The following is a 72,089-nucleotide window of genomic DNA, read 5'->3' as shown; positions in this document are numbered from 1 at the left end:
CATTGGATCAACTTATCCACACCCCCACCAGGGGCAGCAATATCCTAGACCTGGTCATTACCAACATGGACGACCAGTGTTCCACACCAGAGGTCAATTCCTCGTTGGTCAGATCTGACCATAAGCTAATCACCCTAGACATCCACATCCTGCCTCCACCCTCTATTAGGGAAACAACCATAAAAAGTTTCTCCAAAGCTAACTTCACGCTTAAGACAGAAGTGGCAAACTTCACGACACCCATGCAGATGACCAATAGAGGTATCACTGCTGAATCCTACGTAAATACACTTTATAAGCACTTACACAAGTGCATGGATCGTGCTATCCCTAACAGAACCAAGATGCTATCCTCCAAAAAGAAGTCAATCTGGTGGTCTTCTGCCATAAACAAACTCTACAAGAGAAGAAAGAAACTGTTGCAAAAAGAGTAAAATCCCATGATTGGAGGAACTCCTTGGTCAGCCTCAGTAAGAAGCTGAGATACCTCATAAAATCCTCCAAAGCTAGTTAGGAAAACAAACTCACCACTGATTCTAAAGACCACCACAAAGCATTCTATAGCTATGTCAAGAATCTCAATAGCAACACTCAGACCTGCTCGAGTTACAGCACAATGGCACTAAATATACAGAACCAACTGATATTGCCAACATCCTGGCAAATAGGTTAATTGCTAACTTTACCCCCCCCCCTCTCACCCCCTAAAGGGCCCGTCTATATACCGGAAGAATGCAAAGTTCCTGTAATCACGACTGCACAGGTAAAAACCTCACTCTCCAAAGCCAAGAACACAGCATCCATGGGACCTGACAACATCCCAGGCTGCATTCTACATGAACTACAGAATGAACTGGCACCCTACCCAAGTACCATGTTCAGTCATAGCCTCACCTCAGGCTTTGTGCCCATTGAATGGCGGACTGTGATGGTTATCCTACTCCATAAAGGGGGAGCCATGACGGACCCCGGGAACTACTGCCCCATTAGCCTGATGAGCCTGGTCTGCAAGGTCATGGAATCTATCATCATGGAACTCATAAACAAAGACACTGGTAATCTCCAAACTCTGGACCCCACACAGTTTTGGTTTGTAAAAGGCAGATCATGTCTCCTAAACCTGATACACTTCTTTGAAGCAGTCAACAAAGCCATAGATGAGGGTAAGGTGGTTCACACACCCTATCTAGATCTTGCCAAGGCTTTCGACACCATCCCCACTCTGGAATTATAAACTTACTAAGCTAGGTATAAATCCCTATGTCACAAGATGGGTTGCCAACTGGCTCACTGACAGAACCCACACTGAAAGTAGCAGACTCCAAATCCGACTTTAGACCAGTGACAGGTGGAGTACCATAGGGTTCAGTCCTGGGTCCTCTCCTGTTAGCCTGTACTTCAGAGAAGTAGATACCAAACACAGAAGGTCTTTGGCCAAGTTCACAGATGACTGCAAACTAGGAGTGATAATCGAAACTCCTCTAACGATGTGGACATCTACAAAAGGGTCTCACTGAGACAGATGCCTGGTGTCAAAGCCATGGCCTCAAGCTCAGTGCCAAAAAGGGCATTGTCATCCCCTTTGGTAAAAACTCTACCCATGACCAACCACATAGGCGGTAGTCCACTTAACACAAAGTGTGATAAGAGAACTTGGGACACAGGTGGACAGTAGTCTCTCCTTTGATAATCACATCGCCACAGTGGTCAGGAAATCCTTCTACATGGCATACCTCATCACAAAAAGGTTCTCATCCAGAAAAGGAGGTCATTGTTCCCCTCTACTCATCACTCATTAGACCCATTATAGAGGACAACGCTCCTTTTAGTATGTACCTCACAAGACATCTACAACTGGAAAGGCCACAGAAATACCTCACAAAGAGGATTACTGGCCTCAAACAGATGCCCTATGCAGACTGTCTAAAAAAACTCCAGCTTTACTCCGTCGCATATCACCTACTCCAAGGCAATCTCTGCCTAACATACAAAGCTATGTCAAACCCAGAGCTGTTGGACATGCTCCACTTAAAGAAATCCCAGTCCCTCCGAGCTACACGCTCTAGGGACCTAAACCTTGTCACTACAATAAACAGAACATGCTGGAGGGATAGATTCCTGTCCAGAGACTCCCCATACTCTGGAACAGGCTACCCATCTATGTCAAACAGAGCTTCTCATTTGCACTCTTCAAGAAAAATCTTGATGATTGGATGAGAAATAGGAAATTCACCCCGGGGGATCACTTCTGTGGCTCTGCTTGACAGGAGCACAGGAAAATAATTTTCTTGGGTGGCGAAAGCCAGGGTACCATTTTGGCTGGGCTTATATAGGCCCTAGGGCCAATAGCCTAGTACCTGCCTGTGAACTCAGTCCCATGAATGGATGCTTCACAGGGATGTGTTTCTGGACACTGTCCACCAGTAGGGTACTCCTCAAGTAGATCTTTTTGCCTCCCCTCTGAAAGACAGCTTCCTTTATTTTGTGCCAGAGTCCCAGGTCCCCTAGTTTGGAAGGCGGATGCTCTCTCTCTTGGAAGGGGACATATATTTGCACTTTCCCTCATTTTCCCCGCATTCCAAAAGTCCTGTTTAGAAAACAGGATGCTCACAAAATCTTGTTGGTAGTTCCCTTTTGGCCGAGACAGTATTTGTTCCCTCTTCCACATTTAGCCAAGGACAGTCATCTCAAGTTACCCCAGAGGGTGGATCTACTCGCATAGGACAAGGGATCTCTCATACATCCCTACCTATCCATTCTTTAGTAGAGACACTTTGTTTCGAGGATGTGCTTAGGGTCCTGCAGGAGACCAGGGAAACCAACACTAGGAAATATACTTATCCAAATGGTAGAGTTTTTTGGTTTAGTGTCTTTCTCCTAACATGGATCCACTTCTTGTGGATGTTCCTTTGGTTCTCTTATCTGTGTGAATTGCTCAATACTGGGTTGGCTTATTTTTCTGTTCTAGCGGACTTATCTGCTATTTCTGCTTGTCTGCCTTTCATCTCCATCTCCTGTAGCTTCTAGATTTGAGGCTAAACAATTCCTTAAAAACGTTCTTCATTAGGCCTCCCAGGAAGCCTGTTCCTCCTCCCTGGGATGTTGATTTTGTTTTCCAAAAATTGACTCTGGCTCCTTTTGAACCTGAAGACTGTCCTTTCGTTAGACCTTATTTCTGCCAGACTAGTGTCCGAGCTCCAAGCCCTTATAGGTTGTTCTCCTTTTTTGGTGTTTCATAAGGATAGGGTGCTGTCGCTTACTAATCCTCATGTCCAAGATGGTGAATGAGTTGTCTCTTAATCAGTCTGTTCACTTGCCCACTTTTTTCCCTTCTCGGCAGTCTACCAGTGAGAAGTTGCTGCATACACTGGATGTGCATAGACAACTTAGATTTTATTTGGATAAGACTGACTATTGGGAAATCTGATCAGCTTTTTGTTCCCTTTCACCGTAGGTCCTTAGGATTAGCAGTATCAGCTTTTTGTTCCCTTTCATCATAGGTCCTTAGGATTAGCAGCATCAGCTTGTTTCCTTTCGTCTTCGGTCCTTAGGATTAGCTGTATCCAAGCAAACTGTTTCTTCTTGGATCTCAAAAGCTATTTCTCTTTGTTGTTTCTTTCATGGTAAGAGCCTTCTTTTTTCTGTTAATGCTCATTCTACTAGAGCTGTGGCTTCTTCTGGTCCTTTTTCAAAGGGTTTGGATACTAACTCTATTCTTGAGGCAACTTCCTGGATTTGTGTGCATACATTTACCAAGTTCTGCAAGTTGGATGCAATCTCCAGAGCTAGATCTGGTTTTGGTAGGGCCATCCTTCATGCCCTCCTAGAAGGCTGTGCTGATCCTTCCTCCTCCCAAGTTTCTTCCTGAGCTGTGGTGCACTCCCTTTATAATGGTAGGTGTCCTTCTCTTCACTTGTTGCAGTATTCACTCCATCCCACCTTCCCTGGTTCTCTTCTGGATGTACAGATTTCCTTTTTTTGCCTTGGACTGGTGTTCTTACTAGGGCTCTCAGTTCTTCGGATGGTGCATGCAGACGTCATATTTATGCCCTATGCTGCACGAGGAGCATATGTGTGATGTACAGCATACCTTAAAGCAACCTGAAGGCTTTGGTTTACTGGCCAGACATCCTGTCAGCCTTGGTAGGGGGTCCCTTATGTAATGAGTACTGCAACAGCGAAGAAAAAGGACATCTACTGTTATGGTAAGATTTTACACAACAGTACTTTACTTCCTGCTTTGGAAGCTATAAGCTGGCTTTAGTACCAGAGATTTATCCCCCTTGGGTCCCAGCAGACACACACCTCTTTGCCAGGATGTTGGTGGAAAACTGCTTGTAGCTGGCCTATTTGCTTCATTTCTTTCTTGCCATTGAAGCTTGAGACATCCTATGTTCATTATGTTGGTTGGTCCAAAGCCAAAGATTAAGCATCGAAAGCTAAGAACCCTTTTTGGAGCTTTTTTCATAAAAGGAGCTTTTGATTTCTGTTGGATATAATTTAACACTCTGTGTGAAGAATGTGTAAACTTGGCTTAATTTGCTTGTTCATAGAGCACAATGTGCCCAGTTGTCTCCACCTTATAACTCTAGAGCTGTTAAGTTTGGAGCTGATTAGCATCAGAAAACATTAGAGAGAAAAGGAGTGTTGGTGGCTTCCTTGCACCATGGCTTCTGATGGTCCTGCTTTCTTGTGTCCCTCATGAGTGGAATGAGAAACATCCAAAGTAGTTTGAAAAGATGAAATATTCTATTTTTCTCAGACTGTGTGCCTGGAGCCTCTGGTAAGACTCTTTTAGAGGCCACCATGTTGTGCCCTCCCTTTGTCATACCAGGCAGAATTTGCTAGGAAAACAGATGGGTCCATTGCAACTAGGCTGGCACTGTCTTCTGATTTTTTTTGAGGTGTTTAGAAGGGGTGGGTAGAATCCTTCAAGGCAAAAGAGGAAATCTCAGTGTACCAGGTGTAGACTGAAGTTTCTTCCAGCCCCAACAGGTGGCCAGGACTAGGCTCAAGGCTGAACACATCCTCTCTCATGCCTACCAAGTGGACCTCCTTAGTTTAGCTGCGGATCTCATTGGCTTCATGAGATCCAGATTGCTTGGCCCTGGCAGAATCTTTGTCCAAGGAACTTCTGCCAAAAGAAAAAAAGGCTTTTTCACCTTAATCCTCTAAATCTTACTACCCTGTGAGGGTGAGCTGACATATGTAGTTCAACTTTCTGATCCACTTGCCTCAGCTTTTCCAGCTGTGACCTTTTCCTTTGGTGGGAGCCTACACAAAACGAGTGCTTCATTTGAGAAGCTCAAGACTACCCTCAATCTAAGAAAGGGGTCTCAGTTTCTTAGACTTTGGCAATTCCTCCAGTACTAGACTTCATGGTTAAAGTAATTTGGGACACTTTCTTGCAGCCTCACTGAGCACCCTTCCTCTGGGAAACCTGACAGTTTTTACAGGGTCATGGATTTCTCAAGTATCTCTTTTTATTCTGATGGTAGACCCTAAGATGGTCTCTTCTGAGCCTAAGAAAACCAAGGGCAGCGACAAGGTGGATAGAACCCTTGGCAGGATTGTGGAAGGAAATTTGTACCTCTACTCGCTGACCGTGAGAGCTTTTAAATTGCTACTTTCATGTGGTTAAATTGAAGAAGTCCCTCCTGGACCAAATGAAAATGGTAAGGATAGAGAACAGAACTGACCAAAAGGATCTGTTAGACCTTTGTGGCATCAGTATTCTCACTTTATACTGTGGCTTTGATTCTGTCTAGAAGCATCAAGTAGGGCAGTGGCCTCAGGGTCAGTTATCAGGAGATAGTCTGGATAAGACTGCTCTTTTAAGCCAAACACAAAAGTCAAAGCTGAAATCCTTGTTGCTTCTATCACACAAGGATTTTATCTTTGGTCCCAAAGCTCTGTGTTTAAGACTGGAGTGTAAGATTTTGTGCAGGTCCTGCCTCTGAGGTTCAGAAGTTATAGTACCCAATCTGGGCTTTTCTTGCTTCTTACTCAAAAAGCAGGAGTAGAAAAAACAAAGGAGATTGGCAGCAAAGAATGTGTCAGGTTGACCTCAGAAGGTCTAGCAGCTCCCAACCCCAGGGAGCAGCTATGACTTAGAAAAGCACGTCTCTGCCCCCAGCCCCCCCATGAAACTGGGGCAGACTTTCTTCCCAAATAGGTGGCAAAATATCCCTTAGACATGTGGGTCCCATAAATCATCAGGACCAGATACAAAATGCAGCTTGCTTCACTACCAAGGTTCTGTGGCATCTCTTCTGTTTCACAGGGACTGCTCAGATCAAAGGTCTCCTACCACAAGGTTCTGTAGAATCAGTCCCCTCAAAGTAATTTATGACACTTTTTTTCCCCCCCCTGGTGCCAACAAAAGAAAGGTTCTGGAGATCCCTCAAAATTTAAAAAAAAAACCTGGTTTCCCCCAATTTCAAAGTGCTCACTTCAAAGAAACTTCTTATGATTTGTCCTCAGGTGGTCTTGGTAGTCATGTACTTCACATCCCTATAGCAAAAAAGATCAGGAGATGCCTTTGCTTCAAGACAGGTTGGCTACACTACTGTGCAGCCCTTTTGGCTTGTGCATTACTCTGAGCCTTCAAATTTCTGGCTCCAGTAATTGCTTTCTGCAGGACAGTGTGTGTAAATCTACCTTTTGAAGGTCTGTCTCATACAAGCAAACGCTGTGGAGCAGTTAAACTCTGCTTTGCAGCTGACCATGACATACCTATCTGAATTGGGAGTTCTAAATCTGAATCTAAAATGTCCAACCTCTGACTCACCACCAGACTAGTGTTTTTGGGGCTGTTCTGGATTCCAACAGACACTGTCTTCCCTACTACAAAAAAATGTGTGATCTTGCTACAAACTGAGAACTGTTGAGGGCACTGGATCATATAGCCTTCTACATCCTAATTATACCCTTAACAAAACTATACATGAGTAAAATACAGTGGTACATGAAAACAGTGTGGTATCTGGGCCCTGTGTGCCCCCTGAACTTCAAGATCAGACTACTTCCTTGCATCATGAAATAATTATTGTGGGGGATAAATTCATGCAGAGAGTTCCCTTACTTTACAGGCAGGGCACTGAGTGATCACCACAGATGCCCCATACCTGGCTTGGCCTTTCACAAGAGGTATGCGGCTGCAAGGCAGGTGGGAGAAGTCTTTTCATAAATACTCTCCAATCAGAAGGAAATACTTAGAGGCCTCGTGGCATTCAAACAAGTCAAGTTCTCTGCTATAAATAGACCATAGTGATGTGGTATGGCAACAAACTGGGGATACTTACTCCTACCCCATGTGATGAATGGCCATGCAACTTTAAGAAATGGCACAGGAAGTTGGAATTGCATCTTCTGCCTTATTACCTCCTGGGGAAGACTGTGGCCTAATCTGTCAGATCACTTATTCAAGTCAGTGACTGATCCTTTTGAATAGATGTTGAAGTTTGTAGTCGAAACTTGTGGATTAGAGAGGTGTGCCAGAATTACACTGGGGTCACAGTGCTTCTGTTTGCTTCCAAAGAAGACAGTTTTTCCTCCAGGGCCCCCAACCACAGGGCCTCGAGGACATATGCCACCTTCTCATGGATAGGTCTATTTTTGTACTGTTTCCCATACCCCTCATCCTCAAGGAACTTATGAAAATTTGGGAGTACAGGCAAAAAATGATCTTAATGGTACCCTTCTGGCCCAGACAGCATTTTTTTCCCTTACTGTTCAGAATGGAGTGAAAAGCCACTACAGCTCCCATTGGAGGGGATCTGCTGTTGCAGAACAAAATGACCACTATACACCCCAGTTTAAACATATTGAAGCTGGCAGGGTGCATGATATGAACCTAGCAGTGTCAGTGGTACAGCACCTAGCATACACTCTTTTTGATGCTGGAAACCAGAAAGTTGTGTTTTGTTCCCTCTGCTGGTGATTAGATTATCGACTCTACAGTGCAGCATCGGGGTGCACTCCTGAGTGTCATCTTTAGGATGAGATGTTAAACTGCGGTTACAGCTGCTTGAGTTGGTGGTAGCCAAGTGGATGTAAAACATCCCACAACACCGATCAGAAAGAATGGGAGGAGTTCCCTTTTGCCCTGTCCTAATTTCCCCTTGTAGTAGAATTACCACCTTGAGTGACAGCTTAGTGGGACTGACTGTATGGAACAAAAGATAAATAATAAAATTAAAATAATTCATTCCTTGCAGCCAACTCTTGACCAAGGATGTGTTACTTGGTCTCAGGCCAGAAGACCCACCATCTGGATGTCGTGTATCTCTCTATGGAAAAGGTTCTCTCACAGGTGCCAGTTCAAGGAACTGTTACCATTAAAGCAGATGTCCCCCTTGTTCTACCTTACCTGGCAGAACTTTTCTACAAAGGGCTTTTTTTCTCTTCTATTAAAATCCACACCTCAGCCATGGATTAAAACTAAATGCCAAGAAATGTGTAATAGTGTCCATCCACCCCTGGTAACTATCATATTGACAACACACCCTTAGAGCTGACCCAGTAGTTGTGGACCTGCATAGATGGTAATCTAGCCTTTGACCATCACGTGTCTATAGTAGTGAGGAAATCATTCTGGGTTGTGCAACTTATAAATAAAGGTATGGCATCTAAGTCCAAGGAAGTCATTGTTCCACTGTATTCGGCATTCCTCAGACCTATCATTGCATATGGTGTCCCCTTTGGTATGTACCTAACCAGGCATATTCAATAATTGGAATGTCAGATGTCTCTCACTAAAATAATGCAGGATGTAAGTAAGTTGTCCTATGCGGACTGCCTCAAGGCCCTATCCCTGTATTCTGTCTCCTAAGGACTTTTGAGGGGAGATCTATGCCTGGCATAGATGGCATTGTCGGACCTCACTCTGATAGACCTCCTGCATATCCACAAAACAAACACCAGAATTACCTGTTCTAGAGACTTAAACCTTGCTTGTGATATAAATAGGACCTGCTGGAGAGACAGGTATGTATCCCAGAGACTACCCCATGTATGAAACTGGCTCCCTATCCAAGTGAAGCAGAGTGTGATGAAAGGAGATACTGCCAGCCTAGCTAGCTGAAATTTTGATAAATATTGAAATGATTTATATAAGATGTTGCAAATGTTTTAGAACTGTGTCATGTATATCAAACTGCTTGTACAGATGTGTGTTGAAAAGGTATTTGCAAAATGCTTGTTTAAAATAGAACCACTGTGTATCCTACTGGAATAGAACAGAAATGTACATGCACTGTTGTAACTGTTTAAATGTATATATTTTAACAGTGGAAAGTGGTATAAAGGAGGTTAACATCAGAAAAATAACCAAAATTAAATTACTTTATGGCTAGTCCATAAAAGATGGTATCTTTCAGTTTTCAATGCAGCAAGATACCATGTCTGTATTAGGAAGCTTTCTGTATTGATTAATTACTAGTCTTTAAAGCTGGAAGGAATGCAATTATTTTGATTTCCAGCATCTGCCAGAGATCTGAGAAGTCCTTGTCTTTATATTTTTATAGGTAGATGCTAAATGCTGCCAACTTCATCAATGGTTGTTTTGCCTGGGAACTAGCAGTCAGATGAAAAGTGATGCCATTCTGCAAGCTATCCCAGAAGTAGTTGTCTTTCAGCTTTTCCTGGTTAGGGGTCGGCACAGCGGATCATCTGTCCGCTCATGATTGGCAGTGGAGTTTTTACGGTGTCGAGTTGCCAGCCCGGCGCCCAACCCTCCACAGAAGGTACACACACGCATACACCTACTGCCAGTTTAGTGTCCAATCCACCTACAGCATGTCTTTGGGATGGGGAGGAAACCCACGCGACCACAGGGAGGACATGCAGACTCCACACAGAAGGCACCCCAGCCAAGGATCGAACCGGAGAATCTCTTGCTGTGAGGTGGCAATGTTAACCACTGCACCACAGCGGCCACCCCTAGATATTAATTTGAGAAGTATCTTAGTGAGGCAGGATTTGAGAAGTGTCTTAGTGAGGCAGGGCATTCTGCATTCTGTCTTGGACCTGACAACAACTAAAAGATCCATTCACCAAATGTGCCTTGCTCTTTTAGTAAGTTCTTAGGTTATAGTATAATTCTTAGATTCAGTCAGGAATATAGTAAAGCTTAGTTTGGATATTTTTTATTTGAGACTGTCCTGCAAGGTTTTAAATATTTCCTATGGTTCTGAACATATGTTTACTATTGTCTTGTTGTATTATTTATTCTGAAATATATTTAAACTGTTCATTGTGGCTGATGTGTGTTGAGATAGTTTTGAGAGTCCTTGCATATTTATTTGGTGACACTGTGTGAGCCACTCCTAATAGCCTTGCTCTTGGTCAAACTACCATTTGTATTAATATTACACTAAGATTGGACACCCTTTGTTAAGGACCATAAAGTAAGCTGATAAGGAGTTTGATGTCATTAATAACTACCTTATAGTCTGGACAGAAGGGGGCATAGCTAGTAAACCTGTGCCAGCCTTTCCCAGGGGTGTGTGTGTGTGTGTGTGTCAGCTACTTGGGCAGGGACATGAAGCACAGGTTGGATAGAGGGTGCTGGAGGTCTTGACTTGGTCACTCAGCTGAGATCTCAACTCTATAGCTGTGTCAGTGGGGAGTCTTACTGGGGATCTGGAAAAAGAGGGAGAAATCAGCCCCAGACTGACTGTGTGCTCTTAAAGGAAATTGCACTTTACTGTGGGTGTGTATTTGTCATCCTTCCTGTGTATGTCCCCCATTGGTGCCAGTGGTGAGGATTTGATTACTGGTCCAGTGGGTGGGTTGTCAGTGTTCCTCCCTGACACAGTTCAATCAAGTGCAACTTGGATAATTGGATGGGGAACAGGAAATTCATCCCTAGTTAGGCACGTATGTCTCTAATGGACACAGGCAACCTGTAGATGGTTCATCTCCCAGGCCCCTGCTTACACTTTTTTTTCTCAAGGGTATCAGAACTTTCAGAGATTTGGGATACATGACTAGGCTTAAAAAAAGGCCCTTGTGTTTGTATTTGCAGCCTCTTCTATTCTCCCACCTCATGCTTAAACAATTTATCTAGGTTATCATTCACCTAAGACCTTGGTGGAAGGCTCCTGCTCCTTACTGGTATCTAAATTTTGTACAGGAAAACTTGTTTGGCCTCTGAGACTGCAGGGTCACATTTACCTCCTGAAAAACCATCCTTTTAGTGGCTTTTAAATCAACCAGATGGATCTGAGTTTCAAGCACTTGTGTGTAAGGAGCCCTTCTGTGGTTTCACCCCCTCCTTTATGTATTAAGTAGTCACGGAAGTCCCGCGAAACCATGCAACCCGCCTACCTACCTCAATTTTTTTCCTGCAATCCACAGCACAAAGGAGCAAGATATCTTCAATTTCTGGATTTACATGGGCAATTTAAGTTTTACTTACATAAAACTAAAAGCTTTGGAAAGTGTGATCAGTAGATGGTCTTTGCAAGTAACAAAGAAGAGTAGTCAAGCAAACTATTTCTAAATGTATCTCAGATTGTATTACCTTTTTTTTTTTTACAAGCCCCAAGCTGGGTGCCTGAGCACATCAAGCCTCCTTGTATGAGGGCCATGGCACCTGCCACTGCTTTTATCAGTGCAGTATCCACCCAGCCTGTTCTAGAGGCAGCCACCCAGTCCTTTATGCAAACTTTCTTCAAACAGTGTCTTTAGAAGCTGGGGACAGACTAGATATGGCTTCCCTTCAGCAGTCCTGTGAGGACTTCTGACCTTATGGTACTCACTGCTAGCCTCCCAGTAGCTATAGCTTTGGGTTTCTTCCAAAGTCTTATTACCACATCAGTGAAGCATGACGAAAGCAGTGCAGTTTTGGGTACTTAACATAGAGATGTCTGTGTCTTTTTGGTTGATAACTGGGGTGGGACTACTTTCCATCTTGAGGATCCCTTTCCCTACTCTCAGCTGTTTCCTTATAGGTCTTTGTGGTCTCTCCCAACTGGGGACAGTATGAACAGATTGTGCTCCCTGCCAGGGGTATGGAGAGTGAGGCTCTGGCCAGAGGGGTTGAGAAAATGTAGCAGTATTCTGAGAGTAGGGTGTCTGCTGGGCCCAGAGGAAGGGAATAAATTGTTAATATTCAGACCAGCTAAGAGCTTACAAAGCAGAAAACCTCGTTACTCAACTGTAAACACACTAACCTCTACATTTTTGGTAAGTATACACAACTGTAATTTTTCTTGCCTGAACCTCTCTTCTTTAAGACTTAATTCCCTTAGTGCTTCAATCTTTGCTAACAGTATGGAGCAGGTATTAGTCTGCGTAGTTTCTTTTCCCTGTCCATAAGAAAAAAGTAGTCTTGGGAGTCTTTGGTATCAGGCTGGTTCCAGCTGTGCCTCAGACTGTGCTGTGTCCATTCTTGGTCCCTCAGACCAGTCACCATTTTTGCCTGGTCCGTCTGGTGTAGCACGTGCAGACACTATGGACTTGGGATAGACATAGCCTCTGTGGCTGTAGGAATACCTTCCACAGGTGAGGGAGAACAACTTGTGTTGGGGAGGGGGTGCTGCTGCCTTACTGAAAGGGTAGAATAAGGAGTCTGGCTACTGGGAGAGTGTGATTGCTTTGGGTCAGTCCTGATGAAATTTCTCAGGAAAGGGAAAGTAAATGACTTTGCATGTTTCCATTTTGATGGGCAGGAAATATTTCCTGGGTTTGCTAATCCTAAAGCAGACCCTTAGAGTGATCTCCCCCCCCTTTCAAAAACTACTTCTGCTAGACAAATTTCTATTACCAATCCCATCCTCTCTGGGAAGGATGAGAAAGCTTTTGACTTGGGAAGAAAGTTGATTTTGCTTGCACTTTACATTTCAGAATTTTAAACTACCAGGCTCGTAAATTTTTACTTTTGTCTCAAGTTTACTAGTACCTTCCCTCTTCAGTGGCAAAACATTCCTCGGGAGCTTGTTATTTCTGGTTCTCGTGTTATTAAACATGCCTTGGGTGTTCTGATGTAGCCGATACTGTATGTATGCAGATTCTGTGTCCATCATGAGAATTCATAGGTGTTTACTAGGCTAATGACCACAAAGGCTTTTAAGCCTAGCCATGCATCCCAAATCTCTGACAAGTCCTGATGCCCTTGATAAGTGTAAGCAGGAAGTTGGGAGATGAAACATTTACACGCCAGAGCCTGGGAGATGAACCATTTACAGGTTGTCTGCGTCCATTTGAGACGCAACAAAGGATGAATTTCTTGTTCCCCATTCAGTTCAAGTTGCATTTGAATTGGGTTAGGGAGGAACTCTGCTTCACATGGATGGGGAGCCTGTTCTAGAGATGTAATCTGTGGGATACACACCTATCTCTCCAGCAGGTCCGATTTATATCACAAGTAAGGTCTAAGTCTTTAGAAAGGGTAATTGTTACGCTGTTTGTTTTGCAGTTATGCAGGAGGTCCATCAGAGTGTGGGGGTCAGGCATAGATCTCCCCTCAAAAGCCTGTAGGAGACCGAATACAGGAATAGAGCCTTGAGATCTGCATAAAACATTTTACTTATCCCTGTAGTCTTTGTGACAAATGTTTGTAGACATTCCAGTTGTTGTGTATGCCTGGTTAGGTATACACCAAAGGGGGCATTGTACTCAATGGTAGGTCTGATGAATGCTGAATACAGTGGAATAATGACTTCCTTGGACTTGGATGTCATACCTTTGTTTATATGTTTAACATAGAAGGATTTCCTCACTACTGTAGACGTGTGATGGTCAAAGGTTAAATTACTATGTGTGTGTCCTTAAGTCCCTGACTACTGGATCAACTCTAAGGGGTGTGATATCAATATAATGGTTACCAGGGGTGGATGACTTCCCGAATTATACTATTATGTGTTTCTTGGCATTTAGTTTTAGTTCATGGCTCAGTCAGCCACTCCTGGAGAACATTTGTGTCAGTGTGGGATTCGGTGACTGTTCCTAATTTGCAATCATCTGCAAATTTTAGTCAGCCAGAGACCACTGACATTGGCCTAGACTTCAGAGAAAGAAAGGCCAAACAGGAGTAGTCGGAGGACTGATCCCTGATGGACTCCACTTGTAACGGGCCTCTTTGTAGAGGTGAACTCCCCAGTTCTAACTTCCTGGGTCCTGTCTGCGAGCCATTTGGCTACCTACTGGGTGACACATGAGTTGGTAGCTAACCTCTTGAGTTTTGTCAGCAATACCTGAGTGGAATATTGTGCCAAATGTCTTGCCCAGATCAAGGTAGGCAGTGTGAACCATTTTGCTGTCATCCATTGCTTTGGTGACCTTCTCAAAGTCCACCAGGTTGAGTAGGCATGATCTACCCTTGATGAAACCAAACTGGGTTGGGTCCAGTGTCTGAAGACTTACTATGTCACTATTGATCATTTCCACAATAATTCTTTCCATGGCTTTACATAAAAGACAAGTGAGACATATGGGTCTGTAGTTTCCAGGGCCTGTAGAAGGCCCACCTTTGTGTAGAGGGATGACTGCTGCTGTTCTTCATTCATGCAACATGAAGCCTGGTTGGAGGCTATAGTTGAATAGCAATTCCAGAGGCCCTGATAGGTCATGTTTCATGCTATTTAGAAGACATCCTGTGATATTGTCTGGGTCCATTGATGCAGTGCTTTTGGCTGTAGAGAGATCATTAAGGACCTGTTCCCTAGTGATAGCAGAGGCGGTTGTATTTGATGGTATTTCTTGAGGGAAGGTTGAGGAGGAGAGATGGGTAAAGTTGGAGCTGAATTTATTGGCCAGCAGGTTTGCTGTATCTTCTGGCTCAGAATAGGTGGCTGCATTTACAGTGAGCTCTGCACACATTTGTGTATTGCCTTTGAGGTTGTGGGCATAGCTAAGGAATGCCTTGTGGTTGTCCTTGGCCTAGGAGGGCAAATTCACCTCAAACTTGGTTATGGTAGACTTTGTCCTCTGAGATGTTTAGTTTGAAAGTGCTTTTATTCTGCTGAGTGCTGCACCTCCTAATTTTTGCCATGATTTTCTTCCATTATATAGCCTATTGATTGTGATTCCACCAGGGTGTTTTTTTTTTTTAGTTAGTTCTGTACATCTTCCAGGTGGGTACAGCTGCCTCTATGCAGCTATTAACATGCTTGTACGGGGTTTCTGTGAACAGTTCTGCATAGGCAGCAGTGTTCTCAGGGTTTATGGGGGCTTGAAAAAAATTTAAATTCTCTTCTGGACAAAGTTCTGTTTAGTCCTTCTACAGCTGAGGTGCTTAAGAGGTTTGAGAGGGTAAAGTTGATACAGGGAGAAACCCTAATCTCTATGTAAAATAAAAATGTTTCTTCTTGCTTTAGTAAGCAATTTAAGCAGCAAGGTGCCATCAAAAAGACTTTAAACAACAATGAGAAGGAAAGGCCTTTCTCAGAATCCAGGATGGTCCAAAAATTCAGAGTCATTGGGCAGGATTCACGATGGCTTGCATGGAGTCTGAGTAGTGTAAGACTTCATGCAGCCATCGTGATCCAGGAACAGCCTGTATGTGCGTGTAAGAGAGCACCTAAAACGGCTCTTACATGGACAGGGCGTGGATATGCTAACTACCTCACTTGCAGCTGAAAGGCATGCAAATGAGGTAATTTTGCGATCCAGGAAGCAGAAACCTGCCCGTGTAAGAGCCGTGTTATCTGCAGAAATGTACTAAGTTGATAACTGAATACCGTTCTGCAAATAACACAATGGAGCCATGTCAGCTCCAAATAAAGGTTGCAAATGTCCCAGGCAGCATGCCAATGGCCAAATATGTGGCCACTGGCAACGTACCCCGATGCAAAAAATAAAAATGTTTTTTTTTTTGGCGATGTTTAAATGTAGCGCAGTGCTGTGCAAACGGGCTGCGCTATAAAAAAACAGAAAAATAAAAACCCACAAATGTGGGTTTTATGCAAAGCATGAATTTACAATGTAAGGGAATAGCAGGCTGAAAACAACATAGTGTAAGACATGTAACTAAGCATTAGTAGGCAATCCCATGTAAATGAGTGGTAGGATAGTGAATCGTACTGTCACATAGGAAATGAGCACATTCCGTGCAGTGTAGGAGTAGGATAAGGGGGAGTAACAGAGTAGGAGATAGGTGACATCACAGGGGGGGGGATGTATGAAAGAAATGCAGCTCATTGGAGCACAGTGGCATGTGAAAGATGTCAGTCACACATCATGGAAAGAGGAGTGTCAACAAGTAGGCATGGGAAAGCCAAGAAATGGAAGGTGTACACTATGGATAACACCAAAGTTTCTTGCAGGGTGTGCATGCGCACGCTGGTAGGCACGAGTAAGCTAGAGTGCACGCGTGTAAGGCAGAATACGCATGTAGGAGCCTGTTTAAACACCTGTAAGCTTGTTTGCATTGGTGTGCTCGCGTTTTAACCTGAATAAGCAGATTTTAGTCCGTCTAAGCATGTGTGCGCGTGTGTTAGCTGCTGTGAGTGTGTTTTGGCTGGTATGCGGTTCACTCCCCCCTGAGGAAACCGAAGGGAAAAAGGAAGCATGAGAAATAGTAGGAAGCTAGCAGGGATTACTGGCAGAGCTAGCAGGTGAAAACAGTCGGAAGCAGGCAATTATACAGGCAGAACTGTAGCCCAGCCCAGCACTTAAAACTCTGCAAACAACAGTGCAGAATGTTTCTCTCAAGAGACACTGCAACAGAGGAGTAAGCTATTAGAAGTGAAAACTAAGCTTCACTCAGACCAAAAATGCTAGGGGCTGCCATAGCTGTTATAAGAGACATATGCAACTTGCTGAGGGTGGTGACTATGCAAATGCTGCCGGATAACCCACAGTGAGGAGACAGAGAAGTGTGTACAGGCCCAGGATCACCTACCAGGGATTACATGACTGGAGATAGTGGAGCGCTATAGAGTGGACAGAGACCTCCTACAGCAAATTGTTGAGCTGTGCAGGCCACGCCTCACACACACAACCAACAGAGGGGAACCCATCCCAGTGGAAACCAAGGTATGTGTTGGCCTAAGAATACTAGCAACAGGTACCTTCCAGAGACCAACTGGTGATATGATGGGGATATCACAGGCATCAGCATACTGGGTACTGCACCAGTTCCTGGATGCCATGTCAGCACGTCTGTGATCATGTATATTTCCCCAGTTCCTGTGAGGTATTGGCCAGAATATGCGTCTCTTCCAGCAAATAGCGGAATACCCTGAGGTAGTGGGTGCAATAGACTGCACGCATATATGCATCAAAGCACCAGCTAGTGAGCGGGGTAGGGCCTACATTAACCGCAAGAGCTTCCCCTCAATCAACTGCCAGGTCATGTGTGATGCCCAGGGCATAATAATGAATGTGTGTGCTGGCTGCCCTGGAAGCTACCATGATTTCCATATCTGGCATTTGACGCAGCTGTACCAGACATTTGTCAATGGGGACATCCCACATGGTCACTTAGTGGGGGTTGCTGGCTACGCACTGGAGCCGTGGCTGATGACACCCATCAGAAATGCACACACACACCTGAACAAGAACGCCATAATGAGGCACACGCACAAACACGAAATGTAATTGAGCGTGTGTTTGGGCTGCTCAAGTCACTGTTCCAGTGCCTGGACACATCTGGTGGAGCCTTGCAATACTCACCAACTACATGTACCCAAATTGTCATGGTATGTGCTATACTACATAATATGATTCTGCGAAAACAGCTGCAGCAGGACCAGCATTGGGCTGGGCCAAACAGCCCCCCACCATTGCCAAGCCAATCCTAGGCAGAACGTGACTCAGAGGAGGAACAACCTGAGCCTGCCCCAGTAGGCAGAAGGAGGCGTGCCCAGTATGCCTTGGCAAAGTGGCAATGCATAGCACATACACTGGCTCAATAGGAACCCTGGAAATGATACCTCTCTCTGACTCACACATATAGTAAAAGGGATGCCTAAGTTGACACAACCTGCTTTCAAACATGTACAGGGAGTGTAGTATGTGTATCCAACACAGACAGCCCTGCAGCACCACCTGAGGCATGATTGCCATGTGTTAAGCAATGTAACACCATGTAGTATCTGCAAACTTAATGACCCTGACTAACATCTTACTCTCACCAAGCATGATGCCACAATATGAAGACGAGATGATCAATTACAATAATTGGCTTAAGTATTGCTGTTAGTCAAAGGGGATCCAATGCGTGCCAGCCTGGGATGACATGCTGAGCAAGACACGATGCTCCACCTGCTAGGGATGGCGTGCACCTATCACTCCTGGCCTTTTGGATACTGGCAAATGCTGTTGTCACCCCCACCGTGCCTTGAATAGGTAAGACTCAAAACACAAACCCACCTCCATAGGTATCACAAGGGATAAGAACCTAGACGTAATGCTACCCAATGCCATAAATCTAAACTGCAAGATGCATGCAGTCTAAACTCCCCTCAGCATGGAGAATGTTGATATCTGTTCTGTAACAGAAAACTGGGTCAAGGCTCACAAGAGCACCCTAACGCTACCAGATTACACCTCATACCATGCTTTACAACCCAAAACATGGAACAAACTACAAAAGGAGGGTGACTAGCAATAATTGTCAAGGATAACTACACCCCCCATGTTGGTACCACAACAAGAAGCAGCATGGACTATCCACGGTCAAGTAACAGTGGCTAAAACTGCCTCCCAGTTTGTAGCCTGCTACAGACTACCCTCCTAATGCCAGGAACTGCACTTGGCCTACGTTGGAACACATGAAAATATCAAGCTCTCCAAACAACATTATATTGGGTGACTGAAAATACTCAAACATAGACTGGGAGCATTATTCTAGCTCCAACACCCTAGGCCAAAGGTTCCTAGAATTCATAAACCAAAATGCTCAGGAACAACTTACCACTCCCACAAGAGGGGTAAGCATACTGGATGTGATAATCAGCAACATGGGTACTCTATGGCCAGATGAGAAGGGTATCCCTCACTGGTAAGATCAGACCATAGAGTAATCACACTGGATATTCACATCCTGACCCCAGTCCCTGGGCAGAAAACCACAGTGAAAAACATGTGTAAAGCAAATGTTGCACTCCTCCAAACTGATGTGGAATCCATTAAAGGCCCTGTGCCTGTGGAAAATATGGGCCACACCTCAGAACCCTTTATAAATGCATTCTATGAACACTTTCAGGAATGCATGGATTATGCAATCCAAAATAAAACCAAGACCCAATTCCATACATGCAGGCATCTTGCCTGGTGGACCCCAGCCATTACCAAACCATGCAAGAGAAGGAGGAAGCTACTACATGATAGAGCAAATCCCAAAAAGGGAAGTAATCTTTGATCAGTATTATGACAATAAAATATGGCCACACATAAAATCCACTAAGGCCAGCAACAACATGTTGAATCTGTGAATCTTGAGGCAATGTTACACCTGCCCCATGTACACAGACAACCCCCTCCTCCCCCCAAGAAATACAAATATATGTGAGAGATGCAACCATTTATCCAAACTGGAGGCTGAGCTCTCTCAACTCAGTACTGTCAAAACTAGTCGGGAGGAGAAGGTAACCACACACACCACAAACCCAGTCTCACATAGACCTATCACAACTGCAAACCGAAGACATAAACGCACAAAAACATTCCCGGAGGCTCTAATTAAAAATCCACCAAATCAACAGAGGCCTCCAAAGCAGACACCCAAGCAACTACTACCTCCAAACATAGCATATGCAACACATAGTACACAAAGTCAGTGTGCCAAACAGTCACAGCCCTTAAGGACAAACAACATGCCTGATACACTTGTAATAGGTGACTCCATAGTCAGACACACTGATGTCCTGCTCACCAGACTGAACAAGGAAAAGGTTACAGTAAGCCATCTGTAGGCCGCTACAATCCGCCGCATAACACAAGCATGCAGGTCACTCCAAAGCAAGTACAAATATGACTCGGTCATTGTCCATGCTGGTGTGAATGACATGACGTGTGAATGACATGAGACGTACCTCCCTGGACTACATGAAAAGAGACATAGAGGAGCTCTCCGATTATGTAGCCCAGGCCGGTATGACCCTGATCCTGAGCAGCATCCTACTCTCACCAAGAATGATGCCACAGTACAAACACAGAATGATCATCTTTAACAATTGGCTCAATTACTGGTGTCATTCCAAGGGGATTCAATGTCTGTCTGCTTGGGATGACATGCTTGGCAAGCCACGCCGCTTTGCCAGGGATGGCTTGCACCTGTCACCCCTGGGCGTCTGGATATTGGCTAAGGCTCTTGCCACCTCCATAATGCCTTTTGTAGGCAAGGCTGAAAAGACAAACCCACCTCCCTAGAAAACATAAGTGGAAAAAACATAAGGGTAATGCTGCTCAACGCCAGAAGTCTAAACCTCAAGATGCACACTTTCGAGGCCCTCCCCAGTATGGAGAACATCGATGTCTGTGCACTGACGGAAACCTGCATCAAGGCTCCTGAGAGCACCCCAGCACTATCAGGTTATACCTCATATCATGCTTTTCGGCCCCAAAACCTGGACCAAACCACAAAAGGAGGGGGAGTATCCATATTCATCAAAGATACCCACACCTCCAGGTTACTGACAATGCACAAAGCATTGGAGACCATCCATGTGCAACTAACTGTAGGCAAAACTGCTGTACAGTTTGTAGCATGCTACAGGCCACCCTCAAACCCAGGAACCACACTCAGCCTTCCTGAAGACACTGGAGAGTATGAATGTCTCTCCAAATACCAAACAAGGTACTCACAAATTACCACATAGGTGGTAATCCATTACGTATGGAAGAAGTAATCAGGGACCTAGGGATACAAGTGGACAGTATACTCTCATGTGACACTCACATTGCCAAGGTGGCTAGGAAGACCTTCTATATTGGCCACCTTATCATGAAAGGATTCACATCTACATCAAGAGAGGTCATTGTGCCCCTATACTCTTCTCTTATCAGGCCCATAATTGAGTACAATGCCCTATTTGGGATGTACCTTACCTGACACCTGCAGCAGTTAGTGAGACCTCAAAAGTACCTCACCAGGAGGATAAACATTTGTCATATGCTGCCCGGCTGAAGACACCCCAGCTATATGCAGTCACATACTGCCTACTCAGAGGCAATGTATGCCCGATGTACAAGACCATGTCCAATCCAGAATTAATGGACATGCTCCACCTCAGAAAATCCAAATCCATCAGAGCCGCGAGAGATTTCAACCTCAACACATATATAGGATGTGCTGGAGGGACAGATTCATAACCCAGAGGGCTCCCTACACCCTGGAACAGAATCCCAGTCCATGTTAGGCAGAGCCCCTCACTGATTCTCTTCAACAGGAATCTTGAGTGGATGGGAGATCGTAGATTACACTGGGGGTCATCACTGTATCACATCTAGACAGAGGCACAGTAAAGTAAACCGTAAATGGGCATAATATTCACATAGCAAGAGGTGGTGAAAGCCACACACACTCTGGCTAGGCTTATAAATGCCCTAGGGCAGATAGCCTAGTATGAACCTATGAAGATACAAATTGTACAGGACACTAAGAATAATCACAAGGCTTTCTTAACTGATGGTAGGAACCTTGGTGGGAATTTACAGATATGCTCTGAATTACTCAAATATTACAAACAATACACCAAACCCACACACATTGCCAACATCCAACCTGACAGGTTCAGTGCAAACTCCCCCCCCCACCAAAATGCCAAATATCTATCCCAGCAGAGTGCTGGCCCCCTGACATTGCAGATGCTGAGGTAACAGCCAGCATCTTCAAAGCAAAACACACAGCATCAATGGTATGAGATGGTGTCCTGGGCTGTGTCCAACATGAACTCCAAGAAGAATGGAATGCCAAATAACACTACTGCTCAATTTCAGCCTTACCACAGGATATGTACCCAAAGAGCAGTGTACAGCAACAGTGGTCTCTGTCCACAAAGGTGGTGCCTGAATGGATACTGCAAACTATCACCCCAGAATCCTGACAAGCTTGGTCTGCAAAGCTATGGAAATGATCATCGTGGACCTCAGAAATAAAGATATTGGGGACCTACAGACACTGGACCCTACCCAGCGTGGCTTTCTTAAGGGCAGATCCTGCCCCTTAAACATGTTTGACTCATTTGAAACAGTCATCAAGGCCATTGATGAGGGGAATGTGGTCCACACAGCCTATTTGGACCTTGCAAAAGCCTTCCATACAATACCCCACGTGTTCATTATAGATAAGCTCACCAGCTTAAATATAAACTCCTTTGTGAGTAGATGGGTTGCAAACCAGCTCAAGGACAGAACTGACATGGTCAGAAATGCTGCAGCCATGTCAGACTACAAACCAGCTACAACTGGCATCCCACAAGGCACGGACCTGGGACCTCCTTTGTTTGGTATATATTTCCCATAGGTACAGGCCAACATGGAAGGACTATGTCTGAACAAGTTTGCAGATGACTACAAACTGGGCACCATATCTGACCCTCCAGCTGACACAAGCATCCTACAAAAGGGCCACATAGAAACAGACAACTGGTGCCAGAGCCATGTCATCAAGCTAAATGCAGAAAAGTGTATAGTCATCCCCTGTGGATAAACAGTAAGTGCCCACCAATTACCACATAGGTGTTAACCCATTAAGTACTTTAGAAGTAATAAGAGACCTGGGGGCACAAGTTGATAGATATCTTGCATTTGACAACCATGTGGCTGTAGTGGTTACAGAAACATACCATATAACCACCTAATCATGAAGGTGGTCACATCTAGATCAGGGGAGGTCATCGTGCCTCTTCAGTCATCCTTCATCAGCCTCACAATTGAGTACAATGGCCCCTGTGGGATGTACCTCAGCAGACACCTCCAGCAACTGGAAAGACCCCAAAAGTACCTCACCAGGAGGATCAAAGAGCTCGAACAGATGCCATGTGTTGCCTGATTAAACAAACTGCAGCTCCACCCAGTCCCATACTGCCTGCCCAGAGGCAATCTGTGCCTGATGTATAAAGCCATGTCCAAGCTGGAATCAATGAACATGCTGCACCTTGTAAAATCTGAATGCCAGTGAGCTATGCACATGAGAGACCTGAACCTCAGCACTGACATAAATAGGACATGCTGTGGTGATTGATCCATAACCCAGAAGCTCCCTCCACTCTTGAGTAAACTCCCAGTACAGGTTAGCCAGAGAGTCCCTCATTGACTCTCCTCAAGAGGAATCTTGATGAGTGGATGGGAGATGGTAGGTTTACCCTGGGTATCACTTATGTCACGGGTAGACAGAGGCACAGTATACTAACCTTGAAATATGTCCTGGCAAACTCCAGTTACAATGTGTGTTGAAGGACAAACACACTCTCTGACTAGCATTAGAAATGGCCTAGGGCACATAGCTAGTGTTTGTCAATGTCCACCCAAGTTGCGGAATACACTACCAATGTTGGACAAGCCTGGTTTAAGTAGTCCATATCTGAACAAAATGCAACATGGTCATATGTGCACAACTGGCCCTTAACCAGTCTGATGTGCTCACTATGAATATTTAAAGCAGTGATAGGACTGAAACCCAGGATACTGTCCACCACAGTGAAAGGACTGAACCAGTACACTATACGATATTACAGTGTTTGGTCAGTATGAAAGGATGTTGACAACTGTATGCAAACTATCCCATGGAAACCCTGCAGGCACAGTATAATCCCTGTTGGGTTCAGACACAAAGCAGTTGGGCAGTAAGTACACAACATGACTCCCAACACACAACTATAAATGTGAAATATTGTTGAAGTTCACACACAACCACAAATGTGGTGGACTGCATATTCCAACATATGGAAAGCTCACACTCTGCATGCTCGCACACTTTGATAAATGAGACGTATGTCAGGCAACAAGCCATGGAAAGCCTGAACTGGGCATGCTCACACACTTAGGCCATGTCTCAGTTTAGCAGTTGGCCACACATATCTGGTATTTGTATGTGTTAATCCAGGAACCTCCCACAATACAACAATCTGCCCAGTGCACACAGTTAAATGACTACAGAGACATAAGTTAAATAGTGGATCCCTCTCATATTCAAACATCTTCCACAGATACACAAGTTGTTCATAGAAACAAGGAAATCTGTGGCAATAAAGACCTGCAAACAGTTTATCAGCAACAAATATTGTGCATCTGAAAATTAAACATATGGGTGTAGAGGTCAATACTAGGCTGTTTGCCCTAGGGAATACACGCTTAGCCAGAGTGAGTTTGGCATCTGCCTTCCCAGTACAGTAGGCTACTGTGCCTCTGTAAAGTAGGTCACAGAAGGCACCGTTTAAGGCTAGTGTGCTGTGCCTCCGTCAAGCAGGGACACAGTGGAGATCCCAGGGGTTGAATTTGCAATGTCACATCCATGTGGCTGGTGTTTGCTGGAAGAGGGTTGGCGAGGACTTATAACAGTAATTGGGCGTCAATTGCAGACTGAGGGGAGCCTTATCTGTAGTGTCTGGACAATTTCACTGTCAACACTTTGACGTGATGATTTTGAGGGATTGAAGAGTCGTGCCAATACTGTTCAGAGATGTCCTCCCTCTGTGGGATATTGCTCTGTAATGTATTAGCTCCCTCCTTCTGTTGTACAGCTTATATATGGCTGGTGTACACCAGACAGGTCTTCTGTTGTGGAGGAGTCTTGGGTTTATTTGGGATAGCATGATCAATGCAAACCTTCCAGATGCTCATAGAATGCAATTGTCAAGGAGTATGCAGAGTGTCCTGTATAATCCTCCAGCATGAGTCCTTTGAAGTCTTCCACCCCAGTCTTCACAAGTGCAAAGTCTGCTTTTGATAAATACTTTGTTTGCAGTGACTTCCTTGCCTGGGGGTGGGGATGGGATATGGATGTCCAGGGAAAGTTGGGTATGGTCAGATATTAACAATGGTGGTCTACCTCTGGTGTGGAACAGAGTCCCCATGTTGCAGATGGTCAGGTCCAATATGTATTCCCGCTTGTGGCTGTGGTGATTGGCCCTGCCATAGCACATGGATTCACAAATTGTAGTGGCTGTAGGGTGATGTTATTGAGGCCTGAGTAGTTCCCCCACTCAATATACCTGTACCTGACGTTAACCACTGTAATGGTGTATGTGAACACCTTCATATCCTACACTGTTCCCAGGGAAGCAAAGTGTGGTTCCTGGATATGGGGGGGGGTCTGAACTGGTTGTGTTGTGTGTTACAGGTCCTGTGGTCATGAAGCATGGTATAAAACATAACCTGGCAGTGCTGATGTGCATATGTGACCCTGAAGTAGGCGTCTGTTAATGCATATATATGCTATCCCCCTAACTGACAGATAGTAATAGATGTACATACCTCTTTATAAATAATGATGTCAGCACCCTATAAATACTGCAGGAGAAGAACAGATACCCAGTAATTTGAATAGCGCGCTCTGCTAATGCGTCTCTCTCAAGTGTCATAATATAGTTAGGTAGGGGTTTGAATCCTGCAAATGCGTGGTGTGTGTGCAATTCTGTTTGAAAGAAATATCCCTTTTGGCAACTATAAGAACACACTACATGATGCACATTCCTTTTTCTAAACACTGATGATGTCAGCACCCTATAAGTATAGAAGTCAATTAAACAGCAAAGAACCAAACCAGGAAGTAAATGCACACACAGCCAGGAGATGGAACAGTTCGTTGTAAGTTCACCAAAGCAAATTCAATAAATCCAGGTAGGCACCAAACGAATTCAAGTAATTCCTTTATTCAGAACCACAGAATAATAACACACAAGCGCTTTCGCTCAGACAAATTCTGAGCTTTATCAAGTGACACCATGCTGTTAAATCAGGTGTCTTATATACCTTGAGAATCCTAAATTAATTAGGAAGCACTGCCAATTGACATTTTAAAGATACTCTGCGCTTTTCCACATATTTAAAAATTCCATTAAAACAAAATATGAAATATATAAAACTAGTGGTAAAGTATGCTTAAAATAATGCATTGATGCATCTATTACTGCTAAAAATGTTAATAACATAAAAATAAACAAAACATTGTACACTATTTCCCTGATGTTTAACTTTGTAGTGAAACTTGCTGTGTGCAAAAATCTGCACTTCTTTTGAAAATTGAAATAAGATGGAATGACTTGAAATACCAACTGTTGTTCACATAATTGTGATATAAAGCTAATGCCCAGTGTGGGTATAATAATATTTTCTTGGCCTCGTTGACAGCCCTGCTAGAAAAAGAGAACATTGTATCTTGATTAAACTAAACTGTGCTGTGCAATAGGTCATTCCTTAACATAAACTTTGTGTGATATACCATTAAGTAAAAAACATGTCTGTGTGCATGGATACTTGTCATAAATAATTATATGAGGAATATCAAACTAAAAAAGAAATGTCCCTTTTGGCAACTAGAAGAACACACTACATGATGCACATTCCTCTTTCTAAACACTGATGATGTCAGCACCCTATAAGTATAGCAGGAGAAGGGAAACCTCCCAGTAATGCGAATCGCGCGCTCTCCTAATGCGTTTCTCTCAAGTGTCATAACATAGGTAGGGGTTTGAATCCTGCAAATGCTCAGTGTGTGTGTGTTTGGGGGGGGGGGGTTAGTGTGTGTGCAATTCTGTGTGAAAGAAATGTCCCTTTTGGTAACTAGAAGAACACACTACATGATGCACATTCCTCTTTCTAAACACTGATGATGTCAGCACCCTATAAGTATAGCAGGAGAAGGGAAACCTCCAAGTAATGTGAATAGCGTGCTCTGCTAATGCGTCTCTCTCAAGTGTCATAACATAGGTAGTGGTTTGAATCCTACAAATGCCATGTGTGTTTTTGTCACACAGTTTGTCCATGTGTGTGTGGGGTGTTGCTCTTAATATTGTATGACATAGATTATATCAGTAATGTCAATGCACACATGAGGTATGTGTGTGCCGCATAGACATATATACCTGTGACCTTAAATACTTTCCATCTGTGAAGCCTGCCTCATGTGAATACATGGAATTTGCATTACACAACTTTTTGACTGTGGTTTTCTGTGCAGGGGCTGCGGTTGGTATGTGAGTATACAGTGAGAGTAGTCTATGGTGTCATCTTACCAGCGAGGGATACACTTCTGGTCTGGAGCATATAGTCCACATGTTGGTGACGATCAGGTGCAGCATGTTTTCCCCTCTTGTGGGAGTGGTAACAAGTTGTTCCATAGCAAGTGAGTGTATGGATTCCAGGAACCTTTCACCTAGGGTGTTGGAGCTACAGTAATGCACCCAGTCTGTGTGTGGGTAAATGAAGCTGCCCAATATATTGTTGTTTGGAGACACCTGCAGATATTCATGTATTCTTAAGTAGGCCAAGTGGGTTACCTGGGTTTAGGAGGGTGGTCTGTAGCAGGCTATGAACTGGAAGTCAGTTTAACCCACTGTTAGTTGCACGTGGATAGTCTGTGATGTGTCACACTGTGGCAACAACCTGGGGGTGTGGGGTATAGGTTCATAGGTTCACACTAGGCTATCTGCCCTAGGGCATTTATAAGCCAAGCCAGTGTGTTTGGCTTTTGCCACCCATTTTAGATTAATGTTGCTATGCCCTTTTCTGAGGTTAGTATACATTGACACAGAAGTGATACCCGGCGTACACCTACGATCCCCCATCCACTCATCATGATTCCTCTTGAAGAGAGTCAATGAGGGACTCTGCCTAACCTGGACTGGGATTTTATTCCAGAGTGAAGGGAGCCTCTGGGTTATGAATCTGTCCCTCCAGCATGTCCTATTGATGTCAGTGCTGAAGTTAAAGTCTCTCGAGCGCGTAGCTCGATGGGATTTGGATTTTCTGAGGTGCAGCATGTCCATTACTTCCAGGTTGGACATGGCATTATACGTCTGGCACAGATTGCCTCTGAGCAGGCGGTATGCCACTGAGTATGGAGTTATGTTAACCGGGCAGCATATGGCATCTGTTTGAGCCCTTTGATCCTCTTGGTGAGGTACTTTTGTGGTCTTCCCAGTTGCTGCAGGTGTCTGGTAAGGTACATCCCAAAAGGGGCATTGTACTCAATTATGGTCCTGATGAGGGATGAGTAAAGAGGCACGATGACCTCCCCTGATCTAGATGTGAATCCTGTCATGATTAGGTGGGCTATATAAAATGTTTTTCTAACCACTTTGGTCGCGTGGTTGTCAAATGAGAGATTGCTATCAACTTTGGTCCCCATGTCCCTAATTACTTCTTCTGTACTTAATGGATTGCCACCTATGTGGTCATTTGTGGCCACTTTGTTTTTGCCAAAGGGGATGACTATACACTTTATGGCATTTAGCTTGAGGCCGTGGCTCTGGCACCAGTTGTCTGTTTCTATGATGCCCTTTTGGAGGATGGTTGTGTCGGCTGGAGAGTCAATTATAGCATCCAGTTTGCAGTCATCCGCGAACTTGGTCAGCCACAGTCCTTCTGTGTTGGCCTGTACCTCCGAGAAATATATACCGAACAGGAGAGGTCCCAGGACTGAGCCTTGTGGGATGCCACTTGTAACTGGTTTGGAGTCTGACATGGCTCTAGCAATTCTAACCATGTGGGTTCTGTCCTTGAGCCAGTTTGCAACCTATCTAGTGACATAGGGGTTTATATTTAAGCTGGTGAGCTTATCTATAATGCCTGAGTGGGGTATTGTATCGAAGGCTTTTGCGAGGTCCAGGTAGGATGTGTCCACCACCTTCCCCTCATCAATGGCCTTGGTGACTGTTTCAAAGAAATCAACCAGGTTTAAGAGGCAGGATCTGCCCTTAAAGCCAAACTGGGTAGGATCCACTGTCTGTAGGTCCCCAATATCTTTATGTTTGAGGTCCATGATGATCCTTTCCATAGCTTTGCAGACCAAGCTAGTCAGGCTTATGGGGCGATAGTTTACAGGATCCGTTGAGGCAACACCTTTGTGTAGAGGGACCACTGTTGCTGTACGCCACTCTTTGGGTACATATCCTGTGGTAAGGCTGAGATTGCACAGTACTTTTATGTTTGGGTTTAGCTCATCTTGGAGTTCGTGTAGGACGCAGCCCAGGACACCGTCTGGTCCCATTGATGCTGTGTTGTTTGCTTTGGAGAGGGTGGCTCTTACCTGAGCATCTGAGATGTCAGGGGGGCAGCACTCTGCTGGGATAGATATTTGCCCTTCTGGTGGGGAAGGGGGAGGGGGAGTTTGCGCTGAAGCTGTCAGCTAGGATGTTGGCAATGTTGTGGGTTCGGTGTAGTTTTTTGTCATTTTGGACTAATTCTGAGCATATCTGGGAATTCCCACCCAGGTTCCTGACATAACTATAGAAAGCCTTGTGATTATCCTTAGTGTCCTGTACATTTCTTCTCTCGAAGCTGGCCTTAGATGATTTTATGAGTGCCCGTAGTATTTTGCTAACACTGAACAGTGATGCCTCCCCTTTTTGGGATTTTGCTCTATCATGTAGTAGCTTCCTCCTCCTGTTGTATAGTTTGTTTATGGCTGTGGTCCACCAGACAGGACGTCTGCCTTTGGAGGATTGGGTCTTGTTTTTATTTGGGATTGCATGATCCATGCATTCTTGAAGGTGTTCATAGAATGCATTTATAAAGGATTCTGTGGTCTGGGCCGTATTTTCCACAGGCCCGGGGGCTTTGAAGGATTCCACCTCGATTTTGAGGGGTGTGGAATTTGCTGTAGAGAAGTTTTACACTGTGGTTTTGTGGGCAGGGGTGGGGTTGGGATGTGAATATCTAGTGGGATTAGTTTATGGTCTGATCTTACCAGTGAGGGGTACACTTCTGGTCTGGAGCATAGAGTCCCCATGTTGGTGATGATCAGGTCCTGTATGTTTCCCCCTCTTGTGGGAGTGGTAACAAGTTGTTCCATAGCATTTGAGTGTATAAATGCTAGGAACCTTTGAGCTAGGGTGTTGGAGCTAGAGTAATGCTCCCAGTCTAAGTTTGGGTAGTTGAAGTCCACCAATATAATGGTGTTTGGAGAGACCTTCATATTTCCAGTGTCCCCAGGAAGGCCAAGTGGGGTTCCTGGGTTTGGGAGGGTGGTGTGTGCCAGGCTATAAAATGGAAGGCAGTTTTACCCACTGTTAGTTGCACATGGATAGTTTCTGATGCTTCGTGCTGTGCCACCAACCTGGAGGTGTGTGTATCTTTGACGAATATTGATACTCCCCCTCCTGTTCTGGTTCGGTGCAAGTTTTGGGGCCAACAAGCATGGTATGAGGTATAACCTGGCAGTGCTGGGGTGCTCTCGGGGGCCTTGAACCAGGATTCTGTTACTGCAGAGATATTGATGTTCTCCATGCTAAGGACAGTTTCCAGTGCATGCATCTTGAGGTTTACACTGCTGGCATTGAGTAACATTACTATTAGTTTCTTTTCCCTTGTGATACCTATGGAGGTGGTTTTGTCTTTTGAGCCTTGCCTAAAAAACGCAGTATGGGGGTAGCAAGAGCCTTTGCCAATATCCGAAAGCCCAGGGGTGACAGGTGCAAGCCATCCCTAGCAAAGGATCGTGGCTTGTCGAGCATGTCATCCCAGGCTGACAGGCATTGGATCCCCTTTGAATGACACCGAAACGTAAGCCAATTGTTGAAATTGATCATCTTGTCTTCATATTGTGTCATCATTCTTAGTGAGGGTAAGATGCTACTGAAGGTCAGGGTCATACCAGCCTGGGCCACATGCTCAGAGAGCTCCTCTATGTCTCTTATCATGTAGTCCAGGGAGGTACGCCTCAGGTCATTCACACTGGCATGGACAATGACCGAGTCATATTTGTACTTGCCTTGGAGTGACCTGTGTGCTTGTGTTATGTGGTGGATCATAGCACCCGACAGGCATCTCAACGTGACCTTTTCCTTGTTCAGCCTGGTGAGCGGGACGTCAGTGTGCCCGATGATAGAGTCACCTATTACAAGTGTATCAGGTGTGTTGTTTAGCCATAAGGGCTGTGACTGTTCAGCACACTGGCTTTGTGAGCTATATGTTGCATGTGTTCTGTTCTGGGGTAGCGGTTGCTTGGGTGTCTGCTTTGGAGGTCTCTGCTGCTTAGGCAGATTTTTATTTAGAGACTCAGATTATGTTTTTGTGTGTTTGTGTTTTGATTGCTGTCGTGGTAGGTCTATGCGAGACTGGAATTGTAGTGACTGTGGTTTTCTTCTCCTCCTGACAGGTTTCGCCAGTACTGAGTTGAGAGAGCTTAGCCTCCAGTTTGGCTATATGGTTGTATCTCTCACGTGTGTTGGAATTTGTTGGGGGGAGGAAAGAGTTGTCTGTGGACATGAGGCAGTTGCAACATTGCCTCAAGATTCCCAGATTCACCAGCTGGACCGGAGAGGAGATTGATAACTGACCTTTGGACATGCTAGAATAGTATTGGGAATTCCTTTATAATTGACAACAAAAAGGGACAATGGGGAACAAGGTACTCAAGGTGAGTTTGTGAGGGTGTAGTGCTGTTAATTTGTTAGTGCTGGCATATATAAATGCTTTAGTGAGCAAGTGCCAGGTAACTCAAATGCAATGTGTTACAGGTAACTTAAATGCAATGTGTTACAGGTAACTTAAATGCAAAAATGACAAACAGTAACTTTCTTTCAAGTGAAACAAGGAAATAAGTACAGTAAGCAATGCAGATGTCACTAGGGATTCACAGAAGCACTGAAAAGCTGCGTTTCAAGTGGAATTAGTGTTTCAGGGAAGTAACAAGCAAACAAGCATACAAACAAAGCTACATTCAGCAGGCCTGGATCTAGTCTATGCTACAGCAAACAAGGTGTATCAATTTCAGTAAGAAACTGTTCAAATATGCAGGCAATATAAGCCTTTAGCCAGAAATTCTCAGCTCAGACGGGCAGAGCCCAGCCTCTCCTCCCACAAGAGTGCAGACCATGAACCTTCGTAATGTAAAATAACTGGCCTGAAGCCCAAGTGCTTAAACCAGAACAAATACACATTTAGAATAACAGACACTCAGCCCTCAATCAGCAGTTCCCAACTTAGAAGGATGTAAGCTACCTGTCCTGTCACCACAGTATCCTTGACATTTAATGAGACTCACCCTCCTGTCATAGTTAGTTCCGTGTTTTGGGGCTGTCAAGCATGGTATGAGGTGTAACCTGGTAGTGCTAGGGTGCTCTTGGGAGTCTTGAACCTGTTGTCTATTACTGCACAGATATCAGCATTCTCCATGCAGAGTAGAGTTTGGATTGCATGCATCTTGCGGTTTACATGTCCGTCATTGAGTATCATTACTTCCATTTTCTTATCCCCTGTGCTACCTATGTAGGTGGCCTTCTGTTTGCAGCCTTACCACCAGAATGCAAAGATGTGCAGACATTACACTATGGTAATTAATAGTGGTGTACCAAACAATACAATGACAATCATACTGTTAATGCATCAGGCATGCTGGGATATACCCACAATGATATCATTGCACTGTACTGTTAACAACATGATAATATTACTACACTTCTATGTAGTCACCCTGTGCATCAGCACCATGTTAACCTGTTCCTGCATCAATGTTACAGATTGCAGGAGGTGGCACAGTTTCATCATATGCACAGGGTGTGTACTTGGTATGCCTGAGTCTGCCACTGATGCAACCAATCGACATGTATGTGTGTGTTAGTGAGGGACAACAGTACAAGATGGGGCAATGTTGATGCGGTGTGTGCGTGTATGTGTTAGCCCTAGGTGTTAGCATTATGTGTATGCATGCACACAGTTCCACCTCATGGCTGCCATATACGGGTGTTTGTGGACAGCCACAGACTGTACCTGCCAGGTCATACAGATCACTGTCTCTGGCCACGGACACGGTACCTGTGCCTGGCAGGGGTGCTACGGACAGTATCGGGTACTAAGCCGGACTGGGTACTGTCATCAGAAGCAGTTGGTGGATGACTGGAGACATGTCCCTGCTGGGACTGTCCAGAGCCATGTGCACGTGGTCTCCTAGGGTGGTCTGATGACAGCACAGACCCAGCATTGCTGGGGCTGGTACTGGCACTATGGGAGCGGCCGCGGGTTTGTTGTCGTCCGTGACAACTGCCAGCTGCTGATGTTGCTGGCATGCATCGACGTGGACGTATGCCAGGAACATCAACTGTCCTGCATTGCCCTGGCTCATGGACATGTAGTTGTGGAACAGATCTAATGTGTCCCCCCAACGTCTGTCAATGACCTCGGTGAAATTACGGATGGTAGCCACAACGTCACGCATAGTGTCATTCATAGCAGTGCGATGTGCTCTCAGCTCCCTCAGACCCTGTCTGGTGTACCGTTCCATACGTGCCTGTGCCTGCATTACAGCCCGGAACATAGCTGAGGTTGAAAGACCTCTGTGGGCACGTCTGACAGGGTCAGTATGACCACGGATGCTCCCACAAGAACCCCTGGACATCTGCCTGTGTGGTACCATGTCAGGACTCTGGCCATGGTTGCTGTGAGGGGATGCATGTGCCACTGATACCACATTACCCTGGTCAATGCCCACTGTATGCTGTCCATCACCTAAGGACATTGGTGACAATGGATGTATTGGCAGGATGACTGTGTGCATTGATGGGGTTGACTGCTGTGTACTGTCGATTGGCTGACCAACAACAGACCCTGGCACACCTCCCTGTGCCATTACACATGTATCATTATCACTATCCCCAGCAGTGGATTCAGGTTCCCTGCTGCACACCACCAGAGCAACACCAGAACCTGTGAGAGGAAGACAGGAAACACAGTTTACAATGTGTACACAATGTTACCACAGATGCACATGCACACACGGGCACATGCACACTCCTCAGTACATGAGATACGAACACAAACACACCTGCAATCAAACACCTAGCAATACTGTTTGAGGGTATTGTTACTATTATTATCATTAGTATTAAAAGTTTGTTGTTACACACTCACCAGCATGGATTGGCTGCCTTGCTGTTACACCAGAGGGACCTGCACAAATAAGACATTTATTGTCAGTGGTCACAACTGTGCCATTGATACTGTGAGTATGATACAGTTCAGTAGTACAACAGTTGGCTTTCACAGGTCTACTGCTGATATTGAGAATATCACTCTTGCACAATAATTACCAGGTTAACAGCTACAAACACAGTACACACCTCATACATGCATAAACTACCACTGTAGAGAACAGTCAACTATAGATATGGAATGTTACCTGCACGCTCCAAGTCCACATGCTGGGTGGCTCCAGCCTCCATCATTACACATGTCTGCGGATGTTGTTGTTGTTGGGCTGGAGCCACAACACTTGGGAGGAGCCTCTCCAGTCTGGTGAGGGGGGGGTGTATAGCCACCCCACCACCTGTGGCAAGCTGTTGCCTGTGGATACCAGACGCACGCTGACGGATATTTCTAATTAAATCACTGCAGTGATGGCGTACCTGTTCATATGTCCGGTTATGCATGCCTATGTCATTTACCTGACGGACAAGGTCTTGCCACAGTGCAGCCCTCTCCTGCTGGTTCTGGCTGGTGTGGGAAAAGAGTGTGGCAAAATCCCACACCAGGCTCTGGTGCATCTCCTCTTCTTCTGCAGCAGAGTACGAGGGGTTGCGCTGGTGCACTATCGCCCTGGAAGGAAAAGAAAAATATGTGAGCAAGTGATATGGCACACATAATACTCTACTGTAGTGATATCACTGAACTGCCATATATAGCATCTGTCTGTCTATTGGGGGATACACATGTAAATGACCACATATCAGTGCTCAGCCAACAACTGTGTGACAGTGCCTGGCACACTCCATACAACAAACTAGTATACACCAGCAGTCGGCACACTGTTTGAGGTCCAATGCACAACCTCACACTGGGGGTTTGTATCAAGGTAATGGATGGCGAACATTGTCAACCCATGCAATGCATGCAGTGCACAGTAAAAATTTCAATGGTAATACACCCTAGTCTTTGTGGCCATACCCCTACCTACACAGCAGTCACATACAGGGAACCCCAGCACAACATATGACATGTTTGTATCCCAATACCTGATGCATCTTTCTCTGGCCTCACACCAAGGATGCACACTACCATGACAGACACAAAGTCATGCTGAGCAATCACACCATTACAGACCTTGCACGCAGTCAGTGGCACACTCATTCCACCTCACATAGTTGGTATTGCAATGAGTAGATGTGTGTGTATATTGTGTCATAGGTAGGTAGTATGCTATTGGCCCCGGGCCTACAGTAGCATACTGTTATGCTACCCTGCACCTTGGACACATGTAATGTGATTGTACTTGCTCCTGTCAAACAGTTACACAGGGTGACTCATATGGCATATTACCTATCTGCATAACATTCAACTGGGGTATGTCTGACATCTGCTAATGAGGAGCCTTGCTTCTTAATGCTGGGTGGTTTACTCCAGGGTATGGCTTATTTGTGGGTAGGAACCTGTACCTCCACCATGTGTTCTTTACTGCGGTGCCAAGGATGACAGACATAGGTCATTTAGGCTGGGGATATTGTGAGGTGTTACCATGGTTGTTGGACAACTGTTATGGGTGTGACTTAATTATGTATATCCATCAGTGGTAACCTCTGTGTAGGCAGTATGAAAGGCACTCTAGCTATGGTTTAGTCAGTCACTCTGCGTAGGTAATGTGTTTGAGGGCATTATCACTGTTTGTTAGGTATGACTGTGTCCTTCTCCCTTTCTGTAGTTGTCATGGGAGGTACATACCTTGTAGGACATTGTGAGGTGTAGAGAGGTACAGTGACCTACATTTCCCTAGCTGACACACCATTTGTGCTGACACGTACCATGTACAGGAATTACAAGACTAGTGTGCCACTGTGAATATCAAAGGGGAGGCTATTGTACACTTGTTTCCCATGTTCCCTCCTGACACATCCAGTAGTAGGCAGGCAACCACCTATGTGGTGATTAGTGGTGTAAGTGTTTTGGAATGGGGTATGGTACTCCAGTATCCACACTGGAGTTCAGGCCATGCTTTTGTCACCAGGTACCTGTTGCAATACATCTGCCCACATGTGCCTCTCTCAGTAATAAAAAAAAAAAAAAAAATATATATATATATATATATATATATATATATATATATATATATATATGAGAGAGAGAGAGATTCATATACATACATATCTGTAGACATTCATATCTGTCTGTATATGTGTATGTATCTATATATGTATGTATCTATTACATATATATATGTATATACATATTCTATCTATCTATATATGTCTATTTATACATCCCTCTCTATCTATGTACACATATATGCATATTATATATATACATATATAAATATACATACATATATATATACTTTTTTATTTACACATACGCATACACACACTAACATACTGCTAAACATCTATTACTGTACAACCTACATTGTATGTTGCACTACAACCTACATTGATATGTGCACATAGCAACCTTCAAGTACATATGTCCAGTCTTCACTAACAGTTGCAGTATGTCCCCTGCCCTTTGCACACCTTCATATATATATATATATATATATATATATATATATATATATATATATATATATATATATAGATAGATAGATAGATACAGACTGCTAACACATATGGAGGGTTCACATTATGTAGACTATTAGATTATTACCTTTGTTTTTCACTGCTGTTTGTGATGGCTTGCTGCTTGGTGGCCTGCTGCTGGTTAGCTTGATGGTTTTTGTTTTTGTTTTGTTTTTTTGGTGCCTCTCTCTGTCTCTTTGTCTCTCTCTCCGGTTGTTGCAATGAAAGTATTGCATGTGTGGACTGGGAGTACAGGCTGCTTTTGTAGGTATCTGCACATGTGCATGTGATGGCCTCTGCACCAATTGTTAGCCAACATTTACTAATTGCATGCAGCCTGCTGTGTGGTAATTGCAGTTCTCATTGTGATTTCAGGACAGTGCTATAAAATGTTAGGTTAGGTAGGCGTAGCCCTTTCAGATTTTCAAGGTGGGGACCATGCTGGTATGCTGTGGACACTGTTCTAGGAGTGTAGAGGTTGGTATGTCTCTCATATTTCAGGCTGTGTTGTAGGCACTGAAATGCATGTTGTACTGAAAGCTGACTATTGCTTCCTCCAGTTCATTCTTCTCAGTGTGTGTGTTAACTGACACCTAATAATACTAATACTGTTTAAATGGGAGTATGTGCTTTCCTGTGGGACTTGTGGATTAACTGGTATACAGCAGTGGCTCTTGCAATTTGTTGCTATGGCTTCACTATTTGGCCTTTACATTCACTCCTTGAATGCCTGCTAGGTGTCTTTACTGGAATGTGTTGCTATGGCTTTCCTATTTTCCATTTACATTCACTCCTTGTAATGCTTGCTATATTTTTTTCAGCAGCAATTCCTTATATGTTTGGTGTGGTTTGGTGGTACTGCATGCAGTCTGGTCTGGCCAAGGTGTGGGGCTTGACACCTACAAGGGTATTTTATTTTGCTGCTGAGCAGTTATGGATAGCAGGCACATGCAGCGCTTGTAAACTGCTATACTGTCCTTATTTTATTAGTTGGCTACATCCTTTGATATTTGTGGGTTGTGCACCTACATGCGGGTGTGCTTGTGGAAGCTATTCTACAGCTATTCACAGTGTGTGTGACAGCAGACAGAATGATATGCCTGTGAGTTTGTGATACTTGCAGGCCTCAGATACTCTCAGGTGTATCTTTTATCAGCCTCAGGGAATGGTACATATCAGTGGGATACACCCGTGATATATTTCAGATATTCTGCAGTTGTGACTGTGGAGTATTTTCAGCATATGTATTACTACACCATTTCTGACATGCAAGTAGTGCATACTTTCAGTAATTGACAGTTACCATTACGTGGGCTAAAACCCCTTTCTGCCTACTGTTAGTACATTTCACAGGGAGTCAGTGGGGCATAGTTAACATTTGTTTTCAAATCAGGGACATCCCTGTATATCAGTCACAGTTGCGAGGTCTGGCCTCTTACCTATTCAAATATGGCAGTGTTTATCCTGCTCTGATAATGTGTGTGGTTTGCAAGGTGCTACTGTCACATTATTACCTACTAGCTACCGACTAGCATGGCTGTTTCTCTTCTCACACTAATGTTATACAAATCCACAAGAATTGCCAGTAAAGATACTAGAAAAGCTTTGTGTAGCAGCCTTCCTATATTCCCTTTACATTCAGTCCTACTATTTCATGATATATTGCTTTCAGCACAAAGTTCTTGTATATCAGTCATGGCTTAGTGGTAAGTCATGCAGACTAGTGTTTCCAAGGTCCTGGGTTTGAGACTGACAGAGGAATTTTATTTTGCTGCTGAGCAGACTACAGGCCTTGTCATTCAGAGTGACTAAGGCATTTTTAAGCAGTTGTAAGCAGGTTAGCGCTGGTTTGTGCGGTGCTCACACATGCGCACTGTCACTTAGCTTCGCACACATGCTTAGCTAAGCGCACACAAGCGCACACCCGCTTACAACTGCTTAAAAGTGCTTACTCTCGCGCACACCCGCGCTAATTTCTTTGAAAGAAAAGAAAATGGGGGAGATAAGAAAGTGGTGAAAAAGGGGGCACAAAGAGGGTAGGATAGTAGGAAAACAAGCTCGGGATTTGCAGGAAGGATGTAGGAAAGGCCCATAGCTGCCCATTTCTTTATCAGCAACAGCTGTGCATATGTGTGTAATTTGGTGTGAAATTTGAAACCTTCCACCCCTGAGAGAGGGGTGAGGACAACAAAATATGTTGTACAGCCAATTGTAATTACCAGTTCACATGTCCAGCAGACATGTCTGCAAAATGGGCAGCTATGTATGGGGCGTAATTTTTTTGCGGGAACAGAGTGCCCTTTTTTTATTTTTTTTCAGGTGAGAGTAGAATGTGTGAGGTACAGGACGTGGGTATATTTGGGGAGGTAGGTAGGGGAGGTTAACAGACAAGACAAACAAGACGCATACAGGGGCGGAGTATGACACGTGGGGGGGAACACAATTGACTGGGACGGATGTTTGGATATCGTGAGCCCATGAGCCCACAGATGGCAACAGTGGAACTGAGATCCCCACCCATGGGCAGTTGCCACTGCGCCTTTACTGCCCAGGATGGGGCTGTGCTGGGGGCTGTGTAGGATGGGCAGCAGGCACACCCATGAGTTGCGCCACCCATGCCTCAAGCTGGCGTAGGGGTTCAAGCACAGAATGCCTGATCTCACTACTCACCACAGACCGGACACTTTGGAGGGTGAGTGGACAGTCTCCTCCAGCCATGCTTGCAGAGGGGGGATGAGCCCCATTCCCTGCAGCGCTTCCACCTGAAGGTGGCACAGGGCCACCGGAGGAGGTTCCGGCCTGGGCACTAGTGCCAGGTGCACTCGCCAGCTGAGGTGGGTCCACTGGAACCTGCATTCCCTGTTGTCCTATGTTTAGCAATATTTTATGACATTTTGGGTTAGTAACAAACAATACCATTCAAAATTAGTTGTAACAGCATGCATCAGTATTCCCATTAACCAAACACCCATGAATTCCAAACATTGAACAGCAAGCATAACCCATGCATATTTTGAACAACAGTACACAATCCAACAGCATGCAGGGTTGATTGATGGCAACAGGCCATCAGGTTTGGATATGTGAACAGGGCACATGCATCAACGTACGTGCAAATATGTTTGAACCAACGGGACAAATGTCCATAGGAATTAATTGTGAATACACATACCCAGTTTGTTGTGGAATGGCATTATTTGTGAATATAGGGTAGGGTGAAGAAATATTTCATTAACAACTTCAACTACCTATACATATGCTGTACATCTCTAGTAGCTGCAGATATATATACCCTACAGGTCTTAGTACAGTTTCCTATATGTAACCTTAGGAATGTTGGTGATGGGACTGTTACTGCTACATTAATATACATTGCATTTTTATTCATACACGTTCATATCTGGCTGTGTTCAGGTACAGCATCCTGCTACATTTGATTTATATGGCTCTAGACAACTGTGGATGTTCATTATTTCATACAACCACACTATCTCCATATTGCAAGGGTACAGCAACATATCCAAATTGTGGGACAGACACATTCCAGCTTCAGTACTTTATTACAAGCATTTCACTGTTTGGTTGTGGCTGTCGCATTCATTTCATTATGTACTGACTGCAGTATACTTTATTCAGCAGTTATAACAGCTTTCTTGGTTGATTCATACCTCCTTCTCACACTCTCATTTGTTGTATTTTTTACAATTCAAGATGGTACTTTATTCTAGGCGTTATTAACATGTCATACTTGGTTACAACAATCCTTTCCAACAGACTCACTTGTTTCATATGGCAGATTTTCAAAGGGGATGTATTTGACACGTCTATTGTCTTTAGCTTGTTTACCACTAATTTTCAGGCTGTAGCAGGTTATCTGATATTACAATACAGGTGGGAAATCTCTATTTCAGACTTGTTTAATTTTTATTTCTGGATTACAGGCTGCATCATTTATCTAATCATACAGTACTAGCAGAATCTTTCTTCTAGTGTTATTTGAACTTTATTAATATGTAACTACAGTGAACTCTTTTACAAGCTGTCTCACTGATATTGTATAACAATTACAGAAAAATAATTACTAACCTGCCTGGTGGCGCAACCACTCCAGCCTATCACCATAGGCTCGCCGATTCGCAGAACGCACACCTGCAGCTGTAATATAAATGAAGTAATATTGGAACATACATCTCCATAATATCAGCTAGGATAATTCCTTACATACCTAATTACATGGATACTTACTCAGTAATGGGGCATTGGGCATTTGCCGGGCCTCCTGGATCCAACGGTTCAGTTAGTCCTGCTTTCGTCACTTCAGGTCCGCATGGTGGTGATGGACCTATTCACCAGTCCTTGGTATGCCTGTGGCACTGGTGAGATCATGTGCCAACTGGTTCCATGCCTCTGCCTTGTATGTTCCCCACAGAACCTGGCCCTGCATTAGTTGAGCCTCATGATCATGGACTAGGAGCCAAACCATATATTTGGACTCCTCAACACCCCACCTCTGTGCTCGGAAGCGACTACCCTCTCCTACACCTGCCATCCTGACTGCAAATAGGTTCCACAATAAGTTATGCTGTGTATTCCCGCCTATGGGGCTTGTATATGCCGTTTTTCCCGCATGTATCTGTGATTGGCCATTTTGGAATTGTATCAGCTTAAAAAAACCTGCTTTGCCATGCTTCTATTGCCATTCATTCCTATATATATGCTAATACTGCATTTTTCAGTACAGCTGTCATGGCTTAGTGGTTCAGTACTTTGACTATGATGCACAGTATCCTGGGTTTGAGCCTGGGCATTGCTTTTTTTTTTTTTTTTTACTACTGTCTAGACAGGCTAGGAGGTGTGTCTGTGTAAAGGCGGCTTTGATACAGCTTGCTCAATGTTGCCCGCCGGTAAGCCGGTTGGCGCACTGCGCAGCTCCTCGCAAACTGGTTAACGCGTTATTTGGCTATGAGCATGCATATTACGCTATGAGAAATGTTGCTCAACTACAGGCACACAGTTTCAGTGTGTTAAAGTGCTGCTCAACTCCGGGCACTCATATTACACCTGTTAAACCACTGGTCACCTGCGGGCAATCATACTCGGCTTGTTAGAGCGCTGCTCAGCTATGGGCACTTATAACATTTTTTTTTTGTGTGTCAGATTTCTTCAAAAAGACATGGCCCGTTTCAGTACATTTTACTTAAATTATAGTTATATATATACATACATACATATATGTCAGGGGATTGTTTCATGCTTATTTCACTAAAAATAGAAAATGATGGGGCTCGAACTGTGACTACCTCCTCTTTGGCCGATGTCTCTACTGCTACACTATTGCTACTTGGCTTAATTTACATATTTAGATCTTATATGCTTTTCCAATGAGTGCTAACTGTCACTGAGCGAAGGGCACACCCGCGCAAACTAGCGCAATTATGGGCAAACATTTTTGAAATTATAAAAAAAAAAATAAACTGTTTATTTTTACGTTTTACATTACAGTTGGGTTTATAGTCTGTGGGGGCATGTGTGCTGTTGTGCTTCTTGACATTTCCGCGGACTCGCTTGTGGGTGTTTTCTTTCGGGACTGTGATTCTTCTGGGGGCGTGTCCCTTTGCAGGACTCGCCGTGCGGACACGCCCCCTACTTTCCTACATGGACCGTGTTAGCCTAGGGTATGATTCAGCATGCCCTCATGAATATGCATGGCATGCTGACATCACACCGTTTAACTACAGCCTCCGTGTAAGACTTGCTAACTCTTACACAGAGGTTTTGTGAATCCTGCCTATTGTCTTTTCAGCTTCCCTGTCAACCTATCCCTCTGTGTCTTATCTTCTCTTGTGGTACCACACTCGCAAGAAATAAAAAGGGTCCTGAAAGTCATTCAAAATGTGTGCACTTTGGCAGTGGGATTCCCTCTCTCCTTTCCAGTTATGTCCTGTCCAGTAAACCAAATATCCCTTTTGACTCGTCTTCTGGATTAAATATCTCTGAGACTTTTAAACTAGGACCCCCCCCCCCCCCAAACAGAGGGGCAAAGGATTTTATTCAGTGATTTTTCTGTTGCCAAACAGAAGGGAATTGAAGGCCTGAGCTGCACCTCATTTCTGAACCTTTTGTTTTAAGGTACCAAAGTTCAAAACGTTAATTACAGACCCTGTCATCTCTGGTTCCTTTGCTAGCCTTTATAGTAAAACTAGTTTTAACTGATGCCTACCATCACATACCCAAGCACTTCAGACTTTTTGTTTCTGGCTGACATTTAATTGTCTGTACCCTTTGAACTACTTGCTCTTTTACAAACTGCCTACAGTAATTGCTTATTGTAGACATCAGGGCATGCACCTTTCCTCTTTGGGATGATTGTCTTATATTTGCAGACCCTCTTTCAAGTTCTCAGGAGTTCTTGGAGTTCAGAATCTTCTTGGTCTGTGTCATTGTGATCTTTTCTCTAATCCCATCTCACAGAATTGTTTTCTTGGCACATGTTAGATTCTGCATTGGCAATTGCTTCCTGTCTAGACAAAGTAGAGATGTTCCAAAAGTTCTTCCTGAGTGTTTTCATTTACAGCCAGGTAATGACATGGAATTTCTCATGATTCTGGGTTACATGGCTTTTATGGTTCCCCTGGCCAGACTTCACATGAGAAAAACAAATCAGAAGGTAACTCTGGTTAGTCTGGACTCTGCATCTTCACCCTCTATTTTTAGACTTCCGTTTTTTTTTTGGAACAGCACAGCGATGTACATAAACAGTGAGAACTGGATCTTACCCCCTTTGCTGACTTGCTGTGGTAGCCTGGAAGGTAGCAGCCGTGCTTATTTTGACTGTTCAAGCTTCATGCATTTCGTCAGAGCAAAACATGGTTACAGAGAAGCTGAGCAGGATGCAGATAGACCTTCATGACTGGAAACCTCATCCTGGGGTTTTAGGGTCTTCCATGCAGCTGTGGGGAGCACCTCATACAGATGTTTCTCTGCTCCCAGAATAGTCAGCTAAAACAATCTGCTCCAGGATTCCTTGCAAACAGACTTGAAAGACAAATACCTTCTCATTTCCTTGGAATATTCCTCTGCTTCCCCACCCCCTTTTACACTGATGTATGTGTTCTTTTAAACATCCAGAAGATCTTTCTCAAACAATTGTGGTAGTGACCCCATTTTGGCTCAAGCAACAGTGGTTTTCCTTTTGAAAAATTGGCAAAGAGCGGTTGCCACAGACTTCCCACAGACTGGATTTACTTTCATTCTGTGGGATGTTGGATACACCTCAACCTAACCTGAAAACTCTTCAGTTAACTGCCTGGATGATAAGAGTTTTGATACTATTGAGGATATGTAGCAAGTATTGAAGGTGGCTAAGAAAAATTGGCTATTAGGAAATCTTATGCAAGAGGAAAGATTTTTCTGATTGGTTCCTTTCTGAGAACCATGACCCTCTGAGAACCATGACCCTCTTAAGGCCTGGCTCCCTTCAGTTCTTTTTGTGCAAGTTGCTGCCCATTGATAAAGGGGAAAGGAAATTGTGTTGGCCATTAATGCTGGTCTGCAAGAACAAGGTAGAAAACTGTCTTCCTTCTGTGAATGTCCACAGGCAGCTCAGCTACTACCCAGGCAAAACTCAAGCCTTCAGAAATGCTGGTGAAATGTTTGTCTCCTGGAAGTAAGAGAAAAGAATAACTGCTATCAAATGCAGACTGTCATGTAGATGTCCTTTTGTTCCCGCTGTAAGTCACTTCCAGGCAGTGTTGGGGCCCATTCCACCACAACATTCGACTTAAATCCCTTTCTTGAAAGGGAGAGTCTCTAAAATATTCTAGCAACTTAATCCTCTCTCCATTTTATGAAGCCCTAAATCTGGATTCCCTTTTGTAGGCCCACAATAGGCTTTGCTAGAAACATTCTTGAAGAGCCCCTGACTTCTCAATTTGTCTTCTTACCTTATTTGGTTTAAGTTGTGATAATCTTTCCATATATCTTTGGTTGCTTGCAGCAGTAGTTTTAACATTTTACAATAGTTTAAGTATCTTAACATAGAAGTAGATGTGCTAATCAATCACTGTTGCAATAACCATAATTTCTCTCTAACCTCCTTGTTTTTGTGTGTTTTGCCAGGGTAGGGGGGTTTATACCCTTGTGTATTTAGTTGCACTTATTTCATTTCCCGGCATATTTTTCCTTTCAGGGCTATAGCCTCCCTTCTTGAGGCAAGAAACCTCTGAGGGTTTTTGGTACTCTTATTTTATATGAGCTACTTTTGAACTCCTGATAGAGGGCACCCTTCAGTGTTAAAAAGCTGGTTAGTGGCAGAGGGGTAGGACCCTTATAGCTTGGGGTACTGCAGCAGTGATCTGCAAGAACATATGTAAGTTACACATGACTTTACATTCCCCTTGATGTGTTCAAGGAGTGCAGATTGTACTTGGATAGTGCTAAACTTAGACTAGTTATTTGCAGTACTGAGTCTTGGGCTTCTGCTCTGCAGAAATACACAGCTGTCCTGGATACCAGAGTCTTTCACTATCCCCCAGCTGATGGATATCTGTTAAGATGTTGAGGGTATAAGTTAGCCGATTTCATCTTCACCTCTGTTGTCATGCTGACTAATGCAGAATACTGCAGTGCTTTGCATTGTCAGTCCATCTGTTGGCTTCAGTTACCAGAGCATTTCATATAAGTACCCTTTTGGACTTGTGTTTTGTTAGTACTATATTTCATATATGGAAACAAATCCACCAGAAAGACACTTTCACTCGTTTTGATTTTCTTTGCTTGGAACCTCAACACAATGTAGCTAGCTACCTTTTTTGTGCTAAGTGTAATAGTGAGACTATTGGGTGCAAGGCCAAATCCCTCCAGCAGCAGTTAGACCCAGATAGGGTTGGTCCTCTGCATGCTGTGTTGTCCACTGGTTTCCAGGCCTTCATTCCTAAGAATCAAAAGGATAAGTGCCCAAAGGAGGAGGGATGTCAGGGAGGCTGAAGACATTGGTGTCTGACTCCCTGCTTAGACTGTAGCCAATGCAGGTGAGGCCCCTTTGCAGCCTGTTAGGTTTGGGTTCTGGCATGATACCCTCCAGACCCTCTGACTCAGGCCTTCTCCTCACATGCTGACACCGGAATGACATCTGTTGGCTCTGAAGCTGCTCAGCAGACCACAGCTTCTGACTCTGTTACTAGTGATAAGAGGGTGAGAGTGGTATCTCCTTGGTGATAGTAAGGAAAGAATTCTGGGAATCAGATTAAGGTTGTGGGTGCCTGCCCATGACCTGAGGCCCTGACTTCCCCCAAGTATTGAATTCCCAAGCTAAAGAGGCACATGGGTTGTCAGTTTCCTGCCTCATCTGTCCAGGTCTGTCCACAAGACTTGGTCAGTCAGGGCAGGGCTTTAAGTCCAGTCACCCTGCAAAAGAAATCTGTGCCAGGAATCTCCTCTGGGGAAAAGATTCAAACCAAAGGGTTAAAAACTATTCAGTGAAAGGTGGAAGATTCAGCCAAGCTAGAATTTTCTCTGTAAAACCTTAAACCTCCTGTAGTGGAGGCTTGTGGGATATATGCAAATGACACCTTAAGGCCATAAGAATGTTTCTGCTACAAGGTTTCTGAATGCCTATGACCTTTTACAGGAGTTTTAAAATTTTGCACTGTAAAGATTCTAGCTTGACTAGGTATTTGTTTTTAACAAATGATTTGTCTGTGTGACCTTTTTTACCCTTTGCTTTTAGATGATTGGGATATTTTGCAAATACCTTAAATGTTTTTGGACTGTGTATAGTCAAACAATCTCCTTATGCTGTACTGATGAGGTAAAAAAAAAAAAAAAGCTGAAATGTATGCCTACAGTTAGTGAAGTTTGGCTTTATTGGTCCGAATGAACCCTTACATGTGTAAGACTACCTTCCTGGGAGCAGTTAGAATCTGTCCAATAAAACTGCATTATTTTTAAGAGTATCTTGGGAACCTATGCAGTAACTGGGTCATTTCTTCAGTGGAATTTCAGTGTTTTCTGGGCTATGTGGTCTCTTGCATTTTAATGATCCTATTTGCAAAACTGCACTTCAGAAAGTTACACTGGTTCCTGGAGAACTGTTAGCTGCCATCCCGGTCCTTATTTGCTTAAACAAATAACTATATATAATAAAAAATATCCTGTGCTGAGCGGAGAATCTCTGAAGCAATCCAGGAGCTCCTTTACAGCATGCAGAAAGAGTACAAAACCTAACAGCTCTGGAAAGCTTACTTAGAGCAATTCAGGGTTCAGTGGACTGTGAAACAGGCATTAGATGAATTAGCTCATCAGTACAAAAATAAGAGGTCGCAAGTGGTAGAAGCAGCGTAATCCAAGCTAAACCAGCCTGAGGTAGCCAATCTAAATAAAATCACCTTGAGTCAGTATTTATTTGTAGAAGCATTTTTGAATGGATTTAATACAAAAACATTAACTTCTGGATAGAGGCTAAGGTTCTGTTTTGTTCCTGAACCACAACCAACTCTTGAGCTACACCTTTGGCATTTCATCCCATCAGTATAAAAAAGTTGATGGCAGTTTGTCATGAAAAGTTTTGCAAGAAAAGCTAATTTCCTGGACCCATAACTCTTCTAGCAGGGAATGTCATAGTTGTACGATGTCTAAACAAGGGGGAACCCATTCACATCTCTTAAGCAGGCTAACAGTGGAGCTTTTGGCTTATGGCAGAGAAGCTATGGACACACCAGTAGCCAATAATGTACCAGGTCAAGACTATCTACTAGCAGATTCTTTCAACAGAACTCTCCTGGACCCTAATGAGTGCATGTTGGAAAGAGAAATAATTTTAGGCCTAACGTGCAACAGGGGTGTGCAAGAAATGGACTTTTGCTTCTTCCCCAGAAAATGGGCAACTCTGGAAGCTCTTCTTGAGGACCTCTCATAAAAAGGGGCACGGACAGCAGATACTTACTCCTTTAACTCACGACAGCTTAGTGACAATTCCATTCATATTTGCATTAATTTCAAAACCATGTTCCATACAAATATTTTGTCTTCAAGCCTGCACAATTGTATTGACATTTGATGTCTGTCTAGTCAGATAGAGAAATCACTTCATGTAAAACCTGTTTATGTTGTCATAAATATCATATTTCTCTAAATATCTCAATGACCAAGTAGCACAGACAGAACTGCTTAGCCTTGTATAAAAGCTATCAGCTGGATAAACAAAATGCTACTGTCAGTGTGTGTGTGTGTGTGTGTGTGTGTGTGTGTGTGTGTGTGTCTGAGCTGTTGCTGAGATACTGCAAGTTTACAAAATGTTACAAACTTAGCACTGTTTACTTTGACTCTTAATCCAGTTTAAGACTTGGAACCTAAAGAATACTGCCAGTGTAAAAGCAGTTTATGCTGAAGATTTTGCCATTTACACTTTAGTAAGCCCTATGGTTCCAGAGATTCAACAATTTGTTTTAAATGTGAGGACATAATTTGATCCTAGCAAAAAGCTTAGGCTCTGTCCTTTGGAAATTACAGAACAACTTCCAGAGTGCCATTGGAGGAAAGGAGTTTGGACATGTACCTTTATTTTTGCCTTTCTAAGAATACCCTTCATCCCCAGGTATTACAGAAGGTGGGAGTCAGACGGTTATAGCTTCATACTGGCCTAGGCAGTAGTGGTTTTCCCATCTTCTTGGCGTTTAGCAAATGGAAGCATCTCTCTTCCTCCACTTGTGGACTTTCTAACACATAACAGGTATGTAAACTGTTCCAATGTGAGAACTTGCAAATTGACAGCTTGGATTGACTATCAGTTCCATCTAGATGCATCTTTTCTGTCTAGCCTGAAAGAGGCTAGAAATCAAGAGTACCGTAAAGTCATATGTAGCCAAGTGGAAAAGGTTCTCTATTCAGTGCAATGCTAATGGTATTCTACCTGCTTGGGTAATTTTGTAACCTATCCTAGAATACTTTTCCTTCCTCTACAAACATGGACTGTCACATTCAAGCATTAAGGTCCATGCTTCTACTATATATGCTTTCCGATGTCTCCTCCACATGAACCAAGTCTTGAGAGGGGGGGGGGGGTGTTGACCTCATACCACACACACTGAAACCAGCACATACCTGGGAATTGGTTATGTGCTTGAAAAGCGTACACTACCTTCTACTGAACTAGTGGCTTCAGCCCCTATTAAACTGCTTACATGGAAGATGACTCTCTATAGCACTCACCTTGGTAAGATGCATCTAAGTTGTAAACCCTGATGTGCAAGGAGCTGTTCTTTCATTGGGGCTTGGCTTCCTTGAAAACCAATTCCTCTTTCATGCCCAAGGTGGTGTACAAGATTTTTTAATCACGCTATCTGATCCCTTTTGTTCTTTCCAAACCCTCAAAACAAGGAAGAGAGAATAATTCATTAAGTTGAAGTGCACAGATAACTAAGATTCTAACTCTGGAGAACAAATTTTCCAGATGCTTTTGATGGCTTTCCTAGCAGTTAAACAAGGAAAGCCAGGAGACAAGCAAGCCATCTCCAAATGAATTGTGAACTGCATCTCTTTTTGCTGCTTATAGCATGGTAAGTAGCTCCCTTGCAGGGTTGGTCCCAATTCCACTAGAGCAAAAGCCACCACCAGAGCTTTTATGAAAGGACTCCCACTTGGACCCTATTAGAAGAAGTCACCTGGTCCTCTGTACACACCTTCACCAAACACTACCCTATTGGGGCCATTTCTAGGCTAGTGCGGGTTCATCACTCCCATCCTGTAGTGTCTGTATCAGTTTTGCAGTTTCACCAGTAAAACACTTTGGGAATCATCCCAAGATTCAGTGACTGTGAACATAACAGTTTTGTAAATGACTTGTGTAATTGTAAATGTTCATTAGATCAGTGTTGTGGTACACTTTACCACTCTTCTACTTTTGTTTTGTCTTTCTCTACCATAGGGTTGTGGTGGATTCCTTTTTCATCACTCATCCTCCCCTACTCCTTTACTGTGTGGGTTTTTGTCAGTAGGACTAGTTGAGCTGGTCATGTTCTGTCTAGAGGCCATCAGACTCAAGGAACTCTGACAAAAAAAAAAATCTAAAGATTCTGCCAACTGACATACCTGTTACACCCACAGCAGCCTGGTGCCCATTGGCTGGGGGATGGTGAGAGACTCTGGTATTCAGGCTGGCTGCAGGCTTCTGCATGGCAGGAAGTCCAAAGACTTCAATACTGTAACATTGATCTAACCAAACTGTACAATTATGGTGAGTCAGATTTCCTTCAAGAATGCAACTGCAGTCCTGACATATGGGTTGTCCTGCCTCAGGCAGCCCTTCGGTCAGCCGGCTTCCAAAGTCTGGGTCTGGCGTCGGCTGATGTCGCCTCCTCCCCGACGTCAGAGCGGCTGGAGTATAAAGGCATCTGCCGACGCCATCTTCTTCAGTCTTTCTTGCCGCGCGGTGCCCGAAGCAGAAGCAGTTCGCAAGTGCTGGTCGGTCAGCTCCTGTGTTTCAGTTACCGAAGTCATCTAAAAGCTAAGTACCCCACTGGGGAACATTTTTTCTTGCCTCAGCCGATGTCAGAAAAAATTAAAAAAGTTAATAATTGTTTGTCTTGTGGTAAACAAATACCTCATAAGGACTTCCATTCTTACTGCCTCCCTTGCCTGGGCCCAGACCACGACGTCTCGGCCTGTGCTGCCTGTGCTTGCTTTAATAAGCGCACACTCAGGCACCGGGCAGAATTTGCCGAAGACTTTTTTGGTGAATCTTTCGCATATATCATGCCGTCGGAACAACCGACAGCACAAGCTACCAAAAAACGCAAGGACCGGGACCGACATCCTCGGCCTGCGTCGTCCACCGATACCACGCCTAAGCCCTCCGCGAGTGCATCGGTCCCTTCGGAAGTGGTAATTCAACCGCCCCAGGCCGACATCGCTTTAACGCGTTCTTCGGTCCCGGAGACTACAACGGTGCCGGTTGTTGATTTCCCACCAGAAACCGAAGCTCTAGATTTACCCAACACCATTCCTGTGGACAAGGTTACCCCTGCACGTGGGGCAGCTAGGCCTCCGGTATCCATGTCCATCAAGGCCTTTGCACGTGCTGAGGCTGCCAGCCAGGCCAAGGCCTATCCTAAACCTACTGCTCAGGGCCCCTCTTCTGATAGACAGATCATGACTCTTGCTGCAGATCTAATCTCTCTTATCAGGGGTTCTCAGCCGCACCCAGACAGAGGTTCTCAGCCGCCTGCAGATAAAAGGCCTAGAACTGAGCAGACAGACACCCTCTCTTCAGATGAAGCCTCTGGGGATTCAGAGCACTCAGATACCCAGGAAGAATCCTTCCAGGCCTATGAGGACTCTGATGCTGAGGATTCAATTTCCTCTGCCTCCCCTCCAGAGGATATTTCTTTTGGTGAAGTTCTCCACTCCATGAGAGAACATTTTCAGTGGCAGGGTCAGGAATTTTCTGACTCCAGGAAAAGGCTACGTACCTTCCTTAAGCTACCCAACACAGACCTTTAGCTATTCCTCCAGTGCTGGATGTCCTTGATGATGTATACTCAGACTCCAGTGCTTCGCCTGATTCTCTCCCTCCTGCTCCTGTCAAGCCTGACAGATATTACAGGGTCCCTGAAACCCATAATCATCTCTTTAAGGCCCACTCTGTGGATCTAGAAACTATTTCACAGGGCCCCAAGGCAGTGGCTACTTCCTCGGCCAAAAACCCTCTGCCCGCTGACAGGGAAGCTAGGTCCCTGGAGAGATGGGGCAAAAAAGTTTATACCTCTTCCACCCTTGCCATGAGGTCACTCAACTGCCTTTTTCATATGTTTCAGTACCAGGATTACTTAATGGATGATTTGCAGAAAAAGTTAGCCTCTCCTGAGCCTATAGATAGAAAGGCATTGCATGATCTGGTTCATAACACTCAGCAGGTTAGCAATAATTTTCTTCAGTGTGGTTATGATGCATTGGAAGCTTCATGTAGGGCAGCCATGACAGGGGCCATTATACGTAGACATGCTTGGTTGAAAGAACAGCCTCTGCCAGACCATGTTAAAGTTAAGCTCCTGGATGCACCTCTGGAAAAACAGAAGCTTTTCGCTGCTAATGCACAGGATGTGTTGAAGTCTATTGAGGAAAAGGCTAAATTAGTACAGACTGTCAAGGATTTCCTCCAGGTTCAGCCCCCCAGATTCAGCAGGAATTGGCCTTCAAAGAACTGGTCCTTTCCAGACTCAGACAAGTTACAAAGGGGAAAAAACAGGTGTGCTCGAGGTAGAGGGCAATACCGAGGCTCCTACAGGGGCCGCCAATGGCAACCACCAAATCAGAGAAGTGGCTGCACCACAGGGACAATCACAATGACTTGACTTTCACTCTGCCTACCAAGGCTCAAAGAGAAGCACCTCTAGGTGGAAAATTATCCTTATTCTCAAAGAGCTGGCACATTTTAACCAAGGACAAATGGATTCTGGACATAATAGACATAGGTTACAGGTTCCACTTCCACACCTTACCAACGAGACAAGGCATGCCAAACCTGCCACAAAATCAAAGGGCAGAGGCTCTCCTACAGGTTTCAAAGCTGTTACAAATAAAAGCTATAGAAAAGGTTCCTCCTCAGGAACAAGGCCAGGGATTCTATTCAAGACTGTTCCTTGTTCCAAGAAAAGAAAAGCAATGGAGGCCTATACTGGACTTGTCCGTTCTAAACACCTTTCTCATTGTGCCAAAATTCAAAATGCTGATGTTACAGCAACTCCTTCCCATGCTGGGCAAGGGGTCTTGGCTGGTTACTCTGGACCTCAAGGAGGCATACCTGCATGTCCCAATCAGACACAGCTGCAGAAGATACCTCATATTTCTTGCAGGAACAGAGCATTATCAATTCTCAGCATTGCCGTTTGGCTTATCTACTGCCCAGAGTGTTCACGAAATGCCTGGCATCAGTAGTTGCACATTGCAGACTCCAAGGGATTCAAATATACCCTTACCTGGACGACTGCCTCATACAAGCAGACAGCAAACAAACCCTGGTAAAAACTTGGACTATGTCATTCAGTTGCTACAGGCTTTGGGATACACAGTCAACATTCAAAAATCAAGACTATTGCCATCCCAAAAGATTATTTTTCTAGGAGCAAACCTGGACACACAATCACAAATGGCTTTCCTCACAGAGGAGAAACAACAGCATTTACCAGATTACTTCAAAAGCCTAGCAAAAGTTACCCAGCTGACCGCAAGGAAGATCCTGCAGGCCCTGGGTTTCATGGCATCTTGCATTCTTCTGATCCCTCTGGCAAGACTACACATGAGAAAGCTACAATGATACCTAAAAAGCTTATGGTCTCAACACAGCCACAACCTAGAAGACGTAATACCACTCATTCCATGCCTGCAAAGGGAATTTTTGTGGTGGGCTCAAGCAACCAATTTAAACCAAGGCATGCCTTTCAACAAAGTTCAAGCAAGTCAAACCATTACAACAGATGCCTCAGATCATGGATGGGGGGCACACATGGAGGACAGATGCATTCAAGGTCAATGGACTCCCACGGAAATGCCTCTGCACATAAATCAAAAAGAGATGTTGGCAGTGATGCATGCAATAGAAGCCTTTGGAAAATCTCTTCAACAGGGCCATCTGCTAATAAGGACAGACAACACCACAGTCATGTGGTATATAAACAAACAAGGAGGCACTCACTCGTATCCCCTCTGCAGAATAACAATGGCTCTTTGGGAAAAGTCCCTGAAACTGAACATTCATTTGCAATCCCAGTTTGTTCCGGGCAAGGACAATGTTCTGGCGGACAGGTTGAGCAGAGATTTTGTGGATCCACACGAATGGATGCTGCATCCACACATTTTATCACAAATAACAACTGCATGGGGAAGACCGGACATAGATCTCTTTGCTTCTCATCACAATCACCACCTGGACAGGTTCTGCTCAAGGACACACCATCCTCTAGCCTGGAGAACGGATGCTCTCTCCTTCAGCTGGAATGCCCTAAAAATCTATGCATTCCCTCTTCTACCACTACTGACCAAGGTGTTACTGAAGATCAAAGCAGAGCAACCAAAAGGAATATTGATAGCTCCAGACTGGCCGAGGCAGCATTGGTATCCCTTGCTACTGAGCATAACTCAACCGTGGCCCTTGCCCCAATGGCCTCTGCTCCTAACTCAACACAATTACAGGACTGTTCATCAAAAACTGCAAACATTACAACTGACAGCTTGGAGAGTTACATGACTTTGCCCCATGTCCCCCTCTCTGAAAAGGTTCAGGAAATCTTGCTGGAAGCACGCAGACCTTCCACCAGAAAAACCTATTCGGCCAAGTGGAAGAGATTCATCATCTGGAATGCCAAAAGGGCCAGGATGCATTAGTAATGAACATACCTCAGATATTAGAATACTTGGCAGAAATGTTTCATAGTGGCCTCTCATATTCTTCCATTAAAATTCATGTTTCAGCAATCTCAGCAAATTACAACTGTGACCCACCTGTGTTTTCGCATCCCTTGCTAAGACCGTTTCTAAGAGGGATAAAGAATATCAAACCTCCCAGAAAACCATCAGTTCCTGCATGGGACCTCAACTACGTCTTGGAAAAATTAACTGTTCCTCCTTTTGAACCAGCAGTATCTTGAAAAATGCAATTTCTCTCCTGGAAAACAGTCTTCCTGTTGGCAGTTACCTCAGCAAGAAGGGTCTCGGAGATACAGGCCCTAATGGCAGTACCTCCCTTTCTCATCTTTCATCAGGACAGAGTTTCTCTAAGGACCAATCCTTCATTCATGCCAAAAGTGATATCCAGGGTGTCTCTAAATCAAGCAATTCACCTGCCTACTTTCTTCCCCAATCCTCAAAATAAAGGGGAAAAGCTGCTACATACTTTGGACATACACAGACAACTACGCTACTACTTGGACAGAACAAAGACCACCAGGAAGTCTGACCAACTATTTGTAGCCTATGCTGCCGGAGTGCAAGGAAAGGCAGTCTCCAAACAAACAATTTCAAAATGGATTGGACACTGCATCAGATTCTGTTACTCCTTCCATGGAAAGGGTGTGCCAGCCAATATTAGGCCACACTCAACCAGAGCTATAGCCACATCCACAGCCTTTCTAAGAGGAGTGGCTACAAAGGACATTCTAGAGGCTGCTACATGGAGCTCCGTGCATACATTTACCAGACACTACAACCTGCCTTTATACTCTAGATCCCAAGCAGGCTTTGCATCTGCAGTCCTGCAGGGTCTTTTAGCTACACCATCCCTTGCTTAGATCCTACCACCCCCAGCTTGGCTATGGTATTCAACCCATATGTCAGGACTGCAGTTGCATTCTTGAAGGACATAGTACAGTTTTGTACCTACCATAAATGTAGATGTCCGATAGATATGCAACTGCAGTCAGGTTTTCCCTCCCTCCAACCCCTCTGCTTTTTCCCTTGGGTCCATTCCCCCTCCTTTTTAGCTGGGGTTATCTATTATGGTGTATCTGTTTATTACTGTTGTGCATGTCTGAAACTTTTTGCTTATCCATTCACAAATTTAGCCTTCCTTGGAGGGCACCTGGCATCTGGGGCAAGAAACACTGAAGAAGATGGTGTCGGCGGATACCTTTATACTCCAGCCACTCTGACGTCGGGGAGGAGGCGACATCAGCCGACGCCGGACCCAGACTTTGGAATCCGGCAGACCGAAGGGCTGCCTGAGGCAGGACAACCCATATGTCAGGACTGCAGTTGCATATCTATCGGACATCTACATTTATGGTAGGTAACAAAACTGTACTTTATGTAGCTGTAATTTCTCTATAAAGAGAAACAAAAACACTGTGAACAAAGTAAATTCAAGTGGATTGCAAATTGCATCTTTTACCTCCTTTCTGGAAAACAAAACCCTCTCTGTCTGTACTTTGTGCGGACCACAGGCACTGCCACATCTTTTCTTGGAGTGGTGTCTCTTCACAGGCAATAAAAATAAAAATGAAAAAGTACTCTGGTAATGTTTTTGTTTGCCAAGTATTACTACTTTGAAACCATGTCCAGGGCAAGGACGTGCTTTGCATTGAGTATCTTGCAGGATTTTATGTCGCCTGCTCCTGTTTCAACTATCTTTGGCTAACTCCGGAAGTTCTCTCTTGAGTCCGTACAACAGTGAATTACATATAATGTAGCAAATTTCATTAGAACTTGGCAAAAAATCATGGGTATTTAAGTAAATTCAGCGTTTACAGTACTATTTTCCATTCATCATCCTCCCTACTCACTTCCCTTGGTTTGGGGTGTGTACCTGGTTCACCTTCCCCACCCACTGTATAGGTTTTGCCCTTCTTGTATCCTGTTGGCAGTGGGGTTGGGTCAGCATTGGATGAGTTGTACTCTGGGCCATCTCTAATTGTGACTTGGAGTCTGGGACAGGAAGGACTTTATTACCTTAGCTGGTTACCCTTTATATCACTGACATTTTGACCTCTGAAGGAGGAAGTCTGCCAAGCTAGATGGGGAAAGGTAAGACCAGCAACATTGAAGCTGCCCTTCGTGCTTCTGCAAAGAGTCAGTTGTGCACCTTCATGTTTACAGTTATGGTAAGTTCCTAACACAACTGTACTTTACCTAGCAAATTTAATGTGATGAGGTTGTATGTTTGTGGTGTGGATGACGTAACTGAGATCTGCAGAGTGCTATTGCCCTGACAGTTGCTTAGTTTTGTGTGCCAGTTTGTCTTTACTTGGATTGCTGCCATGTCAACAGTCCCATGTTTTCTCACAGAACAAGTGGAGAGTTGGGTTATGCCATTTCCCTGGTAAATTGGCTGTGGTGAGGTTAGACTTGCGTAGTAAGGATGGGGTAATGAAGAACTTTGGAGCACCACTGTACATAAACTTGCTTTTTGGGTGTCAGCATGGTGGGATACAATCAATGCCAGCTACTGCAGTTGCTATGGCGCATGTGCCATTTGACAGTCATCTTTCTAGTAAATATAGTGTTTTTGAGTGTGCTGTGGATGATGTAATTTGAGACCTGCAGAGCACTACTATACCGATACTTCATCTCTGTTGGGTGCCAAGTATTGTAGTGGAGTTGCTGTAAACTTAGCTGGTCTTGTTTGTCACTGCACAAGAGGAGAGGTATATCTTACCATGTGCGTTCAGTGCCTTGGATGTTTGTGTAAAGTATGAAGCAGTTCTGTGGTATTGCTTGCTTAGTGTGATAAACTTCACTGCAGTAGGACCACTGCCAAACCAACTAGGGCACTTGCTCAGACCTTTGTGCTAGCTCCATAAAGTGGAGAGGTGATCTTTTCCCACCTTCACTGTTTAAACTGAGTGTAAGAGGTTAAACTTGCCCCATTCTGCCTTGGTACATCGGGAGGGTGCGTGTGTGTGTGTGTGTGTGTGTGTGTGTGTGTGTGTGTGTGTGTGTGTATATATATATATATATATATATATATATATATATATATATATGTGTGTGTGTGTATATATATATATATATATATATATATATATATATATATATATATATATATATGTGTGTGTGTGTGTGTATATAGTACCAGTGGAAGAAACACGGCTCCTTTTCTTTTTACAGCTTTATTTGTGAGAAGGTAATAAAACACCACAGCAGCACGTAAATCCAACAAACAGCTCCAAACACATTAACGCTATGTCTCCACACCTGCGTTTTCGTTTGAACTCACTTCCTCAGATGCACAAGAATAATGCTTACTCTTCCCCTTCAGCTTAAATACTGTTACTAATTAGATAATTGAAACTCTTAATACAATAAAGATTCTTAATTACACTTATTCCACCATGATTACATTAAAATCCACCTCAACAAAATGCCTTCATGTCTTTTTTTTAAAATAATGATTAAAACAAACACATTCCATTTTATTACCTTACTGTTCACAACATTTCATCCCTATAATTAATTCATAAGGTTTATTTATAAAATTCAATAAATTAAACACATAAAATTCATACATAAAAAATTCATACATAAAAAATACATATACACAAACAACCCATTCATTGCTCCCTCTAGTGTATAAATTACCACATTTCACTCAAAGTTTTTAAAGTGCTTAGAATAATGCCCATCAACATTTTTGTTGCCAAAAAGCAATCACAATTTCATTCCCTGGTAACACTGTATTCACAGAAAAAGTGATTTCATACACAATATACCCACTTGTGGTGGAATAAGTGTAATTAAGAATCTTTATTGTATTAAGAGTTTCAATTATCTAATTAGTAACAGTATTTAAGCTGAAGGGGAAGAGTAAGCATTATTCTTGTGCATCTGAGGAAGTGAGTTCAAACGAAAACGCAGGTGTGGAGACATAGCATTAATGTGTTTGGAGCTGTTTGTTGGATTTACGTGCTGCTGTGGTGTTTTGTTACCTTCTCACAAATAAAGCTGTAAAAAGAAAAGGAGCCGTGTTTCTTCCACTGGTACTATCTTGTTTTGCTGATGCTGTAACAAAAAAGTACTGCACCAGCTATGGCTCTCTGAATACCAGCAGTCAGTGTACTGGTGGTGTCACAGTGAATCCTCGAGTTTGAAGTCTGAGTTGTGTGTAGACGGTATAGCAAAGAATGGAGAAGCACTGCTGCATCCCCACTTCCTGTTTGGTTGATGGATAGCCATGTAGTAGGGTTGCTGGTCTGGCCCATATGCCACTTCAGTGAAAGTGAAGAGGTTGGACTTGCCCTGCACTCCTCTTAGGAAGGTAGTTTTATCAGTAAACATTAGAACATTACTGTCTCTTCTAGAAGTTGGTGGTGTTGGTTTGTTTCTGCTTCAGCTGATTTGTCATTCAGTCCTGTCTGCTCTGTCAATACAAGTTTAGAGGGTGGATTTGTTTCATGCTTTCCTGGTATAGATTGTTCATTCACAACAAGAAGTGCACCTTGCTCTGCACTTCCCTGGTACTTGTCTGTTAGCTAGGGTGTATTTGTGGTGTGGATGGTGTAATGCACAACTGCAGGGCAGTACTGTTGAAGCACTTGTGTTCAGTGCCACCTGTCGGTGCAGTTGAATTTCTGCCATACCAGATTAGACTCTTTCTCAATGTCCTGCAATTGCAGCAGGAGGGACAGATGGCCTATCTGCTATACTTCCTTTGTCCCTTGTGTGATTTTGACATGGATGTTGAAATGGTTAACAGTGCACTAGTCATGTGCCGTATGATGTCAGTTGTTTGTACAGTGTCCATTGCCATTTCTGTGTCTTGAACAACCATCACAGCATGACTAGAGGATGATTTTCTCATTGGGAGGCTTTTTTTTTTTTGAGGGGGTGTTATTGGATATTCCACAGATGTTCTTCGTGTTCCACTGTTGCAGTCATCACACTTGGGTTATCCTGCCAAGGGTAACTGTCAGTTGGCCCGAATACCAGTGGCTTAGCATTTCTGTGTCAGTTGCTGTCACTCCAGGACTGATGTCAGGTCGTCAATGGTATAAAATCAGGCAGCCAACGCCATTACATCAGTCTTTCTTGCTAAGGAGCCCAAAGCAGAAGCAGATGTTCTTCATGTTTCACTGTTGCAGTCATTACATTTGGGTAATCCTGCTGGCAGGTTGCCCTCAGCCGGCCTGAATTCCAAAGTCTTGGGTCCTGCGTCGGCTGCTGTCGCCCCTTCCCTGACATCAGGTCGTCAGGGGTATAAAAGAAGCAGCCAACACCATTTTCTTCAGTCTTTCTTGCCGCACTGTGCCCGAAGCAGAAGCAGTTCGCAAGTGCCGGTCGGCCGACTCCTGAGATTTTCGTGTTTGAGTTTCAGATCTGAAGTCTTCAATAAAGCTATTGGGGAAACTTTTTTTTCTTGCTCCAGACCGATGTCAGAAAAAGTTAATAATTCTATTTCTTGTGGAAAGCAAATATCTCATAAGGATTTTCATTCTTACTGTATTCCTTGCCTAGGCCCTGATCATAACATTACTGGTTGTCAGTTTTGTGCTAGATTTAACCAACGCACTATTGAGCATTGGTATGATTTTGCTTTAAACTTTTTTGGATGCCGGTTTAATTATCCTGAAATGTTGTCGGATAGCCATTCGACTACTGGAGTTTACAAAAAATGCAAAGAAAAGGATAGAGAAAAACAACAGAGGCCCAAAACCGATGACGAAGCTTCTCCTAAGCCAGTCGCCGGTTCTCAGTGAGGTGCTTTCGCAGCCCCTGATGCCCGCTACTTTAGAGTTGCAGGCTGCTACCGACTCCCACATGGAGTCAGCCATGCCGCTGGATACTCAAGGTATTGGAGCCTTGGACGCTAATCCCTCAGATGGGTCCGGTGCCACTGAGCGGGTACCGGCTTCTGAGGGTGTATTCAGACCTAAACATTTTTACATTAAAACGACTTCAGCTTCAAAGACTAAAGCACCTTCTAAAGCAAGGAAACAAACTCAAGAGCCATGTAGACAGGCCTCTATGCCCAAAAAATAGATGCTCAAAATGGCCGAAGACTTGATTACCTTAATCAGGGGTTCCCATCCCCCTCCTGATAAGAGGCCTAGGCAAGACACTGACTATGAATCTTCAGATCAGGTTTCTATTTCTTCTGATTCCTCTTCTGATCAGGAATAGTCTCTTCCCCCCTATGGGGATTCTGATGCTGAAGAAACTATACCTTTAGCATCTCTTCCTGAGGACTATTCCTTTGGGGAAACCTTGCATACCATGAGGGAGCATCTCCACTGGGAGAGCCAAGATTTTTCAGAATCTTAAGAGGCTCAGGGATTTTATTTTACTACCTCAGCACAGGCCTCTAGCCATTCAACCTATGTTAGACATTGTAGATGATGTGTTTTCGGAGTCTAGTCTGACCCCTGACTCCTTACCCCCAGCTCCTGTTAAGCCTGACAGATATTACAGGGTTCCTGACTCACACAAATTTCTTTTTAAAAAACCTGCTGCTGACCCAGAAACTATTTCACAGGGTCCAAAGGAAGTTAAGGCGTCCACTGCAAAAAACCCACCCCCTTCTGACAGAGATTCAAGGGCACTGGATAGATGGGGAAAAAAGGTTTACACATCTGCAACTTTGGCTATAAGGGCCTTAAACTGTCAATTTCATATGCTTAAGTATCAGCAACATGTCATGGGATTGCTTAAACAGAAAATGTTAAATTCTGAATGTGCAGAAAAGAAGGAAATGCAGGATTTATTGCATGCAGCAGAACAAGTTGGAAAACATACTTTGCAATGTGGTTTTGATTCCTTGGAGGCCTCCTGCAGGGCCACAGTTACGGGTTCTGTAATTAGGAGGCATGCCTGGTTAAAGGAACAAAATCTGCCTGGTTAAAGGAACAAAATCTGCCTGATCATGTTAAAGTTAAATTACTAGATGCACCTTTACAGCATGATACTTTGTTTGGTGTTAAGGCAGAACAGGTGTTAGAGAAAATGGAGGACAAAGCTAAATCTATGCAAACTGTCAAAGATTTTTTTACAAGTACAGCCACCTAGGTTTAGTACACACTGGCCTACAAAAAATGGTCCTTTCCTGTATCAGACAGACCTCAAAGGGGCAGATCCAGACGCCCTAGGGGCAGATCCCAGGCGCAAGGTTCTTATAGGCCCAAGCAATGGGGTGCTTCTACCTCCAAAGCTGGAGAAGATAGATCACAAACATACAGAAAACAGTCCCAATGACTTCCCCCTGCCTGCACCAAGCACTTATCTACTGTCAACACCCTTAGGGGGAAAATTAGCACTTTTTGTTCAAAATTGGCACATCATAACCCAGGACAAGTGGGTTCTAAACATAGTGTCACAAGGCTACAAGTTCCATTTACATACTCTGCCAAAGGCAAACGGCTGGCCAGATCTGCCAAAAAATCAATGGGCAGAGGCACAAAAGCAAGTCTCATCCCTCATGGACATGGGGGCCATTCAGCAAGTACCAGAGCAAGAGCAGGGACAAGGATTTTACTAGACTGTTCTTGGTACCCAGAAAGGACAAGGCCTGGAGGCTGATACTGGACCTATCTATTCTGAACACTTTCCTGGATATTCCAGAATTCAAAATGTTGACTTTGCAGCAGCTTCTGCCCATGCTGGGCAAGAATGCTTGGCTTGTGACTTTAGACCTAAAAGAGGCATACCTGGATGTTCCAATCAGACAATCATGCAGAAGATACATAAGATTCAAGGCTGGTTCAATTCATTACCAATTATCTGCACTGCCCTTTGGCTTATCTACTGAGCCCAGGGTCTTTACAAAGTGCCTGGCACCAGTAATTCCATTCTGCAGACAAAGAGGAATACAAATATATCCTTACTTGGAAGACTGTCTCATTCAAGCAGAGAACAAGGACATTCTTCTTCAACATCTGGCGTTTGTGAAAAGACTTCTAACATGCCTAGGGTACACAGTCAACAAAAAGAAATCAAAACTATTACCCTCACAAGAGATAACATTCCTGGGTGCAAGCTTGAATACAACTGCCCGGATGGCTTATCTCACGCCAGACAAACAAAGGCAACTGATTACCTATTTCAAAATGTTGGCAACAAAGGCCCAGTTATCTGCAAGAAAAATTCTGCAGGCTTTGGGCTTCATGGCATCCTGCATCCTACTAATTCCATATGCATGACTGCATATGAGGAAACTTCAATGATACCTAAAAAGTGTTTGGACTCAACATTGCCACAGCTTGGAAACGGTCATTACTCTCATTCCCTGCCTGCAACAGGAGTTTCGATGGTGGGCAAAGGCTTGTCACCAGAACAAGGGACAGCCATTTACATTACCTCCAGCCAGGCAGACACTAACAATGGATGCATCAGACTATGCCTGGGGAGCTCACATGACAGGAGGATGCATTCAGGGCACATGGTCCTCAAACCAAATGCAGCTACATATCGATCAAAAAGAGATGTTAGCTGTTCAAAATGCCCTGACAGCCTTCAAGGACCTACTTCATCCGGGACAACTACTGATAAAGACAGATAACACCACGGTCATGTGGTATATAAACAAGCAGGGGGGCACACATTCTTACCCCCTTTGCAGACTAGCCATGACCTTATGGGACACAGCTTTGACTTACCAAGTACATCTGCAGGCACAATTCCTGCCAGGAAAGGAAAATACTCTGACAGATGAACTAAGCAGAAACCTCATGGATCCCCACGAGTGAAAGCTGGATCCACAAGTCTTCAGCATGATAACAAGGAAATGGGGATGCCCGGACATAGATCTATTTGCCCCCCCTCTCAATTACCAACTAAAAAGATTCTGCACAAGGACTTATCACAGACAAGCATGGAAAGTGGATGCCCTATCTTTCAGCTGGAAAAACCTATCGGTATATGCCTTTCCTCCACTGCCTCTCCTCCCCAAGGTGCTCCTAAAGGTCAGACAGGAGAAGCCAAAGATGATACTGATTGCCCCAGACTGGCCACACCAGTACTGGTATCCAATACTAAGAAACTTGTCTCTATACCCAGCTTGGATCTTGCCTCCGATACCTCGACTACTGTCCCAGCAAAACAATCAGGTCATGCATAGCCAACTCAGGACATTAAACTTGGCAGCATGGCGGATAATGTAGTCATACAAAAAACACCTCTCAGTAAAACTGTGATGGATGTCATTCTGGAAGCCAGAAGGCCTAGTACTAGAAAGTCTTATGCTGGAAAATGGAAGAGATTCTGTGCCTGGAACCAGGCACAAGGAACTGATACAGCAGTACCAAATATTCCTCGGATTTTGCAATACTCAACTGAGATGCTGGACAAAGGCATATCTTTTTCATCAATTAAAATTCATGCCTCTGCCATTTCGGCTCATTACAATACAGAGCCACCACTTTTTTTCTCACCCTTTATTAAGGCAGTACCTCAGAGAAGCCACAAATGTAAGGCCCCCAAGGAGACTACCAATACCTGCATGGGACTTCAACTATGTCTTGGAAAAGCTCACCCTGCCTCCTTTTGAGCCAGCTGCTACTGCTGATATGAAGTTTTTATCTTGGAAAACAGCTCTGCTCTTAGCAATTACTTCTGCAAGATGAGTTTCAGAGCTACAGGCGCTCATGGTTGTGGAACCTTTCATCATTTTTAACCCAGACAGGGTCTCCCTGAGGACAAACCCAACATTTATGCCTAAAGTAGTGTCCAGGGTGGCTCTTAACCAAGCCATCCATCTGCCAACCTTTTACCCAAATCCACAGAACAAGGGGGAGAGAATTCTGCATTATTTGGACGTACACAGCCAGCTTAGATTGTACTTGGACAGAACCAAAGCTTTCAGGAAGGCAGAGCAATTACTAGTGGTATATGCTGCAGGATCACAAGGAAAGCCTATCTCAAAGCAGACTATTTCTAAGTGGTTAGGCCACTGCATTCATTTCTGCTACTTACACCATGGCAAGCCAGTGCCTAAGGGCATTAGGCCTCATTTCACCAGAGCTGCAGCCACCTCAGCAGCCTTTCTCAGGGGAGTACCAATCAGAGACATTTTACAGGTGGCTACTTGGAGTTCAGTGCACACCTTTACAAAGCATTATCATCTGCCACTCTACTCTAAATCTAGGGCAGGCTTTGCCACTGCAGTTCTGCAGGGCCTCATAGCCGCTCCTACTGCTGTCTAGTTCCAGCTCCCAACCATAGCTTTGGGACTCTACCCAAATGTAATGACTGCAGCAGTGAAACACAAAGAACATAGTACAGTTGTGTACACTTACCCTAAATGTAGATGTTCGAGTGTATTCACTGTTGCAGTCCAGGTTACCCACCCGCCTTCCCCCTTTTTTCTTTTGGATCTTATCTTTCCTTCTCTGATTTACACTACCTATGTGGTGTATTTGCTTATAGATGAAGGTCAAATTTATATTGGTGTATTTCTGAATATATATATATATATATATATATATATATATATATATATATATATATATATATATATATATATATATATATAAAGTTTGACTACCCTTTTTGGGGGCACCTGACATCTGGGGCAAGAAAAACTGAAGAAAATGGCATCAGCTGCTTCTTTTATACCCCTGATGACCTGACGTCAGGGAAGGGGCGACAGCAGCCAATGCAGGACCCAAGACTTTGGAATTCAGGCCAGCTGAGGGCAACCTGCCAGCAGGATTACCCAAATGTAATGACTGCAACAGTGAATCCACTCGAACATCTACATTTATGGTAAGTGTACACAACTGTATTTTGCATGAGTGCCGGTCGGCCGCTACCTGAGTTTTCATTTCCAAAATTGAAGTCTTCTAAAGCTATATACCCCATTGGGGATCCTTTTTTCTTGCTCTAACCAATGTCAGAAAAGCTTAACAATTGAATCACCTGTGGAAAGCAAATACCACACCAAGATTTCCATTCTTACTGAGTCACCTGTTTAGGCCCAGACTATGACGTCCCTCACTGTCAGTTTTGTGCTTTGTTCAATGCCAGAACTATACGTCGTCTGGCCCTTATCGTAGCTAAATACTTTCGCTCTCGATCTCAATATTCTGAAATGACTTTGGTAAGCCATCCGACTACCGATCTTCTGAAAAACATAAGGATAAAGACAGAGACAGACTGCACAGGTCCAAAACTGCAGATGATGCTTCTATTAAGCTAGTCGCCAGTTTGCCGGTACTCAGTGAGGTGCTTTCGCAGCCCCCAATGCCCACTTCTGTGGATTTGCAGGCCGCTACCGAGACCCGTTCGGAGTCCGGTATACCACGAGACTCTTTGTTGATTAAGTATCCTGCAGATGTCTCTACCTTGGATGGGTCCAGAGCTGCTGTGCAGGCACCGGCTTCCGAGGAAGTTCTTCGCACTACCGATATTTGACACAAACCAATGACTTCTTTTGCATCTTCAGTTCTTTCTAAAACTACTGGGTTTCTAAGGCCCAATGCACGAATTATGCCTAAAAAAACAATGACCCAAATTCAAGCACCTGCTTCCATTCCTCAATCTCAAATGCTTAAAATGGCAGAAGGCCTTATCATGCTTATTAGGGGAAGCCAGCCTACCCCTTCTAAAAGAGACTTGTCCCCAGCAGTTTTATCTGACCAGGAGTCCGACTCTGAGGTTTCAGAATATGAAGACATGCCCTTGCCTGCTTATGAAGATTCAGATGCAGAGGAATCCATTCCCTCTGCCTCTCCTCCAGAGGATTTTTCTTTTGGTGAAACCCTACATACTTTGAGAGAACATTTCCATTGGGAATGTCAGAATTATCCTCAGTCCTTAAAGAGACTCGGAATTTTTAGATTTACTACAGCACAGACCCTTAGCTATTCCTCCTGTCCTGGATGTTGTGGATGATGTTTTCATGGAATCTAGCTTAACTCCTGACACCCTACCACCTGCTCCCAGGAAACCTGACGGGTATTACACAGTCCCTGACTGACACACATTTCTTTTCAAAAATCCTACTGCGGACCCAGAGGTCATCTCCCAGGGACCTAAAGGAATAAAAGCAACTACAGCTAAGAATCTCACTCCTTCATTAGGGATTCCCGAGCTTTAGACAGATGGGGTAAAAAAGTATACACCTCTGCAACTCTTGCCATTAGAGCACTAAATTGTCAGTTCCACATGTTGAAATACCAGCAACATACTATGGAACTCCTAAAACAAAAATTATCTACCTTTCCAGCTTGTGCAGAAAATAAAGAATTACAGGAGCTTATGCATTCTGCAAACCAAGTCACTAAGCACACTTTGCATTGTGGCTTTGACACCCTAGAAGCATCCTGCAGGGCAGCAGTCACAGGTTCTGTGCTTAGAAGGCATGCTTGGCTTAAGGAACAGACCTTGCCAAATCAAAACTATTGGACGCACCATTGCACAAAGACAATTTGTTTGGCACCAAGGCAGAAGAGGTTTTTAAAAAAGATGGAAGAAAAAGCTAAGTCTATGCAGACAGACTTCTTGCAAGTCCAGCCTCTGAGGTTCAGTAGCCATTGCCCCTCCAAGCACTGGTCCTTTCCAGCCCCCTCAAGGCCAGCTCAGACAAGATCTAGGGGAAATCAGAACCCCCAGACAGCAGCCCCAGAGAATGCAGAGATCTAATAAATGGAGTTCCTCCACATCAAAAGCAGGGAGTGCTAAGCCACCCCCTTATGGAAAGAACTCACAATTACTTTACAACTCCATCCCTTCCCTCTGCCCACATGCTTGTGCCCCTAGAAGGAAAACTCTCCTTTCATGCAAAAAACTGGGCTTCCATCAGCAACAACCGATGGGTACTCAACATAGTGTCCCAGGGATACAAATTTTATTTCCATACACTGCCAACCCCAAAAGGGTTCCCAGATCTTCCTCCAAACCAGTGGCAGAGGCCCAAAAATGAGTCCATTCCCTTCTCTCCATGAGGGCAATATTGCCTGTTCCTGCAGACCAGATAGGCCAAGGATTCTATTCCAGGCACCCAGAAAAGAGGGCACCTGGCACCCAATCCTCGATCTATCCATTCTAAACACCTTTCTGGTGATACCAAAATTCAAAATGCTCACCCTCCAGGAGCTTCTCCCTATGCTGTCCAAGGATGCTTGGTTAGCTACCCTAGCCATAAAAGAGGCCTATCTACACATCCCAATCAGGGATTTTTGCAGGAAATATCTACATTTCAGGGCTGGATCTATGCACTTTCAGTTCTCTGCACTTCCCTTTGGCTTATCCACTGCTCCTGGAGTTTTCACAAAATGCCTGGCTCCTGCCATTGCTTTTTGCAGACAAAAAATTTACCCCTACTTGGACAACTGCCTGATTCAGGCAGACACTCAGGAAAAGCTGTTACAGCACCTGACCTTTGTAAAGGACCTCTGACCTCCCTGGGGCGCACTGTAAATGAAAAGAAATCCAAACTAGTTCCCACTCAAAAAAATGTATTCCTGGGAGCAAGCCTGGACACAGCATCCCAGATGGTATTCCTTACTCCAGAAAAACAAGCCTATCTGACAAGCTACTTCTCTCAACTAGCCACCAGAACCCAGTTATCTGCACGGAAAATCCTGCAAGCTCTAGGGTTCATGGCATCCTGCATTGTACTCATTCCATATGTCAGACTACATATGAAGAAACTTCAGTGGTACTTAAAAAGCCTTTGGTGTCAACACTCTCAGGACCTGGAAACTATCATACCTATGATACTTTGTGGGAAATATTTTCTTTGGTGGGCAGCAGCATGCAGCCACAACAAGGGTCTTCCCTTTTCACAACCCCACACCGCCGAGACCCTAACCACAGATGCATTAGATTATGCCTGGGGTACACACCTGGATGACAGGGCCATTGGAGCCCAAACCAAACGCATCTGCACATCAACCAAAATGAATTGCTAGCTCTTCAGCATGCTCTGACAGCTTTCAGACCCCTACTATCCCTGGGGCCTCTACTGATAAAAACAGACAACACCACAGTGATGTGATACATCAACAAGCAGGGAGAAACTCACTCCTATCCCCTCTGCAGGCTAGCCATGACCCTTTGGCACATGGCTTCAGCCATGCAAATTCACCTTCTAGCACAATTCCTGCCAGGCTCCCAAAACACTCTGGCAGACAACTTAAGCAGAAACCTCCTAGACCCACATGAGTGGCAGCTAGACTACAGCACCTTCAACCTCCTAACCCAGAAATGGGGCACCCTGAAGGTGGACTTATTTGCTTCCCACATCAACCACCAGCTCAGCAAAATTTGCACCAGGGAACCTCACAGCAAGGCCTGGAAAGTGGATGCCCTATCCTTCCAATGGGTAAACCTCTCGATCTATGCATTTCCCCCTCTACCTCTGCTCACAAGGGTACTATTCAAAATAAGGGAGGAAAAAACAAAAGCAATCTTGATTGCCCCAGATTGGCCATGCCAGCACTGGTACCCACTGTCATGCAGTCTATCACCCCTGCCTCCTTGGCACCTACCTCAGATCCCAAATCTCCTCACCCAGCAGAATGAAGAATTCATGCATCCACAATTGCAGACCTTGAACATGGCAGCTTGGCTTATTCCCTGACCTCTCCTCCAGTTACCAGCCTAAGCAAGCAAGTCCTGGATGTTATATGTGAGGCCAGATGCCCTAGCACTAGAAAATCCTATTCTGACAAGTGGAAAAGGTATTGCACCTGGATCTAGGTTAAGGGAGCTGATGCAGTACAGCCCTCCCTACCTCTCATCTGGATTACCTAGCAGACCTACTGCACATGGGTCTATCCTTCTCTATTAAAATTCATGCCTCTGCCATCTCTGTTCATTACAGCAGAGCCACCTCTCTTTTCTCACCCTGTTATCAAACTGTTCCTAAGCAGGGCTAACAATTTAAGGCCACCTAGAAGAGCTCCTACCCCAGCTTGGGACTTAAATCTTGTGTTGGAAATGCTCACACTACCCCCTTTGAGCCTGCTGCTTCAGCAGAGTTAAAATTCCTCTCTTGAACAACAGCCTTGCTTCTGGCTATCACTTCAGCTAGAAGAGTTTGAGTTACAAGCTGTCATGGCTGTGAAACCTTTCATAATTTTTCATGCTGTCAGGGTCTCACTCAGGACTAACCCAACCTTCATGCCTAAAGTGGTGTCCAGTGTGGCTCTCAACCAATATATTAATTTGCTCACCTTTTTCCAAAATCCTCAAAATAAGGGGAAGGGATCCTGCACTCTTTAGATGTGTGCAGACAGCTCAGATTATATCTGGATAGGGCTAAGCCTTTAGGAAAACTCACCAGTTGCTAGTCAACTTTACAGCAGGGCCAGAGGGCAAGGCCATATCCAAACAAACCATCTCCAAATGGATAGCACACTGTATCCATTTTCTTTACAAACACCATGGGAAACCAACCCCACAGGGGGTCAGGACACATTCCACAAGGGCAACCTCCACCTCTGCAGCTTTCCTCAGAGGGGTCCCTACCAGGGACATCCTGGAGGCTGCAACATGGAGTTCTGTTCATACTTTCACCAAGCATTACCACCTGCCTATCTTTTCCAAATCCAGGGCAGGCTTTGCAGTCTCAGTCTTGCAGGGCATACTAGCCAGTCCCAACTATTCTTGACTGCCTCCACCCTTTACTTCAGCTTTGGGAATCAACCCAAGTGTGATGACTGCAACAGTGAAACACGAAGAATGTAATACAGTTATGTACACTTACCATAAATGTAGATGTTCGAGTCTATTAACTGTTGCAGTCCTGGTTTCCCACCCTCCATTCTCCTTGTCTCTCACTGTCTCTTCCTCACTCTCTACAAGGATTTTTGGTATTTACTTTCTACTGGTGGTGTTCTTCCACCATAACCTAGTTCCCTATTTGGGGGCTGCTGACTTTTGGGGCAAGAAAAACTGATGTAATGGTGTCGGCTGCATGATTTTGTACCACTGATGACCTGACGTCAGTTCCGGAGCAAAAGCAACTGACGCAGAAATGCTAAGTCTCTGGTATTCAGGCCAACTGAGGGCTACCCCTAGCAGGATAACCCAAGTGTGATGACTGCAATAGTGAATACACTTGAACATCCACATTTATGGTAAGTGTACACAACTGTACTTTCTGTCACACTACTACATGCAGTTGCTATCCTGTTGGCAGTGTACTGGTGCTGTTGCTGTGCCAAGTGAGGCTTTCATTCAGACCCATGTGCCTTCTAGCAAAAATGGGGAAGGTGGCTTTGATCAGTGCTTGTCTAGCACATAAGTTTGGTGAGTTTGGGTGTATGTGTGGTATGGATGTGTATCTGACAACAGTAGGGCACTAATGTCTCTGCTGCAATAACTCTTGCTTGCTGTCTGCTGGGCAGTGGTTCAGTGGGATTGTTATGCTCCTGTGTATCGGGCACTGTTGCATTTAGTCTGGTACCATCCACAATCCCATTTTCCCAGTTTTTTTTACTTATGGGGTTGCCTGTCACTGCAACAGTGACAATCATTTAGAGCCAAGGTTTACCCTGCCAGGTGGCTAGCCCTGCTGCTGTAGTTCTTACACACCGCACACTTGCATGCACACCCTCACCTATGGCTAATTTAGTGTGTCCAGTCCACCTACTGCATGTCTTTGGAATGTGGGAGGAAACTGGTGCACCTAGAGGAATCCCACAAGAACATGGGGAGGGCATGCAGACTGCACAGAAGGCACCCCAGCTGAGAATCTGACAGGAAACCTCTGGCTGTAAGGTGACAGTGCTGTCTGTTGTGTCACTGTAGTTGGAATCTGGTTATTCAGCCAAGCTTTCTAAACTCTAGTCCTGTGCCAACCCTGCAACTTCACATCTTGGTATCAAATATGGATGTATGGTCAGCCATTTTTGTTCATTGCCCTCCAAATAAGTAGCATATATCAGAGTGTAGGTAAGGGCCATTGAGAGTGACTGTTCTTTTGGACAGAATTTGAAGTAGTGAGAGCTGTCATCTTTTTAAAGAAAAGCACAGTAAGGGTATCTGGATGCCAGGCCAGAAAGGAGGAAAAGAGTAACCACTGAAGCCCAGAAATCAAAGGGTTGAAAAGACGGGAATGGAGGAAAGGAGTTAGGTCTACAATTGCAGTAAGCTGATGTCACAACTATAGTGTGATCTTGTACTTGCTTGTAGGTAGCTGCTGCAGTGACCACTTCAAAAGTAGCAAAGCATCCAAGCATGCAGTGCTCCCAAGGAGGCTGTTGTGCCTATAGAAGAGGATAGTCCATATGCTTACTAGGATCACTAAAGCAAAGCCTACTCTAATCCTAGATATGATGGCCAGAGTGCAGGCCTATAAAAGGCATAAGTAGAATACCATAGCTGCTTCTAAGATATTGTGAGCTGAAACATCTTTCGGAAAGCAAGTGTTGCTGGCTTTGCCCCAGTGGAGTGTGACCTCATCATTGCCCTGATAGTACATGTGACAGCAGTTAATTCAATGGGAGATCCATTCGGTAATGGTCTGCTTGGAAATAAGAAATAACATTTTGCTGATGTCCTTCAAGGATGCATCTGCAGTCATCACATATGGGTTGTCCTGCCTCAGGCAGCCCTTCGGTTGGCCGGATTCCAAAGTCTGGGTCCGGCGTCTGCTGATGTCGCCCCTTCCCCGACGTCAGAGCGCCTGGGGTATAAAAGCATCAGCCGACGCCATCTTCCTCAGTCTTCCTTGCCGCGTGGTGCCCGAAGCAGAAGCAGTTCGCAAGTGCCGGTCGGCCAGCTCCTGTAATTCAGCTAAACCGAAGACTTCAAAAGCTAAGTACCCCGTTGGGGACTCTTTCTTGCCTCAGCCGATGTCAGATAAAATTAATAATTGCTTAACTTGTGGGAAACAAATACCTCATAAGGATTTCCACTCTTACTGCCTACCTTGCCTAGGCCCAGACCACGATGTCTCGGCCTGTTCCGCCTGTGCTTCCTTCAACCGACGCACTCTAAGATGTCGGTCGGAGTTTGTAGAGGAATTTTTTGGGGCTAGTTTTGCTTACAAAATGCCGTCGGAGACTCCGACTTCACATTTAATAAAGAAACGGAAGGACAAGGACCGACACCTGCGGTTTCGGCTGAAAC

Source organism: Protopterus annectens, chromosome 6.part0 (genome assembly GCF_019279795.1).
Source record: "Protopterus annectens isolate FY-2018-M chromosome 6.part0, PAN1.0, whole genome shotgun sequence".
In the NCBI taxonomy this organism is placed as follows: Eukaryota; Metazoa; Chordata; order Ceratodontiformes; family Protopteridae; genus Protopterus; species Protopterus annectens.
This window is presented reverse-complemented; position numbering follows the sequence as displayed.